The sequence below is a fragment of the Triticum aestivum genome, chromosome 2D, assembly GCF_018294505.1.
Source record: "Triticum aestivum cultivar Chinese Spring chromosome 2D, IWGSC CS RefSeq v2.1, whole genome shotgun sequence".
Classification (NCBI taxonomy): Eukaryota; Viridiplantae; Streptophyta; class Magnoliopsida; order Poales; family Poaceae; genus Triticum; species Triticum aestivum.
The window spans coordinates 521,224,465-521,296,553 of NC_057799.1; the positions used below are offsets into that span (position 1 = coordinate 521,224,465).

General features: G+C 47.7%; 2 protein-coding genes across 6 annotated transcripts; one reads left to right on the forward strand and one right to left on the reverse strand.

Moving 5' to 3' along the window:
* The first annotated feature begins 13,571 nt into the window (after positions 1-13,571).
* LOC123054191 (mitogen-activated protein kinase kinase kinase YODA) lies at positions 13,572-22,769 on the forward strand. 5 transcript variants are annotated; one of them, XR_006426075.1, is made up of 14 exons: positions 13,572-13,897; positions 14,506-15,206; positions 15,295-16,035; positions 17,542-17,629; positions 17,747-17,809; positions 18,057-18,217; positions 18,292-18,367; positions 18,479-18,538; positions 18,647-18,757; positions 19,655-19,891; positions 19,995-20,086; positions 21,125-21,942; positions 22,154-22,207; positions 22,347-22,769. XR_006426075.1 is itself a non-coding variant. In XM_044477904.1 (12 exons), the coding sequence occupies exons 2-12, from the start codon at positions 14,680-14,682 to the stop codon at positions 21,636-21,638; spliced, it is 2,670 nt and encodes an 889-aa protein (XP_044333839.1). In that variant the 5' UTR covers positions 13,572-13,897; positions 14,506-14,679; the 3' UTR covers positions 21,639-22,769. The 5 variants fall into 5 exon arrangements, 1 of the variants encoding a protein (XP_044333839.1); XR_006426073.1 differs by having other exon boundaries at positions 21,125-22,207; XR_006426074.1 differs by having other exon boundaries at positions 22,154-22,769.
* Positions 22,770-23,790: 1,021 nt separating this feature from the next.
* LOC123054192 (aquaporin PIP1-3/PIP1-4) lies at positions 23,791-25,777 on the reverse strand. The gene is made up of 4 exons (XM_044477905.1): positions 25,242-25,777; positions 24,861-25,156; positions 24,624-24,764; positions 23,791-24,135 (listed from the first exon to the last, which is right to left on the reverse strand). Exons 1-4 carry the CDS (start codon positions 25,573-25,575, stop codon positions 24,040-24,042), a joined length of 867 nt encoding a protein of 288 aa, XP_044333840.1. The 5' UTR covers positions 25,576-25,777; the 3' UTR covers positions 23,791-24,039.
* Positions 25,778-72,089: the final 46,312 nt, after the last annotated feature.

Genomic DNA, 72,089 nt, shown 5'->3' on the forward strand with positions numbered 1-72,089 from the left:
AGAGCGGCTGGTGCCCGGATGGAGCGGATCTTGGTTCGTCATCGGCATTCAAAGTAATTGTCGTATCGTTCCAAGGGTTCATTGCTGCTACTTGGCAGACTTTGGCGAGGTCGCGGAGCGCCCGTTTGCGCGGATTATTTGACGAGAAGGTCTCAAAGACCATGAGTACTTCGGGCTCGTTGTCCTCTGAATAGTACTTTTCTGGGGTAGTGTTGGTGAGGATACCCTCGCCGCTCTTGGCCACCTGCCGGAGTATCCAACATGCTCGTAGGCTGTGCGTTAGTTCAGTATTCGGCGTCCTATTTATTTTACATGGCCCATCGAGCCATTCCTCAAAGACAGTTCTATGTCCCGTAAAGGGCTTGATTTTCTTGTCTATGGGGTGATGATCAGGTGACCCGCAAGGGGGCGTCCTTTTTGTTCGTCCGGGAAATGGCTTAAAGGCCTGCGGTTCCCAGCGAGCGGTTTGAGTTTTCCAAGCGCTTTCCATTGCGTGGTACTTATGTACTATGTGTGCCAAATCTGTAAAGTGCAGTACACGACGGCGGTTGAGGGCATTGAGGATCCCCTCATCTGTGCAGTTGTTGTAAAATACTGAAATTGCGTCGTCGTCGCAGCAGTCTTTTATCTTGTTTTTAACAAGGAGGAATCTGGCCCAAAAATGATGGACTGTTTCCTGAGGCTGCTGCCGCACATGCATTAGGTCGCATATGTCCGATGGACCAGAATTGCTTGGTGAATATTGTTTGTGGTGGGTGGGCGGGCTTAAATTTGCGCTCTGACCCATCGTGGAATCCAGAGTTTGATGAATTTCCGAGGTCACCAGCTCGGGCTCCAGAGTGTCCAGTGAGTTTTCGGACTTAACATCCGGTCCTATGTTCGGAGAACAGGGAGTGTCCTCCCGGAGAAGGTGTCCGGCCCTCCGGGCTCGGAAACCTGAACATAGCTCGTTCTCAACATAGGAGAAGAGTTATGGTTGGCCTGCTCCTCCACAACCGCTACTAGATGGGTGATCGGCAGAGATTTAATTTCTCTCTGATCGGGTTTAAGCCCAATCCGATCATAGTCATTTGCGATTCCCAAGGTGGCGATGCGATCTTGAAGCTCGTTCAAAGACGCTATGTCTGCCAGATCCATCTTGTCGGAGTATTCGGGGCCGATGCAGAGACGATTTTTGGCGGCTTGGGGGCCGCCTTCGGCTTAACGGCCAAACGGGCGCCCATGGTGAAGCTGCCCAGCCGGAGGGTCTGCCCTGAATCTAGGGCTCCTCCAGAAGTGATGTTGTCGTTGATGACAAGGCGAGCCATCAATCCTTCTATCAACGACACAGAGGAACTCTCAATGAAAGCACCAATGTCAGTGTCAAAACCGGCAGATCTCAGGTAGGGGGTCCCGAACTGTGCGTCTAAGGATCGAAGGTAACAGGAGGCAGGGGACACAATGTTTACCCAGGTTCGGGCCCTCTTGGTGGAGGTAATACCCTACTTCCTGCTTGATTGACTTTGATGAGTATAGGGGTTACAAGAGTTGATCTACCTCGAGATCGTAGTGGCTAAACCCTAGATGTCTAGCCTGTATGATTATGATTGCCTCTACAGACTAAACCCTCCGGTTTATATAGACACCGGAGGGGCCAAAGGTTGTACAGAGTCGGTTTATAGAGAAAGGAATCTTCATATCCACACGCCAAGCTTGCCTTCCATGCCAAGGAGAGTCCCATCCGGACACGGGGGAGAGCCTTCCATCTTTTATCTTCATGGCCCATGAGTCCGGCCCATGTCCCATAGCCCGGACGCCCGAGGACCCCCTAATCCAGGACTCCCTCAAGAGGCGCCCCCTCCCCTTAGGGTTTCCAACCCTAGGCACCTTGGGCCCTTGGGGGCGCACCAGCCCACTAGGGGCTGGTTCCCTCCCATATTCAGCCCATTAAGTCCTCCGGGGCAGGTGGCCCCACTCGGTGGACCCCCGGACACCTTTTGGTGGTCCTGGTTCAATACCGATAACCCCCGAAACCATTCCGGCGACTAAAACTGGACTTCCCGTATATAAATCTTCACCTGCGGACCATTCCGGAACTCCTCATGACGTCCAGGATCTCATCCTGGACTCCAAACAACCTTCGGTAACCACATACAGTTTCCCATAACAACTCTAGCGTCACCGAACCTTAAGTGTGTAGACCCTACGGGTTCGGGAACCATGCAAACATGACCGAGACATCTCTCCGGCCAATAACCAACAGCGGGATCTGGATACCCATGTTGGCTCCCACATATTCCACGATGATCTCATCGGATGAACCACGATGTCGGGGATTTAATCAATCCCGTATACAATTCCCTTTGTCCATCGGTATGTTACTTGCCCGAGATTCGATCGTCGGTATCCCCATACCTCGTTCAATCTCATTACCGGCAAGTCTCTTTACTCGTTCCGTAACGCATGATCCCGTGGCTAACTCCTTAGTCACATTGAGCTCATTATGATGATGCATTACCGAGTGGGCCCAGAGATACCTCTCCGTCATACGGAGTGACAAATCCCAGTCTCGATTCGTGCCAACCCAACAGACACTCTCGGAGATACATGTGGTGCACCTTTATAGTCACCCAGTTACGTTGTGACGTTTGATACAACCAAAGCATTGGTACGGTATTCGGGAGTTGCACAATCTCATGGTCTAAGGAAATGATACTTGACATTAGAAAAGCTCTAGCACGAACTACACGATCTTGTGCTATGCTTAGGATTGGGTCTTGTCCATCACATCATTCTCCTGATGATGTGATCCCGTTATCAATGATATCCAATGTCCATGGTCAGGAAACCACAACCATCTATTGATTAACGGGCTAGTCAACTAGAGGCTCACTAGGGACATGTTGTGGTCTATGTATTCACACATGTATTACGGTTTCCGGTTAATACAATTATAGCATGAACAATAAACAATTATCATGAACAAGGAAATATAATAATAACTATTTTATTATTGCCTCTAGGGCATATTTCCAACAGTCTCCCAGTTGCACTAGAGTCAATAATCTAGTTACATTGTGATGAATCGAACACCCATAGAGTTCTGGTGTTGATCATGTTTTGCTCGTGAAAGAGGTTTAGTCAACGGATCTGCGACATTCAGATCTGTATGCACTTTACAAATATCTATGTCTCCATCTTGAATATATTCACGAATGGAGTTGAAGCGACACTTGATGTGCCTAGTCTTCTTGTGAAACCTGGGCTCCTTGGCAAGGGCAATAGCTCCAGTGTATCCACAGAAGAGAGTCATCGGGCCCGACGCATTGGGAATAACTCCTAGGTCGGTGATGAACTCCTTCATCCAGACTGCTTCCTGTGCTGCCTCCGAGGCAGCTATGTACTCCGCTTCACATGTAGATCCCGCCACGACGCTTTGCTTACAACTGCACCAGCTGACTGCCCCACCATTCAAAATGTACATGTATCCGAGTTATGACTTGGAATCATCCAGATCTGTGTCAAAGCTAGCATCGGCGTAACCCTTTACGACGAGCTCTTCGGCACCTCCATAAACGAGAAACATATCCTTAGTCCTTTTCAGGTACTTCGGGATATTTTTGACCGCTGTCCAGTGTTCCATACCGGGATCACTTTGGTACCTCCCTACCAAACTTATGGCAAGGTTCACATCAGGTCTGGTACACAGCATGGCATACATAATAGAGCCTATGGCTGAGGCATAGGGGATGACACTCATCTTTTCTCTATCTTCTGCCGAGGTCGGGCATTGAGTCGTGCTCAATCTCACACCTTACAATACAGGCAAGAACCCCTTCTTGTACTGATCCATATTGAACTTCTTCAATATCTTGTCAAGGTATGTGCTTTGTGAAAGACCAATGAGGCGTCTCGATCTATGTCTATAGATCTTGATGCCTAATATGTAAGCAGCTTCTCCAAGGTCCTTCATTGAAAAACACTTATTCAAGTAGGCCTTTATGCTTTCCAAAAGTTTTATATCATTTCCCATCAATAGTATGTCATCCACATATAATATGAGAAATGCTACAGAGCTCCCACCCACTTTCTTGTAAATACAGGCTTCTCCATAAGTCTGTATAAATCCAAATGATTTAATCATTTCATCAATGCAAATGTTCCAACTCCGAGATGCTTGCACCAGCCCATAGATGGAGCGCTGGAGCTTGCATACTTTGTCAGCATTCTTAGGATCGACAAAACCGTTCGACTGCATCATATACAATTCTTCCTTAAGGAAACCGTTAAGGAATGCCGTTTTGATGTCCATGTGCCATATCTCATAATCATAGAATGCGGCAATTGCTAACATGATTCGGACGGACTTCAACTTCGCTACGGGTGAGAAGGTCTCATCGTAGTCAACCCCTTGAACTTGTCGATAACCCTTAGCGACAAGCCGAGCCTTATAGACAGTCACATTACCATCCGCGCCAGTCTTCTTCTTAAAGATCCACTTATTCTCTATGGCTTGCCGATCATCAGGCAAGTTTGTCAAAGTCCATACTTTGTTTTCATACATGGATCCTATCTCGGATTTCATGGCTTCAAGCCATTTGTTGGAATCCGAGCCCGCCATCGCTTCTTCATAGTTCAAAGGTTCATCGTTGTCAAACAACATGATTTCCCGGACAGGGTTGCCGTACCACTCTGGTGCGAAACGTGTCCTTGTGGACCTACGAAGTTCAGTAGCAACTTGATCCGAAGTTTCATGATCATCATCATTAACTTCCTCTCTAGTCGGTGCAGGCACCACAGAAACATCTTCCTGAGCTGCGCTACTCTCCGGTTCAAGAGGGAGTACCTCGTCAAGTTCTACTTTCCTCCCACTTACTTCTTTCGAGAGAAACTCTTTCTCCAGAAAGGATCCATTCTTGGCAACAAAGATCTTGCCTTCGGATCTGAGGTAGAAGGTATACCCAATAGTTTCCTTAGGGTATCCTATGAAGACGCATTTTTCTGATTTGGGTTCGAGCTTTTCAGGTTGAAGTTTCTTGACATAAGCATCGCATCCCCAAACTTTCAGAAACGACAGCTTAGGTTTCTTCCCAAACCATAATTCATACGGTGTCGTCTCAACGGATTTAGACGGTACCTATTTAAAGTGAATGCTGCTGTCTCTAAAGCATAACCCCAAAATGATAGCGGTAGATCGGTAAGAGACATCATAGATCGCACCATATCCAATAGAGTGCGATTACGATGTTCGGACACACCATTACGCTGAGGTGTTCCAGGCAGCGTGAGTTGTGAAACAGTTCCACATTTCCTTAAGTGCGTGCCAAACTCGTTACTCAAATATTCTCCTCCACGATCTGATCATAAGAACTTTATTTTCCTGTCACGTTGATTCTCTACCTCACTCTGAAATTCCTTGAACTTTTCAAAGGTCTCAGACTTGTGTTTCATTAAGTAGACATACCCATATCTACTTAAGTCATCAGTGAGGGTGAGAACATAACGATAGCCACCGCGAGCCTCAACGCTCATTGGACCGCATACATCAGTATGTATTATTTCCAACAAGTTGGTTGCTCGCTCCATTGTTCCGGAGAACGGAGTCTTGGTCATTTTGCCCATGAGGCATGGTTCGCACGTGTCAAATGATTCATAATCAAGAGACTCCAAAAGTCCATCTGCATGGAGTTTCTTCATGCGCTTGACACCAATGTGACCAAGGCGGCAGTGCCACAAGTATGTGGGACTATCATTATCAACCTTACATCTTTTGGCATTCACACTATGAATATGTGTAACATCACGTTCGAGATTCAATAAAAATAAACCATTGACCAGCGGGGCATGACCATAAAACATATCTCTCATATAAATAGAACAACCATTATTCTCGGATTTAAATGAGTAGCCATCTCGCATTAAACGAGATCCAGATACAATGTTCATGCTCAAAGCTGGCACTAAATAACAATTATTGAGGTTTAAACCAATCCCGAAGGTAGATGTAGAGGTAGCGTGCCGACGGTGATCACATCGACCTTGGAACCATTCCCGACGCGCATCGTCACCTCGTCCTTTGCCAGTCTCCGCTTATTCCACATCTCTTGTTTTGAGTTACAAATATGAGCAACGGCACCGGTATCAAATACCCAGGAGCTACTACGAGTGCTGGCCAGGTACACATCAATAACATGTATATCATATATACCTTTGGCGTTGCCGGCCTTCTTATCCGCTAAGTACTTGGGGCAGTTCCGCTTCTAGTGACCATTTCCCTTGCAATAAAAGCACTCAGTCTCAGGCTTGGGTCCATTCATTGGCTTCTTCCCGGCAACTCCCTTGCCTTCCTTCTTGAAGTTCTTCTTACCCTTGCCTTTCTTGAAACTAGTGGTCTTATTCACCATCAACACTTGATGTTCATTTTTGATTTCCACCTCCGTTGATTTCAGCATTGAATATAACTCAGGAATGGACTTCTCCATCCCTTGCATATTGTAGTTCATCACAAAGCTCTTGTAGCTAGGTGAAAGCGACTGAAGGATTATGTCATTGACCGAGTCATCTGGAAGATTAACTCCCAGCTGAGACAAGCGGTTGTGCAACCCAGACATTTTGAGTATATGCTCGCTAATAGAACTGTTTTCCTCCATCTTACAACTGTAGAACTTGTCGGAGACTTCATATCTCTCGACCCGGGCATGAGCTTGGAAAACCATTTTTAGCTCTAGGAACATCTCATATGCTCCGTGCTGCTCAAAACGCTTTTGGAGCCCCGATTCTAAGCTGTAAAGTATGCTGCACTGAACCAGGGAGTAATCATCACTATGCGACTGCCAGGTGTTCATAACGTCTTGAGTTGCTGGGAAAATGGGTGCCTCACCTAGCGGTGCTTCAAGGACATATGCTTTCTTGGCAGCTATGAGGATGATCCTCAAGTTACGGACCCAGTCTGTATAGTTGCTTCCATCATCTTTCAGCTTGGTTTTCTCTAGGAACGCGTTGAAGTTGAGGGCAACATTAGCGTGGGCCATTGGATCTACATGATAGATTGTAAAGACAATTTTAGACTAAGTTCATCTAATCAAATTACTTAATGAACTCCCACTTAGATAGACATCCCTCTATTCATCTAAGTTATACATGATCCGAATCGACTAGGCCGTGTCCGATCATCACGTGAGACGGACTAGTCATCAACGATGAACATCTCCATGTTGATCGCATCTACTATACGACTCGTGTTCGACCTTCGGTCTCTCGTGTTCTGAGGCCATGTCTGTACATGCTAGGCTCGTCAAGTCAACCTAAGTGTTTCGCATGTGTAAATCTGGCTTACACCCGTTGTATGTGAACGTTAGAATCTATCACACCCGATGATCACGTGGTGCTTCGAAACAACGAACCTTCGCAACGGTGCATAGTTAGGGGGAACACTTTTCTTGAAATTTTAGTGAGGGATCATCTTATTTATGCTACCGTTGTTCTAAGCAAATAAGATGTAAACATGACAAATATCACATGCAAATCATAAAGTGACATGATATGGCCAATATCATCTTGCGCCTTTGATCTCCATCTTCGAGGCGCGACATGATCACCTTCATCACCGTCATGACACCATGATCTCCATCATCGTGTCTTCATGAAGTTGTCTTGCCAACTATTACTTCTACTACTATGGCTAACGGTTAGCAATAAAGTAAAGTAATTACATGGCGTTTACATTGACTCGCAGGTCATACAATAAATTAAGACAACTCCTATGGCTCCTGCCGGTTGTCATACTCATCGACATGCAAGTCGTGATTCCTATTACAAGAACATGATCAATCTCATACATCACATATATAATTCATCACATCCTTTTGGCCATATCACATCACATAGCATACCCTGCAAAAACAAGTTAGACGTCCTCTAATTGTTGTTGCATGTTTTACGTGGCTGGTATGGGTTTCTAGCAAGAACGTTTCTTACCTACGCAAAATCCACAATGGTGGTATGTCAGTTGCTATTTACCCTTCATAAGGATCCTCTTCATCGAATCCGATCCGACTAAAGTGGGAGAGACAGACACCCGCTAGCCACCTTATGCATCAGGTGCATGTCAGTCGGTGGAACCAGTCTCACGTAAGCGTACGTGTAAGGTCGGTCCGGGCCGCTTCATCCCACAATGCCGCCGAATCAAGATAAGACTAGTAACGGCAAGCAAATTGACCAAATCATCGCCCACAACTACTTTGTGTTCTACTCGTGCATAGAATCTACGCATAGGCCTAGCTCATGATGCCACTGTTGGGGAACGTAGTAATAATTAAAAAAAATTCCTACGTGTCACCAAGATCAATCTAGGAGAAGCTAGCAACGAGAGAGGGGGGGTGCCTCTTCATACCCTTGAAGAACGCTAAGCAGAAGCGTTACAAGAACGCGGTTGATGGAGTCGTACTCGTGGCGATTCAAATCGCAAAAGATCCGATCTAGCACCGAACGGACGGCGCCTCCACGTTCAACACATGTACAAACTCGGGGACGTCTCCTCCTTCTTGATCCAGCAAGGGGAGAGGAGAAGTTGAGGGAGAGCTCCGGCAGCACGACGGCGTGGTGGTGGAGCTTGCGGTTCTCCTGCAGGGCTTCGCCAAGCACTACGGAGGAGGAGGGGGTGTTGGAGGAGGGAGGGGCTGCACCAGCGGAAGGGGTGCAGCTGCCCTCCCACCCCCACTATTTATAGGGGGAAGGGAAGAGGGGGCCGGCTCCCTAGATGAATCTATAGGGGGGAGGGGCGGCGGCCAGGAGGGGAGACTTGCCCCCCAAGCAAGGTGGGAGGTGCCCCCTTCCCTTAGGGTTTCCAACCCTAGACGCCTTGGGCCCTTGGGGGGCTCACCAGCCCACTAGGGGGCTGGTTCCCTCCCATATTTAGCCCATTAAGTCCTCCGGGGCAGGTGGCCCCACTCGGTGGACCCCCGGACACCTTTTGGTGGTCCCAGTATAATACCAATAACCCCCGAAACCATTCCGGCGACTGAAACTGGACTTCCATATATAAATCTTCACCTCCGGACCATTCCGGAACTCCTCGTGACATCTAGTATCTCATCCAGGACTCCGAACAACCTTCGGTAACCACATACAATTTCCCATAATAACTCTAGCGTCACCGAACCTTAAGTGTGTAGACCCTACGGGTTCGGGAACCATGCATACATGACCGAGACATCTCTCCGGCCAATAACCAACAGTGGGATATGGATACCCATGTTGGCTCCCACATATTACACGATGATCTCATCGGATGAACCACGATGTCGGGGATTCAATCAATCCCGTATACAATTCCCTTTGTCCATCGGGATGTTACTTGCCTAAGATTCGATCGTCGGTATCCCCATACCTCGTTCAATCTCATTACCGGCAAGTCACTTTACTCGTTCCATAACGCATGATCCCGTGGCTAACTCCTTAGTCACATTGAGCTCATTATGATGACGCATTACCGAGTGGGCCCAGAGATACTTCTCCGTCATACGGAGTGACAAATCTCAGTCTTGATTCGTGCCAACCCAACAGACACTTTTGGAGATACATGTAGTGCACCTTCATAGTCACCCAGTTACGTTGTGACGTTTGATACAGCCAAAGCATTGCTATGGTATCCGAGAGTTGCACAATCTCATGGTCTAAGGAAATGATACTTGACATTAGAAAAGCTCTAGCAAACGAACTACACGATCTTGTGCTGTGCTTAGGATTGGGTCTTGTCCATCACATCATTCTCCTAATGATGTGATCCCGTTATCAACGACATCCAATGTCCATGGTCAGGAAACCACAACCATCTATTGATTAACGAGCTAGTCAACTAGAGGCTCACTAGGGACATGTTGTGGTCTATGTATTCACACATGTATTACAGTTTCCTGTTAATACAATTATAGCATGAACAATAGACAATTATCATGAACAAGGAAATATAATAATAACTATTTTATTATTGCCTATAGGGCATATTTCCAACAGTTCCGCTGCTTGCGGTGGGCGGCCCGCAGTCGGAGGAAGGCAATGTCAGTGTCGCCGACGCGCAGCCATGAGAGACGGATGCCTTGGCGGGGGATAGATCTGTCAAGGGAGGCGAGCCCGAGGTAAGTTCTCTTCAGCTGGTGGCGAAGCCAAGATTCGGCCGGAGACAGCGGCGGGGAGTCTTGAGCCGCGATCAGGCGCGCAATCAGCTCGCGCGAGATGAATAGTTGAAGCGCAACGTGGCTGATCCACCGCACGGTACACTTGAGGCGTGCGAAGATGTGACAAAACGGGTCCGGGTCACGGGCAGTCTCCTGCCAGGCAGCGGTGACCGTCTGGTGGAAGCCCTCAAGCTTGGGCCAAAACCTCTCTAAATGAAAACACTTGGGGCCCGGGAGGGGGAAGGAGCACTCGATGAGCAGGGGCGCGTGGTCTGAGGCCGCGGAGGAAAGGCAACACAAAAGGCAGTTGGGGTGGGCGGCCTCCCAACTCGGCGAGCAGAGGACACGGTCGATGTGCACGAGCGTAGGGAGGGTTCTTATTATGAAATATGGTTCCATTTCTAATCTTCCAGATAGTCCAAAATACAACCTAAACACTAGCAAACACCACTTGTTTATCATGTTGGAATTTGTGGATCCAATTGTCAAGAAGAGCATCAATATTATGAGGAATATCAAGGATATTAAAGGAACATTTGATGATGTTCGAAAGCATTCTAGCTAGACAACATTTCATACGCAAATGATCAATGGACTCATCCATTCCACAAAAGGGGTGATGGAGTCAAATCCAGCACATCTTAGGTAGGGGGTACTGAGCTGGTAGTCCTGGCATGATGGTAACATGTGTTCGAAAACGTAGTAGGAAAAAAATCGCCCTACGATCAACCAGGAACAATATGAAGATGCATAAACGGTTTGTCAGAATCGTTACTGACTTTGGAGTGCAGCAGAAGAAGATGAGTCGGTGTAGCATACTTGGAGTCCCTCGAACCATAGATGAACAATCATGTGAACCGCCCATGAATAATCCCTCGAATGGAAGACCGAAAGCACGACCTCTCTAGCTTGGTTGCAAGCATACAGTCTTCACGATCTGGCAGCGCTTCGCCGTCCAGAGCTAATCGTCACCAGAGAATTAGAGGGAGGAGATTAGAACCCCACCGACTTCTAATTATTAGGATTAGAGGATCTAGTTCAAGCTCCAATTGATCAACTAGCACCAACCAGAACTAGAACTAGAACTAGAGAACTAGATGAGGCTCCAAAACTTGTGTGTCCAAATAGTACCAAAGCCTCTAGTGTGTGTGTATGTATATATAGGTTGGAGGAAGAGGAGGGGCTGCCACACAAGGAGGGAAACCTCTCCTTGGTGTGCCGGCCAAAAGGGGAGGACTCCTCCTTCCCGTACTCCAATTTGGCCTTCCCACTTGGAAAAGTGGGGCGCCTCCCCTATTGGACATGGCGGCTCAGTTCTCCTTCCACCACTTGGCCTTTTAAGGCCTGTTGATATTAAATAACAAATAAAAGCCTCTTAACAATTACTAGAGCCTTTTATTATTAATTTAAAACCCTTAATTATGAAAATGGAAATATATAATACAATATTTTTGCTTCTAGGGCATATTTCCAACAACATGGACACATGATTTACCCAGGTTCGGGCTCTCTCGAAGAGATAATAACCTACATCATGCTTTGATTGTATTGATTTGAAGGGAGTACAAGTTACTGGTTGATCTACCAAGAGATCATGTGTTAGAGAGAGTTGTCGTTTATGGTCCCGACCCATCGGCCTATATAGATACCGGGGGTGCCTGGGTTTTACACATATGTCGGTTACAGCTAGCGTAATCGTGACGAAGACAACTTCTAAGTCTTGGAGTACGCGCCAAGTCTTTGGAATCTTCCATCTTGGCTCCTCCTTGGCCCGACGAACGTAGTGCGTTGGTTGATAATCTTCGGGGTCCTCGTCCCCGCCCACATGGTCGGGAGCTGACGTGGCAAGCACCCTCTAGTCTGGGACACCATCAGTACCCCCTGAGATGACATGGCCAAAATTTTAAATTCCCCACCGCCGGCTCGTTCTTCGGTCCCACCCGCTGGTCTCTTTAGATTGTTGGTTCAATCCTCACCGTACATTTGTGTGGTCCCCGAGAAACGATTTATGTGAATACATCTTCATGTTGGGTGGGAGATGATGAGGTGGTCACTAGGTTTTATGGGCAGTTGTGGTCGATTCCCCCTCCCCATCACTGACTTCGTCCCTCTCTCTCTCTCTCTCTCTCTCTCTCTCTCTCTCTCTCTCTCTCTCTCTTTCTCTCTCTCTCTCTCTCTTGTCATCCACCATAGTCTGGATTAGGAAGGATCTCTTTCTTATGTTGCAACTTTAAGGGCATTAAGGTAGGATGATAAACTGCTACAAGGAGTGTTAAAGGATTCCGGAGTAAACCATGAGTCACCACACGTGTCACACGATTTACATTACCCGCTGAACATAACATCTACATTGATCTTCATCGTGCCCCACGGTGGCTTATACAATTGATCTCTTCTAGCTATCGAGGATCTTCCCTTGGCTCTGAGTTTGCTCTTTCTTGAGGTTGTTGAACACAAAGGGACATGCATAGGCTTGATATGAAATTGACCTATTACTTTTCATCATAGGTGCCAACTCCCAATAATGTACATCTCTGATACCCGTATCTGACTTGATCAAATCAGTTATGTGAGTACAATTTTGAACGCCAAACACGATCAACCAAGGGAGCTATAGGAACATTTCACACCAGATCCAACTCTTGCCATACTCAAATACACACTAGACAATATGACATGAGTACACATATTTCTGTTTGCTGTCTTTCAATAATATATGCCATGCACAACTGCGATGCAGTGGTCTATGCCTTCCGAGAAATTCCTATATTCCATACACATTTTTCCAGACCGGGTTGATGCACGACCGACCTTCCCCATTCGGTCTTCTACGTCTTTTTCCTAACGGATAGTTCCAGTCCGTATGATATGCAGATTTCACCGAAAAGACGCCCACCTCCACTCGACACGGTACGCGGATTTCACCGAGAACACGTTCATTTTACGTCAAGTGCGCCATGCCAAGCAATCACGTCCTAACGGGGCAGAGCAGTTTAGAGTGCCCGATTGATTAGCAAATTAGCAGCCACTGCAACAACTCACCTCGAATTAAAATCATTCCCCAAGCCACGGGTCAACTAAGACCCCAACTCCGTTCAACACCAAGCTCCCCGGACGAGCGAGTAGCCTTGCAGTTCGCAGTTGGAAGGCAGAGGGGATCGCCTCCAGCAGAGATCCCGGCAGGCACGCCGCGCCGATCGCTCGGCGGTTGCCGCTTTGCCAGCGAGTGAGAAACCGGAGACTCCAGTTCAGTTCTGGCTTCGCCTCCTTCCAGTTGCCAGTGCTGTGTGTGCTGCTAGACTGACCGTCTCGTGGTCGTACGTACTCCGACGTACACGGGGCGTCGCAACGTTCGACTGAAGGGTGGACTTGTCCTCTGCCCCTTCAAGTGTGCCAGTGCTGGGTGCGGAGCCGGAAAAAAAAAATACTCCTAGAAGAGAGAAGCATCGTCCATCTCTTTCCCTTGCCTTTGTTCCCTCTTGCTCCCTCCTCCTGCTGACCCGACCCGACCTACCAACCCGCCTCCCCCACCGCAGCAGCTCGGAATCTCCCCTCGCCGTCGGCCCGCCCCACGGCCGCCGTCGCGCCGTGCCTCGCCACCGACGCCTCCGTCCCGTGCCACCTCCTGCAAGCACCCCCGGCCCCTCACGACGCGTCGCCGCCGTCCCCCCCTTTCGCTCGTAGGGGCGTCGCGTTCCTGCTGCCTCCGCCCCGTCCGCGGTCCCCGGCCGCCGGTCTCCGAGGTACGAGCTTGTTTCCGCCCAGTGATTAGCTGAGCCCCGCCGAGCCTCCGCGATTTCCGGGCGTGCCGGTGCGCGCCATCTAGATCCGCCCCTAAACTGTCGGTTGTCGCCCCGACAGCTTCTCACCTAAGCGAAGTGGGAACCCGTGTTTCCCCCGCTTTCCATATAGTAGCATTCTGCCGATCGATCGATCGAAGCGTGCGCACTCACTCTTGTTCCACTTCGAGCGGGGTATTCATGGCAGATGAGGTCACATGCTTGAGCAAGTGTCCGTCCGATGATGGCAACCAATTAGGAATTTGGTTGGTCCGAAGTAAATGAAAACCAAACGCACATGATGCTGTAGCTCACCATATTCTTGTTCTGCTGTTGAATCACGCAAGCCAACCTAGGAGAACCTGAATGAAATACAACATATTTTTTATCTTGACACTTTTTTTTTCATCCTTCACTTGCCCCAGGGTCTGCTATTGGCACATGGTTAATACTGTTTCGAACTGAATTGCTGGTTTCTTAATATCTGGATATGTGTTAGACTTTAATGTGTATGGAAGTGGAAGAAAGTGCTAGCTGGAATCTTACTCCATCTTGGGCTCTTGGTTTTGCAGATATCGTTCCATTGTCGGTCCATCGGGAAAGTCCAGGGTGTTGCATGCCATAACGAGAAAAGCCCGTGCTTATGCTCTCATCTGACTGGCAGAATATGGTAATCGATCAGTTTTGGTAACATTGTGGTGAGTGCGCTGCTGGTTAGATATACCACAGATCCTTCCATATTCGATATGCCATCATGGTGGGGGAAGTCTTCCTCCAAAGATGCAAAGAAAACCACCAAAGAGAACCTCATGGATACATTTCATCGGTTTATAAGTCCAAATGAGCAAAAAGGAAGCACAAAATCAAAACGGAGGTATAGACGTGGCGATGATACAACTGTTGAAAAGGTCTGCCAGTCTACCACAGTATCGCGCGCAACTTCACCCTCAAAAGAAGTTTCTCGCTGTCAAAGCTTTTCAGCTGATAGGCTACATCCCCAACCACTTCCTGTTCCTGGATCATGTCCTGCAGTGACACGTACTGCTTCTGATGTCACTGAATCAAGGCCCATATTAGAAAAACGTGGCAAACCACCACTGCTTCTGCCACTTCCTAAACCTAACAGGCCTCAGAGAAGGTCAGAAATAGTGACTGCTTCCCTCTCTAGCAACTGCTCTGTTGATAGTGATGACCATGGAGATTCTCAGCTTCCGAGCCCTGTTGGAAATGATGCTGAAAACACAACAAATACTACTTCCAAGAGCAAGTCAAGGTATGCTCCTTATTGTAGTGCATTAATTTTGTGCCTCTTCGTTCAAACTTGCTCTTACATATATTTTTATTCTGCTTGAACCCTGAAGTAATGTGCGCAAAGAGCGTCCTGGTGCTATCACCACCAAGAATACCAAGGAGATGGCAAAGACAGCTAATCAATTCCTCAGTAACCATACATTGTCCACATCACCGAGAGGTATTGCAGCTGACAATCACCAACCTAATCCACAAAATCCTCGGCCGGTAGTCTTGGAGAGTGCTCCGAATAGTTTGATGTCAAGTCCTTCTAGAAGTCCGAGAAGAATATGTCCGGACCATATTCCAACTTCAGCCTTTTGGGCAGTGAAGCCTCATACAGATGTTACTTTCCTTGGCTCTGGTCAGTGCTCCAGTCCAGGTTCAGGGCAAACATCTGGCCATAACTCTGTGGGTGGTGATATGCTAGCCCAGCTTTTCTGGCAGCCCAGCAGAGGTAGTCCAGAGTGTTCACCGATTCCTAGCCCAAGAATGACAAGTCCTGGCCCTAGTTCCAGGGTGCACAGTGGAAGTGTTTCTCCATTGCATCCGAGGTCTGGAGGGATGGCACCTGAATCTCCGACAGGTCGGAATGATGGTGGGAAGAAGAAGCAAACCCACAGATTGCCTCTTCCACCACTGAGCATCTCTAATAGTTCATTTTTTCCAAACAAGTCCACGCCAGCTAGTCCTATTTCAGCGCCTCGTAGTCCTGGCCGAACAGAGAATCCACCAAGTCCTGGATCACGATGGAAGAAGGGGAAGCTGATTGGTCGTGGGACATTTGGCCATGTATATGTTGGCTTTAACAGGTATATGTTTTCCTACATATGGAACTTCAAAATTTCATTGTATGACTTACTGTACATATACTTTAAGCATGCTTAAGAGTTTTTCTGAGGTGCTTGCGTAACTTGTTCTATTCTGGTTATCTTGATTTTCAGCAAGTTTTTCGTGTGTATGGACTCTCATAATATCTTGTTTTATTTCATATTGTCTCGTACAACTTTATTGTTATTTCAGAGGTATAGTCATATTTTATGTGACAGTCACTGTAGCAGCTTGCTATCTTTTCACTTTTAAGACTAGATGTCTAGGGCGTTTACATATATGGTGTGACATGCACTGTTTCTAGCGAGGAGCTAAAAACTACTACTTCTGTTTGTCAAAGGAGGGCATGACATTTGTTCCGCTAAGATCAAGGAGGGCTTGGGAGAAGCAGTTTTTTGGACCCTTTTACCCCTGGTAAAGCACACGTTTGAGCAGTTATTAGCCCACAACACGAACACCCTTAATCGTCTCTCTAGCCATGCCACAGTTACTTGGTTCCCTCACGCCCTTGCACTGGCTGCTCCGCGCATGCTCACCCACCACGCGCTTTGCAAACAGAATGTGTCAGCCAATGTGAGCGCATTTGCTTCGTTTGGCACATGCAAGACCATGGAATTTTCCATTTATGCATGCATGCGGGATTTACTATGAGAGAAACAAACCGCAATAAAGGCTGGCACAGAAGCCGGAGAATTCAGCCGCAGCTTATTTAATTTGGCGTGTCAATGCACGGGCGTGTGACTTGGGGGTATTTTTGGCAGGTTTAACGCAAAATTAGTCCACTTCTTTCAGGGAATTTTGGCAAATAAAACTCAATGCCCACCTTAAAGGAACGGAGGTAGTAGTAAATAAAATTCATTCAAATCATGACCATATCTAACTTGCATAAAGTCCGCGCCTAGTGGATATGATTCTTAGGATTGGACATCCCTAGCACTGAAAGTTACCGTTTGCAGAAGAGCAGATGATATTGATATCTTATGTTAATGGTAGACTCGCTTGCATTCAGACTCATAAGTCACTGGCGTGTTAAAGCATGATATGGTAAGGATAAGAGAAGTTAATATCCTTTTTGGGTTACTGAACACAATTGTGACAATTATATAGTTTATGCGGCTTAAATCTTCATCTCTACTGCTATAAAGAAACCAGTTGGTGGGCGATGGTCCTTTCAACTTAGGGTTGTACCAAGTACCAACGGTCCAATTTGCTACCAACGCCTAAGATTAAAATGGAATCGCTCACCACCCACTTAAGTCTGTTTTGCAGAAACACCTCGATCTACAATGAATTTCATAGATACTCCAAGCAACGCCCCACCTTAATAAATCAACTAGCCTCAGAAACATGTTGTATGTCTTTTTTTATTCAGTGGCATCACATAGTTTCCTTGCTAGTACTATATGATGACCGTTTGATTATTTTCAAATCATGTCTTGATTCCTCACAGTCCTTTCCCCCTGTTTTGGTTTCACTATCTATACCAGTGATAGCGGTGAAATGTGTGCTATGAAAGAGGTGACCCTATTCTCGGATGATCCTAAATCAAAGGAAAGTGCAAAGCAGTTGGGGCAGGTATGGTTTTTAAAATGTGCTTCCACCTATACTATGTCACTACCACAGCAGCAAAAGGATCAGTTTATTTTATTATTATTTTCCATTCAGTATTTCATTTATTCTTTTCTTTCTCAGGAAATATCGCTCTTGAGCCGCTTACAACACCCAAATATCGTACGATACTATGGCACAGAAACGGTATAAACTGTTGCCTTCAATTGTTATTTACTTGGTATTCTTTGATTTCTGGTTGGGCTGCTATCTTTCCCTGTAAGTTCAGAGGATTATACCTGTAACTGTGTTGTTATCATGTTTGTACCTTTCTCCCTTTTTCATGGGTGGCAAGAGAGTTTATGATAGCTTCTTGGGATTTCATTGAAGGCTACTTTATGCGACACGTTTCATTTTTGGGCATGACTTTATACATTATTTATGCCGAAAACAGGTTGATGACAAACTGTATATATACTTGGAGTTTGTGTCTGGTGGATCTATCCATAAACTTCTACAAGAGTATGGACAGCTTGGTGAACCAGCAATACGCAGCTACACTCAGCAGATACTCTCAGGCTTAGCTTATTTGCATGCGAAGAATACAGTCCATAGGTAGCATTCAGTTTGTTTTGGTTGCATATATATGGAATTCTGGTGTACTGAAGTCATGCTTACACAACATGCAGGGATATCAAAGGTGCAAACATACTAGTAGATCCTAGCGGTCGTGTTAAGCTTGCAGACTTTGGAATGGCTAAACATGTAAGTTGTCTGGTCACAAATGGCCTCTCTTATACGGTAATAAATGTATTTTACTAATTATGTTGTATTAACTGTGTCTTATTGTTCACCTTTTGGGGTACCTTCTGTCAGATCAATGGGCAGCAATGTCCTTTCTCATTTAAGGGTAGTCCATATTGGATGGCTCCAGAGGTACTCTTGAAAATATTATGCTCCTACATTACTTTGTATATTTTCATTTCAGTTCGATGTGTATCTTATTTTCTTTTGGTTACAAATTTATACTTAACGCACATGCAGGTTATAAAGAGTTCGAATGGTGGTTGCAATCTTGCGGTTGACATATGGAGTTTAGGATGCACTGTCCTGGAGATGGCTACCGCAAAACCCCCATGGAGCCAGTACGAAGGGGTCAGTATTCTACCACAAAGATGCACTTTATATTTGTTCCAGGGGCGAATCTACTAGGGGGGCTTTAACAGGCTCAAGCCCCCCCTCCAGTGCTGTAAAATTTGTATTTACTACTAGTTTTAAGGCCCAGCCCAGCTACTTGCAGGCCCAATCCAACACATATTTGCATGACCCAGGCAGCCCAGCCCCCCCTCCATTATTTTCTAGATTTGCCACTGATTTGTTCTATAATATCAGATGGCCAATGTGTGTCCAAGCTGCATTTCTTACTTCATCTGTGTTCCACACATGCTGTTAAACTTCAAAAATACCTTTCAAGTCGATTAAACTATGAGTTCAGCTTAAGATTGACTTTCTGCTTCCTGCTATTTGTTTCGGATGACTGCTATTTTGGATTTTTTGAATTTGACCGTGTCCTTGAAGCATATTTTCAATTTACCTTAGAATGAGCAAGCTGTCTGGAGTGATGTGCATACATGTCAGTGAAATAACCTTTCTCAAATAAACTACCAAATACTAGTACTGTGACAGGTGTAGTATGTTAACCATTTCCTGCACATATTGTCTGGTTTTCGCACCTTCTGCCAGATAACAGGCCATTTCTGTAAAATTATATATAAAACATGGAAAATTGCTGCAGACTGCTTCCTTCCTGAAACTCTGCCAGTTACCAACACAAGTGAACCAGCTACCCGTTTCTGTTACACTGATACTAGGAGATAGGCAAAGAGTTCCTTGGTTGTTTAAGAACTTATGACTGTCTTGATGTGGAAACTCCAAAAACACATTTACTTGCATGCAGTTTTATGGAACATTGAGATGATAAGGGCTTCCATTTTTGGTTGGTCATGATAAGTAAGTAATCATCAAATATTTCCCTGCTTTTCTCACCAACAGATTGCTGCAATGTTCAAGATTGGAAATAGCAAGGAACTTCCACCAATACCAGATCACCTATCAGAGCAGTGCAAGGACTTCATCAGAAAGTGTCTGCAACGTGATCCTTCTCAACGGCCGACAGCAATGGAGCTTTTGCAACACCCGTTCATACAATATAAAGTCCGACTTGAGAAATCCGTTATGTCTGATCCTTTGGAACATTTGCCCGTGATATCTTGTAGACCGAATTCTAAGGTAACAATACTTCTTTGTAACTGACATATCAGGGATGACTCGGTGTCTTCTTTTGTCATTCTCGTGGTCTTCTCACTTTGCTAGGCTTCTACTGATCTTTTAGGTGGCTGGACATACAACAAATATCTCGTCATTGGGATTGGAGGGTCAGACAATTTACCAGAGAAGGGGTGCAAAATATTCTTCGAAGCATAGGTACAACATTTCCCAAGTTCTGCTTATTTACTTCAGAAACACACACTGTCGTCCAAACGTTTTTGCAGTAAGCTAGTAACCCATAACTAAAGCGTTAGCTATGCAAATTAAAGCCATCCTACCTGGAACTTCTTTGTACCACCAGACATCATACAGTTTTCTACTGCCTATATCCTAAAAGGCTATAGGTTACCAGAGAAGGGGTGCAAAATATTCCTCGAAGCATAGGTACAACATTTCCCAAGTTCTGCTTATTTACTTCAGAAACACACACTGTCGTCCAAACGTTTTTGCAGTAAGCCAGTAACCCATAACTAAAGCGTTAGCTATGCAAATTAAAGCCATCCTACCTGGAACTTCTTTGTACCACCAGACATCATACAGTTTTCTACTGCCAATATCCTAAAAGGCTATAGGTGACAGGGTCGCACCCTAAATGTCAAAAACCCACTTTGGTGCACGTGCTCCAGTGAGCGCTATATTTTGAATAGTTCCAAAATGGTATTTTGATTAAAAAAACCTGGAAAAAGTTTTACATGTTCATATGGATGTACACTACACATGTGCAAATTTATGTGATGAAATAAGTAACCATGCTAGCCACACAAAAATGACAATTGCGATTTTGGAAAGATGAACAGGGCATATACTGTTCACTATTTAGAAATCACCATTTTGACATTTTGTGTAGCTTACATGCTTACTTATTTCATCACCAAAATGTACACATATGTAGTATACATCCATATGAACATGTAGATTGTTTTCGGAAAATTTTGTAACTTTAAAATGTAATTTTTGAACTATTCAAAATAAAGTGCTCCAATGCACCCGTCCTCCAAAAATCCGCTTTCCCTAAATGTGGACTATTCATTAAGCAGGCTATAGGTTACCAGAGAGGAGGGGAGTGCCTAGTGCCTAGGTGCCCTCCTTTTAGTGCAGTTTTCTACAGCTAACCTCATGCTTACTAGGAAATTGATTTCTGGTGAACTTTGTTTATCTTTTGCATGGAACCTCATATTGTTGTTTACTTTGCAGCGATATCCATATACGGAGCAATATATCCTGTCCAGTTTCTCCATGTGGAAGTCCTCTGCTAAGGTCAAGGTCTCCCCAACATACAAATGGCCGAATGTCGCCATCTCCAATTTCAAGCCCCAGAACCCTTTCAGGCGCTTCTACTCCCCTGTCTGGTGGCAATGGTGCTATTCCCTTTAATCATTCAAAGCAACCAACCTACAGCAATGAAGGATTTGCAATCGCATCAAGAGGCCCAGATGATCACTTCCCCAACCGGCCTACAGACCGTAACCTTGGGCAGTTTGGTCGAGTGCATCAAGTCTCACAGGGGGTTCAGGAGAGGATAGTATCTGAAGCTAACATTCTGAGTCCTCAATTTGGAAAGAGGCTTGGAAACGTTTTTGATTTGCGTGATAGACTGTCCCCTTCTGAACATTTCACTCGTCCTGCCTTGGTGGATCATGTGAAGCCAAATCCTTCACTAGACTTAACAACTGGTTCTCCCCACCATGGACTCAAGCGTGATAACTAACTATCAAGGATAGGCCAAGTGAATTTTTTTGGAGCTTGGCAGGGTAACTAAGTGGTTTTCAGCTGCTTTGGCCAGTCAGTGGCTTGAATTGTACTCCCTCCGTCCGGAAATACTTGTCGGACAAATGGATGTATCTAGATGTATTTTAGTTGTAGATACATCTATTTCTATCCATTTCTCCGACAAGTATTTTGGGACGGAGGGAGTATCATAATATGACTATGGGAAATATCATTGATTTATTTTGAAGCTAACAACTGTAGATGGATGGAGTCTTTGTTGTCATCCCCACAGATAGACAAAGGTATGTCACAATCTTACAGTTTTTAGTTTATCGCCTGCGTTCAGTTACATGAAACTAGGATCTTTTGCACCTTCAATGTTGTGTGAGCGGCTAACTGAACATGGCTCAAAATGTTCTCCTGAGCTTGTACAACTATAGAGTTAGGATTTTAATGCATGATAAAGACACAAATACACAATTTCCTCTCTAATATTCTTACTTATGATGCCAGCCCCTACTGATTAATGACTTGTTTTAGTGCCCCATCGTTTGCCAGAGTTATGTGGTAAGTCATGTGCATCCGTAAATATATGAACTGGAAAATCCACACTTGAGCCTTTACTTTTTCAAGCATCACACTTGATTTCGGGACATGAAGCTTGTCTTGACCATAGTTCTTGCTAATTTTGCTCTGTATATCGCAGCCCATCCATCCATCCCTGTTAGGCGGAACAACTGGATGTTGCATACTACTACTGGCGTGCTAACAACATGCGTCGAAATGACAACTGTATACTAGGAGACTGAAGAAGCCAGAGCAGTTGGCCACCTCCCTGCCTCTACATGTTAATTGCCCTTCTTGGCGTCCTGATGCCATTTGTACAGAAGTAATCTCAAGTAAAAGCCAACCAATATTTTGCACAGGAGAAACAGTTGAGCCAAATTCTTTTAACAGCTACCCGAGGTTGTGAAGCGACGGCTGCAAGTTACCATGGAAACTCGTACAAAGAGCATGGTCCCTAATTAAATTAGCTCTCCCGATATGTATAATTTCTCATTCAGATGTACCATCCCAGTTGTTCATATTGAATCGGTATATATACAACTTGTCTGCGTTACTGACGGTAGCCGTATGTATTCCTCCAAGTTCCATATGCATTCTGCCAGCATGTTGCCATGTAGTGAGCCACACCAACCGCATCAATTCACCCGTATGCCGTGCGAAAGGTGGTGCGCTGGGCATAAAGGTTGGGTGTTTGCATCGTCGCGTCTGCTTGTCGCCAGGATTCGGTGTGCTCCTAGTCAGCCCAGTTTGGCAGTATGCAACTATGCATGTGTCCAGTTGCCCTCCTTTCCACGGTAACAAAGTCCGTCCTGGCGATCTACCGCTGCTCCAGCTCCCAGATCGGCCCGACAGCGTGTGCCCCATTTCGAGCTGGCGCGGTGGCTACCAGGTCGTTCTGAGACAATTCACCACCCTTGCCTGTACGTTTTCCTCGCATTCATTGTCCTTTGCTTCGTGTACCCGCATCTTCCACTTGCTTGCACCGGTTGGCAACCCGTTGTGTGCCGTTCGCGGCTAGACGGCAGAGAAATAAGCGGCCAGAGCACGGCGCCTGCCACGGTGTACAGCTTGTCTGCTTGCAGTGTAGCGTTACCACTCTACTTGCTACAGGACCAGAGCGGCAGCCACGCCACGCCCCACGCCGCTAGTTGCCAACCGGCGGTGGCTCCGCTCATCATTGTCCTTTGCCCCCATCACTCTAGCCTGTGACCAAGGGCCTGCCATTGCTTCAGCACGGCCTGACAGGTACTCCCTCCATTTTCTAAATATAAGTCTTTTAGAGAATTCAAATGGACTATCACATACGGATGTATATAGACATACCCGTTTCTAAATATAAGTCTTTTAAAGATTTCAAATGGACTATCACATACGGATGTATATAGACATATATAAGAGTGTAGATTCACTCATTTTGCTCCGTATGTAGTCCCTTAATGAAATCATTAGAAAGACCTATATTTAGGAACGGAGGGAGTAGTATAGGCTGCATGCATGGCGTAGCACGCAGCTGAGCAACGGCTCGAATGAACAGAAACTTCTCTTTACTCGTGGTGAATGGCAGAAATACGGGGGTGCACACATGAATAAACTTGATTGATTGGATTTGCACACACAACTGAGTACTGATGAGATTACATACAAGTCTGGGTTCCGGTTCAGGTGAATACAGAGCAAGACTAGTAGTACATCAAACTTGGAAGACAAATTGGAATTCCACGGTAGTAACACGGACGACGGGAAGAGATAGCCGCCCCATCAGAAATTCAGAACACGCAGCTTTGCTCTTCGGGTTGGGTTGGCATCTTCTTTGTAGCAGGAAGAACAGCAGCTTAGGACTTGGTCTTGAACGGGATCGCTCTGATGACCACCTGGTGGTAGACGGCGGCGAGCGCGGCGCCGATGAAGGGGCCGACCCAGAAGATCCACTGCAAACGCGAAAATTTGGTGGATATGTTAGCCCTTATTACTACTATAAGCACAGCAATGCCAAACAATTTCCCAGATAATAATCTACTAAATGGACACTCAAGTCACTGTCCTACTACCAGAAGGCAGTGGTTGCGTGCTACGCCGAGGCAAGTCTCTCGGCATTTCCCTTGAGATCAGGGTAGACTTCCCATATTTGAATAACCAGCAGATGATACACTACTATCATCAGCTACAACTGCTCAATTATTGCAGCTACTATCACATCAGTTCACCAGACTGATAAACTTCCCAATTTACATCGGGTAATTAGGTGTGCAATAGAGAGTAGCTATGCGTCGGCATCAGCTTTAAGTTACTGAATACTACTGCCACCACATGCCTGCAGTTACTACTGCTGCAGAAAACAAGCAAGTGCCATGCTTTCAAGTTCAGAACAAAGGAAAGGAGGGGTGTTAGGTTTCAGTTTCGGTTTTAGTTCACTCACGTGGTCTGACCAGGCGTGCTCCCTGTTGTAGATGATGGCCGCGCCGAGGCTCCTCGCCGGGTTGATGCCGGTGCCGGTGATGGGGATGGTGGCCAGGTGGACCAGGAACACGGCGAACCCGATTGGCAGCGGGGCGAGGATCTGTCGACGTTCCACACACCATTAAGTTTTAAGTAAGCACAGTAAGGAAATTCAACATGGGGAAGAGCAGAGCGGCGGTGATGGGATGGTACTCACGGGAACGTGGGAGTCCCTGGCGTTCCTCTTGGCGTCGGTGGCGGAGAAGACGGTGTAGACGAGGACGAAGGTGCCGATGATCTCGGCGCCGAGGCCGGAGCCCTTGGTGTAGCCGGGCGCCACCACGTTGGCGCCGCCGCCGTTGCCCATGTACAGGCCCTGCTGGAACCCCTTCACCACGCCGGCGCCGCAGATGGCGCCCAGGCACTGCATGATGATGTAGAACACCGCCCGGGTCAGCGACAGCTTCCTCGCCAGGAACAGCCCGAAGGTCACCGCCGGGTTGATGTGCCCGCCTGCATCCACCCATCCCTTACCAGTTAGCACCACATACTGTAGGAAGCTACAAGAAAGAAGCAGAGAGCAAGGAAGAAGCGGTACCGGAGATGCCGGCGGTGCAGTAGACGAGGGCGAAGATCATGCCGCCGAAGGACCAGGCGATGCCCTGGATGCCGACGGTGGCGCACTTGGAGGCGGCGCCGCTGTACCCCATCACGGTGAGGATGGTGACGTAGAGGAAGAGGAAGGTGGCCATGAACTCGGCGATGCCGGCGCGGTAGAAGGACCAGGACTTGAGCTCGCCGGGCTCGAAAAGCGGCGCCGGCGGGGGCTCCTTGTAGTCCTTGTCCTCGGACCCCTGCGCCGCCGTGCCGATGGGCTGACGCTCCGAGTACTTGTTCGCCCCGAGCCGCACGTCCTCCTCCTTGCCCTCCATCGCTGCTGCCCACTGCCCTCGCCGGAAGGTGGTCGCTGCTCGCCTGAGCTGGAACGGAGCAAGATGGCTTCTGTGAGCTTGTGGTGAGGGCCGCACTGGGAGTGAAGAGTCTTATAGGGCCAACCGGCGGTTCTGGAAGGACGACGGGTGACGAGGACGGCGGGTGGTGGCCCGGCGTGACAGCGAGGAGGAGCGGGCTGGCTTGCTGTTTAGCCTGTTTGTTGCCTAGCTTGCCGCTGCTGCGGCGCTGTGTTGTTTCGTTGTTTGTTTATCCGCTTGTGTTTAACGTTTGAACAAATAAATATTCTTTTTTGAAGCTATAAAAGAAGAAATAATTATTATTTTCAGGCTCAGAGAATTGGTGCAACTGCTGCGTGATCAATCAGTGGCCTGCAAATTGCAGTTGCTATTGCGTCAACTACCTGAGAACATCAATTCGGCATCAGGTAGACAAATGCTTCTCATATTCTGCATTTGAAAAATCGCAATTCAGTATCGAGCTAGTGGTCCTCGGGTGTGTGGGGGCGTCGTGTTGTATAAATAATGTGTATAATGGTCGTTGCTTTATATATAAAACAGGGCGAAAGTGCAAGTGGTGTCTTTCTTTTTCTTTTCAAAAAGGGTTAGGGCTATATATTAGGATTCACAAGACCTTACAAACAGATTAATACAGAAAATAAGATTACAATGAAACCCTTGAGGCTTTGTTCGGTTGAAGTGGGGCGATTCCATGAGTGGTTTCTAACCTCCGAGGGATTGGGTGATCCCCGACTTGTCACCCAAACCCTTCTATTCTCCGTCCACATGAATCCCTGTATACATAACCTGTTCGGTTATTCCCTTTCTAATCCACATCTATGAATCGTTGCCGCTGGTCAACCTCAGGTCAAACTCATGAACCCTAGAAGCTGTGGGAGAAGTAGAGGGGAAGGAAGAGGAGGAGAAGCTCACCAGATGGGAGAGGAGGAAGGAGTGGGGAAGTATGCCGCCATCGTCGCCTCCGGATGGCCGCACCGCCGCCGCTAAATCGCAGGGGAGAGAGAGAGAGAGAGCTCGGGGACTCGATTGTTTTCTGGCGTACCGTTTCGTCGCTCGGGAGGGATTGGTTCCACTGGTAGAGTGGAGAGGATTTTATCCCGGGTAGTTCCACGGGGTTTGAGAGGGATTGGACGGGAGTGTAGCCCCAGCCGGGCTTAACCGAACACGTTCATAAAGTATGTTGGGGTCGAATCCCGGTCGGGACGAAACCACGGGGTTCGGCGGGGATTGGACGCCAATCCCGACGGGGGAGGGGCTAACCGAACAAAGCCTGAGGGTGTTAAAGTCTTCTTCCTCCTGCATCCATCGCCGACGTGCCGTGAGCATACCTCGATGCCTCCTATGGGCCTCCCCTTGGTGGAGCAAACCTTTTGAAGCCCAGAAGGCCAGAAAGTCATTGATGCACATCGGGAGATGTCGGCGGCCGAGAGAACCGTTGGTGCTAAAAATATATCATCTCGCTCATGCGACGCGCCCCGCGTGCTTGTCACAATAGCGCTTGCTCCACCACCGGACCTCACCTCCTCCCCATGTCCTCCTCCTCGTCGCCGCCGCCGTAGGGTGTACGCTAGGCGAAGTTTGTGCGTCACTGGCAGTGGCGGGGCTATGGCCTCCCTCATCTGCTAGAGATTTAGGCGACGTGGGAAAGCTGCTAGTGGGGGCGTGGGCTTCAACGGGGCTCCTCGCGACGGGCGGGCGTCGATCTGGCGGTTGTTGGGCTGGGAGGCGGCGGCGGCTAGGTCGGGCTCACTCGAATTTGGATACCGGTGTGTTGTGGATGGCACAACCGGCGGTGCTTGGCGACGAGGTGTTCCCGCGACGTGTTGCAGGTGTAGGGTGTGCCGGTGGCGATGACAGCGCCCCGGCGTCGAGGGACTGGCCTAGGCGGCGATGATTTTTCAGAACGTGGTCGGCCTGGTAGGTTTGTCTCATGAAGGTGGCGGTGGTCTGGTTCCAACGATCGTGGGACCTAGGTGACGTGCTGCTGGTGGACGGTGCAATGTGATTGGCAGTCGCGCGTCCCAGTGGTTGGCAATCGGTGAAGGTGTTAGCTTGGGGTGATCGAGATCCGTGTCTTGACCCTTTCGGCGTATAAAATCGGGATCTGACCCCGGTATGGAAAATTTTCAAGATTTGACCCTTTTAGCTACCGCCGGAGGCCCTGGCGGTAGAGACATATAGGCTACCACCGCCCAGGTGGCGGTAGGTTCCGTTGACGGCCGTCTGGTCGTTAACGGGCGCTGACATGGCAAAGGGATCTACCGCCGCCGGCTTTGGCGGTAGGCTCCGACAACCTACCGCCAGGCTCTCTGGCGGTAGGGTCCTGGAGGATAAGGTTTGGTGGGGTCCACTCACCACCCACCCACTCCACTCATCTTCTTCCCCGAGCTCTCACTCTCTCCCCCTCTTCTCCCCCACCCAAGCACCCACTAGATCCCCCTCCATTGCTTGAGATTTGCCCCGTGGATCGAGGCCATTTGCATCACCCAAGGTACCTCCCCCATCCCCCTTCATTTGGTTGGTTCAAAATCATCTACTTTTGTTGTAATCAACTAGTTTTGCAACCCCCCTAGTTCTTCCTCTAGTTTAGCATTTATGGTGCATTTATGGGTCATTTATGGTGCATTTATGGTTGACCTAAGTAATATGTGTCACTCTTTGTTGTGGCAAGCTAGCTCAAGTGTTAGGGTTAGGGGTTTAGTTAGGTTAGGGTTAGCGCTGTGATTAAGGTATACTAGTTCTTAGATTCAACTCTTATATTTTAGATAGTTCATCCATATGAAATGGCCGGTCCATGGATGACTCAATTTTGTTCCATTGTTTTTAGATGGATAAACTAGTGAATGTGCATCATTTGGACAAGGCGGCTTTCATGGATGGAAATGCCGACGAAGGGGAGGAGGCCATGGTTTTTGACACAAGCCCGAGCTATGATGATATTGTCGTGAAAGTGAGAAGCGTCCTCAATTGGATTAACCCAAGTGATGGTGTGAAGCTTGTTGGGCGATATGATGTGGGAGTGGGAGTAAAATCCCGATTAAAGAGTATGCCCATCACCTCTCAATTGCATTGGGATGTGTATAAGGAGAAAGTTGAGGGATCACAAGACAAGTCACTTGAGTTATTTGCCACAAAGGTTGAAGTTCCTCAGCCACTACTCGACTTGAACCGGAATGTGTCCTCCCCAATACATGATGTTGTCGTGGTGTATGACCACAATGCGGCTAGCCAACCACCAAGTAGCCAACCAAATGAAGAGGACATCAGTGCTAGAGCCATAGTTCTTCTAGGTGATGATCATGTTGGAGATGAGGCCGTTGCTCATGTTGATGAACATGCAAATGTTCATGTTGATGAAGATGCCATTGCTCATGTTGATGGAGATGCTATTGCTCAAGATGATATGTATGCGGAAGAAGAAGAGATTCATTACAATCCCATTGGTGACTTGGATGTCATTGTGCATCAACAAGACATGGACCGTAACCTCCCTTATAGCCGTATGTGTAGGTATGAGTCGGATGATGAGGGTCCACCGGAAGAACTGGATGAGGATGGATTCACGGCGCAAGAAAATCAAATTTACAAGAAGGTCAATGGCAAGGAAAGAGGACCCTCTTTGTTTCATGATCTTAGTCTTGCCGACAATGCCGTTGTTGATGGTGGCATGAGGTTGGGCTTGGTCGAACCATCACCTTGCCCGAGGATGGGTGATCCAAGGCCACCGGGTGAGGATGAGAATGCTCATTTGAAGAAAGGGATCAAGTTTGGTTGTTTGCAAGAGTTCAAGATATGGTTGAGTGACTATGCCATTCGGAACCACAGGTCGTTCGTTGTTGGTCATTCCAACAAAAAATTGCGCTACACCATCAAATGTGACAAAGAAGGTTGCCCATGGAAGGTCCGTGGAAGAAAGATCAAGGAAACCGGGCAATGGGAGTTGAAGAGTTGTGTGGCCACCCACAAGTGCATACCGCCGGAGAAAGCGGACCGAAGCAAGGGACACCGCCAACTCACGTCCGAGTATCTAGGCTATAAATTGTTGAATGAGATATCCCATGATCCAACCGTGAAGGTGAAGTTCCTCATGAGTTCGGTCTTCGAACGATTCGGGTACCCGGTCAAGTATGGAAAGGCGTGGATGGCCAAGGTAAACACTATAAGGATGTTGCATGGTGATTATGTCGCCGCGTACAACATTCTTCCGAGAATGTTGGGAGCCATTTCTCATCGGAACCCGGGCATGCGCCATAGGGTCGAGTCAATCGAGGGAGTGTTTCATCGAGCTTTTTGGAGCTTTGGGCAATGCATCGATGCATTTAGGCATTGCGCCCCGTGTTGTCAATTGATGGCACGTTCTTGACCGGAAAGTACAAGGGCACGTTGATGGTAGCAATGGCCCACTCGTCCAATGACAATGTGTTGCCGGTGGCATTTGCGTTGGTGCTTTCCGAGCACGATGATAATTGGGAGTGGTTTATGGATCATGTGAGGACAAATGTGATTGGCCCCAAAAGAGAGGTGTGCATCATATCGGATCGCCATCACGGGATTCTCAAAGCAATAGAAGTTGACATTCCAGGCTATCCAAAGCTCCAACACCATTGGTGCATGAGGCATTTCGTGGCAAACTTTTACCGTGCATGCAAGAGTAAGGAGTTTTGCAAAGATCTTACCCATGTTTGTGTGGCATTCAACACCGACACATTCCAAAGCCGCTATGATAAGCTATTCAAGGCATTGGAGAAGAAGAAAGGAGGGAGAGAATTCTTGACAAGGCATTTTCCAGGGAAGCATAAGTGGTCACGTGCTTACAACGAAGGAGGTTTCCGATACGGAGACATGACAAGTAACATGGTGGAATGCTTCAACAATGTGCTCAAGGGTGTCCGTTCCTTGCCGGTCACTGCAATAGTGAAATATACCTTCTTCAAGCTCAACGAGTATTTTCTGAGGCATTCCGAAGAGACGGCCAAATGGATAGGTGAGAAAATGGAATTTCCCTTCAAAGTTGAGGATTGGTTGAAGCATCAAGCGTGCAAGTCTTGGCGTCAACAAATCATTAGTTTCAATGAAAAAGAACAAATCTACCAAGTCGATGAGCCGGGTGGCACAACAAGGGACGGCATGACGTACGGTGGAGTAGCATATGAGGTGCGCCTCAAGACCCGGTGGTGTCAGTGCGAGAGACCTCACAAGTATCATTGGCCTTGCTCGCATGTGATGACCGCCGCAAGGTTCAGAAACTTGAAAGTATCCGATGGTACCACCTTGCAGTTGCATGAGTTCACATTGGAACGGACGAGGTTGACATGGGCTCCTAGGTTTCATCCCTTCCTAGATCAGTCACAGGGGCCTGAGTATGATGGGCCACACATTGTCCCCGACCCCAAACTCATGGTACCTACAAAGGGAAGAAGAAGAAAGAAGAGGTTTAGGGGTGACATGGATGACCTAGCTAGATACACCGGAATGAAACAATTTGGTAGCCGCCATTTCATGGAGGCACCAGACATCAATAGTTGTGGTAAATGTGATGAGCCGGGACACAATGTTAGGAAATGCACCAAAAAGCCACAGACCGATGCCAACACTCTGGATCCCACTAGTCAAATTGGTGCCCAAAGAGGAGATACCGATGGCACACGAGGAGGTAGGAGTGGTAGTGGAAGAGGAGGCAGGAGTGGTGCGCGTGGAGGACGGACGAATCTTGGCGGTAGTGGACGAGGAGACAGTCTTAGAGGGCGTGGGGGACGGTCGGATACCGGAGGCCATGGTCATAGGACGAGAAGGGTTGATAGAGGAAGGCCTATTGACATCTTGCTTAACCCAGATGGTTGAAATAATGTGAATGGTACTTGTTATTTGGTCTTGTTTATTTGTTTTTCTTGCATACATACATGTTATTTTACTTTACTAACTACCAAATTTGTCTTTATAGGCATGACTTCTTCCGGTTCCGTGACGAGGCCACTGTGTGCTAACCGCGAGGACATGCCGGACAAGTGGACAGACGCCCAGTCAGATAAGGTGAAGGACAAAGATATGAGAACTCCATCATGTTGGTGTGGAGATGTTTGCAAAGTTAAGGTATCCACCGGCCGCAATAAATCATGGACAGAAGGAAGAAGATATTTTGTTTGTCCCAACTATGCCTACGATCGTCCTCGTCCAGCTCACGCCTATGATGTACCGCCGGTAAGTTGTTCAAGTTCAAAGAGTATTCAACCATTGCTACAACTTGAACCTATCTTACTAAGGACCACATCTATTCTTTATTCGTACGTAGTCGCCGCCTCCACTTTGTAAGTACTTCACATGGATAGATCAAGATGTGCCAGAAGATGTTAAGAAAGATCAATATCGAGATTGTCTAAGGAGGCAGCGGTTGTTTGAAGAAGCATTTCAGAGAGGCTTGGATGAAGAGCGTCGTGAAAAGGAGAGGATGTAGCGAAAGAAGCGTGAGGAGGAGAGGGCACGCAAGGAGAAGATTGCTCGTCAAGAGGAGAGAGCAAGAAAGCTTGCAAGGGGTCGTGAAGCCCAAGAGGAGGACGAGGCACGCGACAAGAAAGGAAAATGGCCTCGTGTGACCCAATAAGGCCTTCGTTTCAAAAAACCTGTCATGAACTATGTATTTGATTTGTGAAACCTGTCATGAACTATGTACTTTATTGTGAAACCTGTCATGAACTATATCTTCGATTTGTGAAACTTGTGATGAAACTATCTCATGAACTATGTTTGTTGTGCTGTTGTTGTGACTTCACTTGTCTTCAAATGATTAAGAAGAAAATCAGAGTAAACTCTGCTCTGCTTTGCACCCTACCGCCAGAAGCCTCGGCGGTAGGCTATGAAACCCCACCGCCATGGGCCTTGGCGGTAAGCAATTACACCCCACAACAAACTCCTGGAACGCAAACTCTCCCCTGTTTTGCGGTAGGGTTGTCCATCCTACCGCCAAGGCAGACGGCGGTAGGGTGGCCACCCAACTGCCTGCTCTGCTCCTTGTTCTGTGACCATATCGGCGGTATTTCTGATGGTAGGGTTGGCCACCCTACCGCCAGCCACCTCGGCGGTAGGTTCCTACCGCCAGGGATCATGGCGGTAGGGTTGGCCACCCCTACATCCATTACTACTGTGACCAAATCGGCGATATTTCCAGCAGTAGGGTTGGCCACCCTACCGCCAGCCCTCTCGGCGGTAGCATTCTACCGCCAGGGTTCATGGCGGTAGGGTTGGCCACCCCTACGGCCATTACTGCTGTGACCAAATTGGCTATTCGTTTGTCGGTAGGTTTGGCCATCCTACCGCCGGAGCCTATGGCGGTAGGGTGCTTTATTTTACAGCCCTTTGCCTTTCCATTTGTTACAAACTTCTAGGAACTAAGCATCCACAAATGACATCCAGAAATGATCGAGTAGCAAAGACATACATAACTGAGCATAGTTCATTACATCCACAAATGACACTTGTTCAAATGACTTAAAACATCTAGCGATTCGAATGACGTGAGTTCAAACTACAAGCTCAAGCTCGAGCATACATTTCCTACAACGAAAAAAGATCTAACACGTATAAGACGTTCAATTTGTACGTCACGATCAGGATTAGGCTTCAGTTGATAATCCGACGATCCCGCCCAATTCTCCAACACACCTTTCGTTTCGACGAACCAGGCCCATCGAGCACGGTGTTCCGGAATCTCTGACTTGCCTTGTGTGATTTCTCATCCAATGACCTGTACGGGTTTTCTCAAGTCCGGCTCGCGGAATTCTTCTTTGCTCACAGAGAAAAAGATCTCCGTTCCCACAGAATGTCCGCAAGCATATTCCGTCTCATGCAGCTCATTAAGTATCCTCTTTTTTTCACAAGCCTCCGGAAAACTTTTTTCTCCTTAAGATCAGAAGGTTCCTCCATGAATGGATACTTGTTGAAATCCATCATGGCAGCAATTACCTCATCATTGCTCTTGAACCATGCCTCAAGCTCCCTCTTGATACGAAGTACTCGCTCTGCTACAATCTTCTCAGACGCTACCGCCAGACTCTTAGATGGAATGTCACAACACTTCTCATATACTTTCTTCATCTCCTCCGGGGTCATGCTTTCCATGCTACATGAAATGGAACAAACCAAAACTCAAATCAAATGATACAATACAAACACAAAACATAACTTATTTAGGCTACATAATGTTCTCACTGGTTCAAATGACATAGGTTACATAAACGATAAGGGTACATGCCATTACAGTCCAAATGACACTACAACGTCATTTGTTTCAACCCCCTCTACTAGTCCATCAACAATACATCTTTGTCGTACGGCCCGGGGTTGCAACAAATGACATCATTTCTTTCACAGACCCAAGCCCAACGAGTTGCCCTACTAAGTATCGCCGATGATGGTTGCCTAACTAGCAAATCAATGATCTGGCCAGGGTTGTTAAAATCCATCTCACTCACTTCATCCCTTGTTCCACACAATGCAATTTGCCTTGCAAGAGCGCGTCTATGAATTTTCTCTTCCTTCTTGAGGTTGCTTATGTTTTTCTCTTTAGCTTGGTATAACTTAACTCTGGCATCGTCGCACTTCGACACATAATACTTTGAAAAATCTCTACAAGCCGCATTCAATGCATCAACGGCTTTGACCCACAAGTCCATCTTTTCCTCAATGACTGCACGTTCACGCTTCGCCGCCGCCTCCGCGGAAGTCTCAACAAAGATGATCGATCCCATCCTACAAGTCGAGGGATTACTATAACGGTCATCCAAGCCAAAAATCCTAACCGTCTCTTGACAAAAACTATAACCCTAGGAGTAGATCGAGGTATAATTCAAGAGGTAACTACTCTAACAAAACCCTAATTAAACTATAACCATAATGTTCGTTATATAGGCATTTAGTTAAGCATAACCATAACCATAACCTTAACCCTAACCATGTCATTAAACCTAACCCTAAAAAACCCTAAATGATATTTCTTACTACCCAAACAATGCTAGTGATACAATACATTGTCAAAGCACAAACATTACCCTAATTGCATTACATTGATTTCACCACAACAAAACCATGAACTAGTGATTCCAAGAAAATGAGCAAAATGCATGATTTGAACCAACCAAATGAAGGGGGGATGGGGGAGGTACCTTGGGTGATGCAAATGGCCTTGATCCACCGGCCAAATCTCAAGCAATGGAGGGGGATCTAGTGGGTGATTTGGTAGGGGAGAAGAGGGGGAGAGAGCTTGAGCTCAAAAAGAAGAGTGGGGTGAATGAGTGGGTGGGGGAGCAGCACATCCCCCTCCCCTCACAACCTTATCCAGGAACCTACCGCCAGAGAGCCTGGCGGTAGGTTGCAAGAGCCTACCGCCATAGCAGGCGGCGTAGGTCCCTTTGCCACGTGTACACGACCGTTAACGGCCAGACGGCGTCAGGGAACCTACCGCCACCAGGGGCGGCGGTAGCCTGTACGTACCTACCTCTAGGGCCTCCGGCGGTAGCAAAAGGGTCAAATCTCAAAAAATTTCCATACCGGGGTCAGATCCTGATTTTATATGCCGAAAGGGTCAAAACACAAAAATTTGCCGCTTGGGGTGCTCCAGCAGGCAGTGTGGAGTTGTGGTGGCTATCCTTCTTCTCCTGGGTCCACACACTGGTTGGCGGTGGCTTGGACATAGGGCTCGGGCTCGGGCGGGCCATATCTGGGCCCGTGGCGGGTGGAGGCTGTCACTCCGGGTAGGAGTTATGGGCGTGGTTCGGGTGGTGTCCATGGGTGGTGAGGTTCCTCTCTTCATAGGTCCGGTGGCCCATGGTGGAGGTTGTGACAACGCTATGCTGACAAAACGGATCTGCACCACTGGACATGTACATGGCGTCGAGCGAGGTTGTCTTGGCCAAGGCCATAGGCCTATGGCCGGGGCTTGCCCGACAGTGGTCATCGACAGTTACTGGGTTGTGTCCCCCCGGTCCACCGTGACTGACTATGATGTCAACCATACTCTTCGGACCGTCTACGGTGTCAACCATACTCTTCAGACGGCAAAGTCCTTAAAAAAGAGACGAGGCTCTGATACCAATTGAAAGGATCGATATAGTTGAGTAGAGGGGGGGGGGTGAATAGGCAACTAACATTTTTTTTTACTTTTCTTTACCAGTTTAAACTTTGCATCAAAGTAGGTTGTCTAGATATGCAACTAGGTGAGCAACCTATATGATGCAACAACAACAAGCACACAAGAAAGCAAGGGATATAGTCACAAATAAGCTTGCACAAGTAAAGGCACGAGATAACCAAGAGTGGAGCCGGTGAAGACGAGGGTGTGTTACTGAAGTTCCTTCCTTTTAAGGGGAAGTACGTCTCCGTTGGAGCGGTGTGGAGGCACAATGCTCCCCAAGAAGCCACTAGGGCCACCATACTCTCCTCACACCCTCACACAATGCGAGATGCCGTGATTCCACTATTGGTGCCCTTGAAGGCGGCAACCGGACCTTTACAAACAAGGTTGGGGCTCTCTCCAAAACTTAATTGGAGGCTCCCAATGAAACCCCGGAGCTTCACCACAATGGAATGTGGCTTCGAAGTGACCTCTTCCGTCTAGGGCGCCCAAGCACCCAAGAGTAACAAAATCCACACAAGAAAGTATGGGGGAACCAAATATCCTTTGGTGGAAGTGTAGATCTAGGTCTCCTCCTTCAATCCCTATCAAATCAATGAGTTTGAGTGGCTAGAGAGAGAGATCGGGCAAGCGAGCTTTAATGGCAGTAATGGAGGAGAGAAAGAGGCAAGAGGTAGGTGGGAGGTAGGAGAAGCACATCCTTAAATAGGCCCCCACAGATCCAACCGTTATGTGCAGAAATGCATAGGAGTGGTACTTCCGCAATAGACACCGGTACAACCGGTGAATGCGGGAAACCCCTGCCAGGGCACCAGGGCGGTACTTCCGGTGGCGCACCCGGTAGTACCGGTTTATCGGAATAAACCGGAACTACCGCACAACCACCGCTCAACTACCGTGCCACATACAGAAAGTAAACCCCTCAGGCCGGTAGTTGGAGCGGAGGTTGGGCCAGAACTACCGCTGGGCCAGCAGTCCCTGGGTGGTGGGGTCCGAGGCGGTACTACCGCCCTGAACACCGGTAGTACCGGTTTGTCAAGACAAACCGGAACTACCGTTCCACCACCGGTCTACCACCGCACCCGATACAGAAGGGAGTCACCCCTGAGCGGTACTTGGAGCGGTGGTGAGACCGGAACTACTGGCCAGCGGTACAACCGCTCAAGGGAGCGGTACTACCGCCATGGACAGAACTGCACAGGACAGAGGACGGGGAACCTCTCTCTCCTCGAACGGAGGGTATATGGTGGGTGCAAAGAATGTGTACGTGAAGTGATTCACCCAATACCTTCCGATGTGGATTCGCTCTTAATAGTACGAATATCCTACGACCAAAGGAATAAAAACGTCGGAAACTCCCTCTTCGATCTTTTCCGCATAGAGGGAAATCCTAACCGTCTTGCGCCACACAATGTGTACCTGATAAAACTATGGCACGCGATTAGTCCACACGTGTGTTGTCATCATCACTAAAACCCTAAGGCAGACGATGCCCTTACAATCTCCCCCTTTTTGGTGGATGATGACAACCACACGAGAAGTCCGGGAGTTTTAGAAAATAAAGAAGGGGCTCCCCCTGAGTGTGAGCACTATTTAGAGTTTTCTTTTGGAATGCAAAGTGTGCACACTAGGATCAATGCCCCCCTTGATTTTATAGACCAACCAGAGACAACAAAACAATCACAACAAAACATAACATAACATAGTAGAGACAAGGATAAGGGCACCAACAATACATAAGCTCTACTGATAGATGAGTGCAAAGAAAAATAGATAAGGGACGCATGTCTTACACCATGCACGAGATCACAACACATGATAAGTCCACAAGACACTAGAAAGAGCAACTAAAAATAAACTCTCAAGACGAACTGCAAATAAACCACCCATGCAACTCCCGTGACCTAATGGAGCTCTCTCTGCCTTTGGCATCAAGACACCAAAAAGGAAAAGAGCAAAGCTAGCGCCCCGGGGCTCAGTAGATCTCCTCGCCAGTTGCCGCAGAGCTGTCAGAAGCATCAGCATCAACATCATCGTATGGCTCCTCGGCCTCCTCAGAGTCCTCAGACTCCTCATACCTCGCAGTAGCCGCCTCAGGAACACGGACAGAGGAGGAAGCAGGCGCTTCATCAGACCACTGACAGTTTTCCAAGCACCATGTATCCTCAGGAGTGATGGTATTCTCGGAGCCACTCTTCACATTTGGCATATTGAGGTGCCTCATCAACTGAATCTGCCTGCGACGCGCCATCTTCTCAGCAACATGGGCCTTGTAGAGCTTCTTCTGAATATGAGTCTGCAGGCAAAAAGTCTTCTTGATCTTGGAAGTCAGCTTCTCAACCCACGAGGGCTGGGCCCCAGGCTCTATCTCAAAGTCCTCGTCGTCCGAGGTAGCAAACACATCCTCCTGATTGCCTGAAGCAAAGCGAGGAGTCTTATGCTTCTTCTTCCTTAGCTCCTTAACCTCATGCTCCGTGAGGTTAGCAGGGGTGGTGCGAGGCTCTCCTGGCCTACGGACAGCCCAAACAGTGTTCAAAAACTGCATCACAAAAGGATCATAGATCGGTACCTTGCGGTACAACACCATATTGTACATCTCCTCCCACAACCACTTGGAGACATCAAACGTGGCACCGGATCCCCTCTTGGTATTCATGGCCACAAGCAAATCCACCAGATAACCATAGATATCATCTTGATTCCCAACCTTGGGAAGAAGCACACAACGGAACACACGATGCATAATGTCATAGACTGGCAGAAGATCATTGGACCTGCCCACAATACCATGTCCAGGGATGTACAGTGGGCAAGCTTCACATTGTCCATGGGGTGAGCTCGGCCGTGAGGACGAATGCCACCTTGACCCTCCACCCCGGTATCCTCATAGCCAAGAGCATTGCAGAAAGCTCTCCACGGGACATGAAAGAACTCATCACGGCACATAAAGGAGAGGTGGCGATCCTCATCGGAGCCGAAGTGGACTGTAGCATAGAACTGATGGACGAGCTGCACATCGAAGTCAAAATTCACGGTCATGAGCTTGATCAAATCAAACTCCTCACAGATCGCCAGAGCTTCTCCAAAGTAATCAAGGTTGTTCCTCCAATGATCGATGTCAATTGACCACATCCGGGTGAACTTGTTCTTGTGATGCTCAAAGATTTCGGACACAATCCTCATCTGTAACTCATTCCGGAACTGAGGGTTGTTCCAACAAGGATTCGGTGCTGCAGTGTAGGGATCCTGGAAGCAAAACCTTTGCCAGTCCGGCATCTTCCATTTGGGCATTGGCACCGCAACACGTTGCTTGGCAGCAACATACTTCTCCTGACGAGTGGCCTTGGTAGGGATCACCACCTCATGGGAATCCTCATTGTCTTCCGAAGGTTTGCCCCTACGGGCCCTCTTCTTGGTGTTCTGAGGCTTCCGAGCAGCACGAGAACTAGAGCCACCTGCATACGCACACCGAGAGTACACAGAAACCCCAGCAAAGATGAGAAGAATGTACACAAGATCAGAGGAATATATCTCATGTATGCGAGTAGAAGAAAAACAATGCATATAGGTTCAGAGAAGCCGGTTGTTCCGGTTGTTCCACCGGTAGAACCGCTCGAGCGGTAGTACCGCTCGCAAGGAGCGGTAGTACCGCTGAGAGCGGATCTGCCGAGTGGAAGAACGGGAACCGCCCTATCTCGAACCTAGATGCAATATTCCTACTTCTACTTACGCACAGGAAACAGGAGGAGGCTATACGGATCTCTCCCACCAAACATTTGGCCAAAAATGTGGGTGTAAAAGCAATGCCCTAGGGAGAGGATTCAACAAGAGGAACCCTAAGAACGAGAAGAAACATGGCATTACCGGTATCCATGGGAGTAGATCAAAGAGGAGGCGACCTCAACGGAGCGGATCCTATGAAGGGCCGACTGATCCGGAGGGCTTGAGGGCGCTCCGGGGCGAGGGACGGAGCAACCGGCGGCTAGGGATTAGAGGAGGGACGAGCGCGAAGGGAAAAAAGAAAACCCCTTCAGCCCGCGCCCCTTATATAAGCCCCAGATGTCAGCCGGTAGTACGGCTCCGAGGAGCGGTAGTACCGGTCCTGTAGCTATCCGGTGTTTGAGAGCGGTACTTCCGCTCCAGAAGCAGCGGTAGTACCGCTTCCAAATACCGGTAGTACCGGCCAGAGGTACTGGTACAGGCAGGAGCGGTAGAACCGCTCGTGTATGACCTGAAGTACCGCTGGGACTACACAACATAGTGGAAGACCGGTAGAACCGCTCTGACCACCGGTTGTACCGCCAAGTTGCAACAGCCCAAGCACAAAAAGGAGATCAAACTTGTGTACATTTGAAAAGATGGCTTGGGATGAGAAGGCTTAGGATGGAAGCAAGTCACTGTAATATGATGAAGAAGACTCTCAAGAGTGCAAGAAGGAAACAAGAAAAACCACTCTTTAGAGAATCCAAACATCTAGGAGAACCAAAGGAGCCAGGCAAAAGGAAACACAAAACAAGAAAAAAACACCTACACACAAGGGCGGTGGCCGGAGCCACCTATGTTTGAGTTAAAATGGTATGGCGCCGCGAAGAATTATCCTTGGGCCCATGACCAAAACTCGTCTTTGAAGCACAAGTACCATCAACAAATGGCTAATGTGAAAGAATTGATCAATTTATGCATAATGGGGGGAGGGAGAGTTCATTGAGAGAACAACACTCCCCCTATGTCCATGCCTACACCTAAACAAGATAACAAGTTGAGTATGGTGGGGTGTGCAAGGGTTCAAGAAACATTGCTCGAATCAATGATATTTAGCTCATGCCTTAACTCGCGAAATCTTGCTTCATCCAAGGGCTTCGTGAAAATATCTGCAAGGTTATCATGAGTGTTGACATAGTTGAGCTCGATCTCCCCTCGCCTAATGTGATCCCGGATGAAGTGATACCGAATCTCAATATGCTTCGTCTTGAAGTGTTGAACCAGGTTGAGAGAAATCTTGATGGCACTTTCATTGTCACACCAAAGAGGCACTTTGTCACAAATGTCACTGTAATACTTTAAAGTTTGCCTCATCCATATAAGTTGTGCACAACAACTACCGGCGGCCACATACTCCGCTTCGGTGGACGAGACAGACACACAACTCTGCTTCTTGGAAGACCAACTCACCAAAGAGCGACCAAGAAATTGGCACCCTCCGGAAGTGGACTTCCTATCCACTTTGTCTCCCGCCCAATCGGAGTCCGAATAGCCCACAAGGTTGAAGTTAGATCCTCTTGGATACCATAAGCCAAAGTTTGGGGTATGATCCAAATATCGAAAGATTCGCTTGACCGCCACAAAGTGGCTTTCCTTAGGTGCGTCTTGAAACCGTGCACAAATTCCCACACTCAACATGATATCCGGTCTAGATGCACAAAGGTAAAGCAAGGAGCCAATCATGGAGCGATATACCTTTTGATCCACCGCTTTACCATTGGGATCTATGTCAAGTTGGCATTTGACGGGCATTGGAGTGGAAGCCGGCTTGACATCACTTAGCTTGAATCTCTTGAGCATGTCTTGAGTGTATTTGGCTTGGTTGATGAAGGTTCCTTCTCTTCGTTGCTTGACTTCGAACCCGAGAAAGAACTTCAACTCTCCCATCATGGACATCTTGAACTTGGAGGTCATGAGTGCGGCAAATTCCTCATTGAAAGCTTTGTTAGGGGAACCAAAGATAATATCATCAACATATAGTTGGCACACAAACAACTCCCCTTTGACCTTCTTAGTAAAAAGAGTGGGGTCAATTTTCCCAATTTCAAAACCGTGATCTTGCAACAACTCGGTAAGGTGGTCATACCACGCACGTGGGGCTTGCTTAAGGCCATAGAGTGCCTTATCGAGTTGGTACACGTGATCGGGAAGATAGGGATCCTCGAACCCGGGGGGTTGCTTGACATATACCAACTCATTAATAGGACCATTAAGAAAAGCACTCTTCACATCCATTTGTTGCAACTTAAAGTTATGATGAGAAGCATAAGCCATCAACATACGAATGGATTCAAGGCGAGCAACGGGAGCAAAGGTTTCACCGTAGTCGATACCCTCGACTTGGGAGTAGCCTTGTCCTACCAAACGAGCCTTGTTGCGAATGATAATTCCATGAGCATCTTGCTTGTTCTTGAATATCCACTTGGTTCCAATGACATTATGGTTCCCCGTTGGCCTCGGCACCAATCTCCACACCTTGTTGTGCTCGAAGTTGTTGAGTTCTTCATGCCTGGCATTAAGCCAATCCAGATCCTCAAGCGCCTCATAGACCTTTTGGGGTTCAACACAAGAGACAAATGCGTGATGTTCACAATAGTTTGCTAATTGTCTAAGAGTGCTTACCCCCTTTCTTAAGCTTCCAAGCACATTTGTCATGAGATGATCTTTGGTGGATAGCTTGGATGCAATCTTAGCGGCACGACGCTCCAATTCCTCCTCAAGAGTGAGTTGAGGAGCAGAAACTTGATCATCTTGAGCGTCGTCTTGAGCTTGTTCTTGATCTCGAACTAGCTCGGAGTAGAGAACTTGGTCTTGGGAATCACTTGGTGATTCACCACCATCTTGAGGTTGATCTTGCCCTTGATCTTGTTCATTTGGTTGAGGGCCTTCACTTTGTTCTTCGGAAGCGTGTGGGTCTTGAGTTGGTGATGGTTCCACTTGAGTGGAACATTGTCCTTCTCCTTCACCCACAAGGGGTTCCTCAATGGGTAGGATAAAGCCAACACCCATTCTTCTTATGGCTTGGGGAGGAATTTCATCACCTACATCACAAGTACCACTTTGCTCCACTTGGGAGCCGTTATTCTCATCAAACTCCACGTTACATGATAACCCACAAGTATAGGGGATCAATTGTAACCTCTTTCGATAAGTAAGAGTGTCGAACCCAACGAGGAGCTAAAGGTAGAACAAATATTCCCTCAAGTTCTATCGACCACCGATACAACTCTACGCACACTTGACGTTCGCTTTACCGGAAACAAGTACGAAACTAGAAGTACTTTGTAGGTGTTTTTGGATAGGTTTGCAAGAATATAAAGAGCACGTAAATAAAAGCTAGGGGCTGTTTAGATAAAGACACAACTAAATTAGTTTGAGTAAAGAGCTTGTTGTCACGAGAAAGTTATTTGTCCCTAGGCAATCGATAACTAGACCGGTAATCATTATTGCAATTTTATTTGAGGGAGAGGCATAAGCTAACATACTTTCTCTACTTGGATCATATGCACTTATGATTGGAACTCTAGCAAGCATCCGCAACTACTAAAGATCATTAAGGTAAAACCCAACAATAGCATTAAAGCATCAAGTCCTCTTTATCCCATACGCAAACAACCTACTTACTCGGGTCTGTGCTTCTGTTCACTCACGCCACCCACCATAAGCAAATCATGAGCATATTGCAAACCCTACAGCGGGGATCCCTCACGCTTGCGCGACACGGAGAGCACCAGAGGACAGCACCAATAATAAAACATGCAACTCAAACCAATCTTGATCATCAAATAACCCATAGGACAAAACAGATCTACTCAAACATCATAGGATAGCCATACATCATTGGGAAATAATATATAGCATTGAGCACCATGTTTAAGTAGAGATTACAACGGGTAAGAGAGAGGTTACACCGCTGCATAGAGGGGGGAAGAGTTGGTGATGATGGCGATGAAGTGGTTGGTGAAGATTGCGGTGATGATGATGGCCACGGCAGCGGTTCCGGCGCCACCGGAAGAGAAGGGGAGAGGGGCCCCTTCGTCTTCTTCTTCCTTGACCTCCTCCCTAGATGGGAGAAGGGTTTTCCCTCTGGTCCTTGGCCTCCATGGCGTGGGAGGGGCGAGAGCCCCTCCGAGATTGGATCTGTCTCTCTCTGTTTCTGCGTTCTGGGATTCTGCCCTGGCACCGTTTCTTTTATATCTGGAGATCCGTAACTCCGATTGGATTGAAACCTTCGCCCAGATCTTTTTCCAAAAATTAGCTTTCTTGCGGCCAAAGTAGAGCATCAACCACCTTACGGGTGGCCCACGAGGGTCAGGGGCGCGCCTGGCTGGAGTGGGCGTGGGCCCCACCCTCGTGGCCACCTCGGGCACCGTCTCGCGTTGATTTTACTTCCCAAAAATCACAAATATTCCAAAATAATTCCCCGTCCGTTTTTATCCCGTTTGGACTCTGTTTGATATGGGGTTTCTCCGAAACATAAAACATGCAACAAACAGGAACTGGCACTGGGCACTGGATCAATATGTTAGTCCCAAAAATAGTATAAAAAGTTGCCAAAAGTATATGAAAGTTGAATAATATTGGCATGGAACAATAAAAAATTATAGATACGACGGAGACGTATCAGCATCCCCGAGCTTAATTCCTGCTCGTCCTCGAGTAGGTAAATGATAAAAAAAGATAATTTTTGATGTGGAATGCTACCTAGCATAATCTTGATCATGTATCTAATCATGGCATGAATATTAAGACACGAGTGATTCAAAGCAATAGTCTATCATTTGACATAAAAACAATAATACTTCAAGCCTACTAATAAAGCAATCATGTCTTTTCAAAATAACATGGCCAAAGAAAGTTATCCCTAGAAAATCATATAGTCTGGATATGCTCCATCTTCACCACACAAAATATTCACATCATGCACAACCCCGATGACAAGCCGAGCAATTGGTTCATACTTTTTAACACGCTTCAGCTTTTTCAACCCTCACGCAATACCTGAGCGCAAGCCATGGACATAGCACTATAGGTGGAATAGAATATGATGATGGGGGTTATGTGGAGAAGATAAAAAAGGAGAAAGTCTCACATCGACGCGGCTAATCAACGGGCTATGGAGATGCCCATCAATTGATGTCAATGTGAGGAGTAGGGATTGCCATGCAACGGATGCACTAGAGCTATAAGTATATGAAAGCTCAAACTGAAACTAAGTGGGTGTGCATCCAACTTGCTTGCTCATGAAGACCTAGGGCATTTGAGGAAGCCCATCGTTGGAATATACAAGCCAAGTTCTATAATGAAAATTCCCACTAGTATATGAAAGTGATAACTCAAGAGACTCTCTATATGAAGAACATGGTGCTACTTTGAAGCACAAGTGTGGTAAAAGGATAGTAACATTGCCCCTTTTTCTTCTTTTTTCCCCTTTTTTGCGGGCTTCTTTGGCCCCCTTTTTTTATTTAGGCTTCTTTGGCCTCTCTTTTTTTTGAATGGGGCAATGCTCTAATAATGACAATCATCACACTTTTATTTACTTACAACTCAATATTACAACTCGATATCTAGAACAAAGGTATGACTCTATATGAATGCCTCCGGCGGTGTACCGGGATGTGCAATGATCTAGAGTAGCAACGACATAAAAAAACGGACAAGCCATGAAAACATCATGCTAGCTATCTTACGATCATGCAAAGCAATATGACAATAAATGCTCAAGTCATTTATATGATGATGATGGAAGTTGCATGGCAATATATCTCGGAATGGCTATGGAAATGCCATAATAGGTAGCTATGGTGGCTGTTTTGAGGAAGATATAATGAGGCTTATGTGTGATAGAGCGTATCGTATCACGGGGTTTGGATGCACCGGCGAAGTTTGCACCAACTCTCGAGGTGAGAAAGGGCAATGCACGGTACCGAAGAGGCTAGCAATGATGGAAGGGTGAGAGTGCGTATAATCCATGGACTCACATTAGTCATAAAGAACTCATATACTTATTGCAAAAGTTTATTAGCCCTCGAAGCAAAGTACTACTACGCATGCCCCTAGGGGGATAGATTGGTAGGAAAAGACCATCGCTCGTCCCCGACCGCCACTCATAAGACAATCAATAAATAAATCATGCTCCGACTTCGTTACATAACGGTTCACCATATGTGCATGCTACGGGAATCACAAACCTCAACACAAGTATTTCTACAATCCACAACTACCCACTAGCATGACTCTAATATCACCATCTTTATATCGCAAAACTATTGCAAGGAATCAAACACATCATATTCAGTGATCTACAAGTTTTATGTAGGATTTTATGACTAACCATGTGAATGACCAGTTCCTGTCATCTCTCTAAATAGATATAAGTGAAGCATGAGAGTTTAATTCTTTCTACAAAAGATATGCCCACGCTCTAACAAATATAAGTGAAGCAAAAGAGCATTCTACAAATGGCGGTTGTCTAAGTGAAGAGAAACAGGCAATCCAAACTTCAAATGATATAAGTGAAGCACATGAAGCATTCTATAAAGCCATACTCAAAAGATATAAGTGAAGTGCAAAGAGCATTCTATAAATCAACCAAGGACTATCTCATACCAGCATGGTGCATAAAAGGAAAAACTAAATGCAAAAGGCGCTCCAAGATTGCACATATCACATGAATGAAACGAATCCAAAAACATACCGATACTTGTTGAAGAAAGAGGGGATGCCTTCCGGGGCATCCCCAAGCTTAGATGCTTGAGTCTCCTTGAATATTTACTTGGGGTGCCTTGGGCATCCCCAAGCTTGAGCTCTTGCCTCTCCTTCTTCTCCTCACATCGAGACCTTCTCGATCATCGAACACTTCATCCACACAAAACTTCAACAGAAAACTCGGTAAGATCCGTTAGTATAATAAAGCAAATCACTACTCTAAGTACTATTGCAAACCAATTCATATTTTGTTTTTTCATTGTTTCTACTGTAATATAGCTTTTTCATGGCTTAATCCACTGATATAAATTGATAGTTTCATCAAAACAAGCAAACTATGCATCAAAAACAGAATCTGTCTAAAACAGAACAGTCTGTAACAATCTGAACATTCACCATACCTCTGGTACTTGAACAATTCTGCCCAAATTAGTAAAAATAAACAATTTGTATAGAAAAACAGTGCAAAAAGAATCAGAACCATTTGACGTTCCATTAAAAAATGTAAAATCACACACTACAGCTAAAGTTTCTGTCCTGCACCGTACAAACCAACAAGCATTGTAAACATCCTAAAGGCAAACCTTGGCACATTATTTTTATAATACAATGGAATTTTACAAGGGGATAATTATTTTTGTTGAAAGGTTTCTGTAATCAAGATTCACAAAGTTTTCGTGAGCATGAACAAAGTTCAAGGCTAGCTCCCACTTCAACAATGCTCGTCTTTCTCACTTCCGCTTTTCTTTTTGAAAAAGTTTTGGGTTCCCCTCTTTATTTTTGTTGTTTTTAAACTATATGAAAGCACTCAACAGAAATAAATGACTCTCTAAAACTTCCGGGTTGTCTCCCTGGCAGCGCTTTCTTTAAAGCCATTAAGCTAGGCATATAGTGCTCAAGTAATGGATCCACCCGGATCCCAAGGTATATCAAAGCCAATTTTAATTAGCAATGATTTGGCATTTAGTAGTGAGCACAAAGTAACATATATCAAGCAATGACGAAGTCTAACTCTATTCCTATGCATCGGCATGTCATAAAAGAACAATTCATGCACACATAGTAAAGGCCAATGCATAGTATAAACAGTTTCTTGCAATTTTATCGTGTTGGAAACATAGAGAGGTGGAGATATAGTTCTCCTCTCATAATAATTGCAAGTAGGAGCAGCAAGCACATGCATATTATATTCATCAAAATCATCATGTGTAGTAGTAAAAGGCAACCCATCAATATAATCCTTAATAAGCACAAACTTCTCCGATATAGTGTAGTTTGGAGAATTCAAAAAGATAATAGGACTGTCATGTGTGGGTGCAATAGCAATAATTTCATGTTTAACATAAGGAACTATAGCAAGTTCATCTCCATAAGCATAATTCATATTGGCATCTTGGCCACAAGCATAGCAAGCATCATCAAAAAGGGATATTTCAAAAGAATCAAAGGGATCATAACAGTCATCATAGCAATCATCCTTCGGTAAGCACGAAGGGGAATTAAACAATGTATGAGTTGAAGAGTTACTCTCATTAGAAGGTGGGCACGGGTGATCAATCCGCTCTTCCTCCTTTTGTTATTCGCTCTCCTCATCATCTTTTTCATCCAATGAGCTCATAGTTTCATCAATTTCTTCTTCCATAGACTCCTGCAAAATATTAGTCTCTTCTTGGATAGCAGAGTAGTCCTCTATATATGGTTCAACATAGGCATTAGAAGCATAATTATCATAGCAATATTTAAGTATGGCGAAATTTTCAGATTTTTAAAGAGTAGCATCATAGTTTCAATCAAAGAAGCAATTTCGTAAGCACCCTTAAAAGCAACAAATTCTTCAATTTGTTGAACATCATAGTAACTATAAACACCCTTAGCATACGAAGATAAGATTCCATTATCAATAAACTCACATTGGTAGGGAAGGTGTTTCTTAGGGTTTTCAGAACAACAAGTAACATCATATATTTCACATAAATTCCAAGCATAGCATTGCAAACGATGAATTTGACCCAGCAAAAGTTTCCCTTTTTCAGATATACGGTGTCGCACATAACAAGCATGCTCATCTAAAGATTTGCCCTCAACTAAGCTAGTTGGGGTTTCAGCATGAGCACATAGGGATCGAAGATGATCCAAGTAAAAAGCTTCAGGAGTGTGATAGATTTTGAGTGGTTCGTCAACCATTGGTTCAGTAGGTACAACTATTTTTTTTGGTATTTTGCGTTTCCTACCCATAACTAAAGATAGAAAACAACTAAGAACAACAAATAAAAATTACTTAGTGATAAAGCAAACAAGCACACACGAGAATATTCACCCCACGCTATTGCTTCCCCGGCAACGGTGCCAGAAAAAGGTCTTGATAACCCACAAGTATAGGGATCAATTGTAGCCTGTTTCGATTGGATCAATTGTAGCCTCTTTCGATTGGATGCATGACACGCGGTGTTGATGGCTTCGGCCCAAAAGTTGTATGGAGACTTGAACTCCGCCATCATGGTCCTTGCCGCATCCATCAACGTCCGGTTCTTCCTCTCCGCTACACCATTTTGTTGAGGGGTGTAAGGTGCAGAATATTGATGCTTGATCCCCTCATCACTAAGAAACTCATCCAAGGTGTAGTTCTTGAACTCGGTGCCGTTGTCACTTCTTATTGTCAAGATCTTTGCATTGTGTTGGTGTTGAGCTTCATTTGCAAAGTCAATGACGGTTTATTGGGTCTCACTCTTCCTCTTGAAGAAGTACACCCAAGTGTATCTTGAATAGTCATCCACAATCACCAAGCAATACTTTCTACCCCCAAGACTATCAAAGGATGGAGGCCCGAAGAGGTCCAGGTGAAGGAGCTCCAGAGGCCTCTTTGAGTAAATGATAGTCGTGGGAGGGTGAGCCTTCTAATGTAACTTTCCTTCAATACACGCACTGCAAGCACGATCTTTGGCAAAACTAACATTTGTTAGTCCACGGACATGGCCCCCCTTGAGAAGACTTTGCAAAGATCTCATATTGACATGGCTAAACGGCGATGCCAAAGCCATCCCACGTCAACTTTAGCCATTAGGCATGTCGCGGTCTTAGTGGGTCGCTCCAAAAAGTTAATCATATAGAGACCGTTCTCGACATGCCCAACAAAGCCTACTTTAAGAGTCTTGCTCCACAAGAGGGCCACGGTATCAATATCAAAGAAAGTGGCAAAGCCCATGAGTGCAAGTTGACGAACGGAAAGTAAATTGTATGCAAGGGACTCAACAAGCATGACCTTCTCGATCGTGAGATCATGAGAAATGACAACCTTGCCGAGTCCCAATACCTTAGAAGACGAGGCATCACCCCGCTCGACATTGGTGGGCATAGATGGAATCTTGTGCACGTCCACCACCAAGTCCTTGCTTCCGGTCAATATGATTTGTGGCTCCACTATCGTGCAACCATGATCCTCCACCGGAAGCAAACACCTACAAGAGATCAATGCTTGGTTTTAGGTACCCATTTTGTAATGGGTCCTTTGATGTTAGTGACAAGGGTCTTAGGAACCCAAATGGACCATTCAATGTACTCATAAGGAGAACCAACAAATTTGGCATAAACATGTCCATCACTAGCACGACATAACACATAAGAAGGGTTAAAGTCGCCAACTTTGTTGGGAGGGGTAGCATTGCCCTTCTTGGCATCACTACCCTTCACATTGTTGTTCTTCTTCTTCTCCTTAGAAGCACCCTCTCCCTCCTTCACAAAGGGTTGCTTGAGAGGAGGAGGTCATTTTGCCTTGTCATTCTTCTTCTTGTTCTTGGACTTGGGCGCGAACCCAATCCCTTCCTTAGCCACAACTTCCTTTTGATTGCTCAAAAGGTCGTTGAGATTCTTCTCGCCTTGTATGCAAGACACAAGGCCTTTCTCAAGTTGCTCCTTCAACTTTGCATTCTCCTCAAGAAGATGCACATGCTCACAACACGGGTTAGTAGCATTTGCATTATCAATTAAGACCATATGAGGAAAAGTGGCTTTCTCCTTGGTTAGCTTCACTTGGAGTTGATCATGAGACTCTTTGAGGCTAGCATGATCACCCTTCAAGACCTTGTGAGCCTTGTCAAGTAAGTCAAATTCCTATTTGAGTCTAGCAAGATCAACCCCAAGCTTGGCCTTCTCAGAGTTTAGCACATGAGATACAATAAGAGCATGATCAAGATATTTCTTTAATTTAGCGTGGTCATCATTGTATGACTCCTCAAGAGCCAAATGAAGACCTCGCTCTTCCTCAAGGGCATTGGAAAGATCCGAAATCTCATCGGCATAGTCACGACTATGCCCCTCCATCTTAGAGATGGTATCTTCGTGAGCCTCGATCATGTCATTGGCTTCACCAAGTTGTTCCAAGAGTGCAACGAAGTGCTTCTTGGATTTACCCTTGAGTTTACTCATAAAAGAATCAAATTCATTCTCCTCCACATTAGACCCCTCATGTTCATCAATGCAATCTGTCAAAGAAGGATTATTAATGATGGTAGTTTTGATGTTGGGGGTTACCTTGTTGGTGCTTTGGCCATGAGGCACTTGGCAGTGATGTTCTCATTGGGTGAGTCAAAGAGAGACACCCGTGGAGTTGTCGCAATGGCAACGGAGGCCATGGAAACCGACTCACCATCTTCTTCATCATCATCATCTTCATTGTACTCTTCTTGTGCCACCAACCCCTTGGGAGGAGTCTTCTTGGTGAAGTTGCTCTTGTTGGGGAAGGACTTGGCCTTGTCTTTTCGGATGAGCTTGCCACCATTGTCTTCCCTCTTCTCATAAGGGCATTCCGCAACAAAGTGGCTCACATTGCCACAATTATAGCAAGTCCTCACTCGTTGCTTGCCCTTCGCGCCACTTGAGTTGTTCTTGTTGAATTTGGGCCTTGTGTTGTTCTTGCTCAAAAATTGCCTTGAAGCAAGAGCCATGTGTTCATGATAAGCATACTTTGTATCATCGGGATTGCTCTCCTCTTCTTCCTCTTCGCCCTCTTCTTCCACACTAACCTTGGCCTTCAAGGCAAGATTGGGCTTCTTTACTCTTTGAGAATGTAACACCGCATTGTCGGCGGTCTTGTCCAAGATACACATTGCCACAAACTCATCCAATACTTCACTTGAGGACAAGGTGTGGAAATCCGGCCTTTGACGAATGACGGAGGACATGGCCTTGTGGTAAGGCATCATGGCCTTGAGGAATTTCCGCTTGATCCAATTGTCATCCGTATCCTTGCTCCCATGATCTCGGAGTGAGACCGCGAGAGTAGACAATCTCCGATAAAGCTCACGAGGTTCTTCATCTTCTTTCATTGCAAACTCATCGGCCTCATCTTGCACCACTTCATAGTTGGAGCGCTGAATGCTTGCGCTTCCCTTGTAGAGGGAAACAACATGGTGCCATGCATCCTTGGCCACGGTGAAGACCCGGAGATGAGCAAGATCTTCGGGTGGGATTGCATCTTGGATGATGAAGAGAGCATTCTCATTGAATTGATTATCCGCGGCTTCTCTAGGGGTGAAGTTGCTTCGGTCATGCGGATAAAAACCTTCTTCAATGATTCTCCAAAGATTAGTATTAACATGGTTTAAATGACGCTTAAAGCGATAAACCCAAGAATCAAAGTCCTCATTTTTCACAATCTTAGGGGAGGACCGGCATGATTCAAATGAGTGAAAGGAATCGGTCCACCATAAGTAAGTGGAGGTTCCACATGGGCAAAGATGTCGTTGCCATTTTTACCACTAGATGAAGGAGCCTTTTCACTAGTAGCTCCCCCCTTGTCGGAGTTAGCATCCGTCACATTGTTAGTGGGATCACCCACTTTCATTGGCGCGGTGGATAATTTAAGCCCTTCTAAGAATTTGTTAAACATGCTTTCAACCTCGGTCATCATGGAGGTTTTCAATGTGTCCAAAGACACATTGAATTCCTCACGAGAGATCGAGGTTCCCCCATCTGCCGTTGACGAGACCGGATTCACACCGGAGTGCTCCTCTGCACCGTCTACGGTGTAAACCATACTCTTCGGATGGCAAACTCCTTAAAAAGAGACGAGGCTCTGATACCAATTGAAAGGATCGATATAGTTGACTAGAGGGGGGTGAATAGGCAACTAACAATTTTTTTACTTTTCTTTACCAGTTTAAACTTTGCATCAAAGTAGGTTGTCTAGATATGCAACTAGGTGAGCAATCTATATGATGCAAGAACAACAAGCACACAAGAAAGCAAGGGATATAGTCACAAATAAGCTTGCACAAGTAAAGGCACGAGATAACCAAGAGTGGAGCCGGTGAAGACGAGGATGTGTTACCGAAGTTCCTTCCTTTTGAGGGGAAGTACGTCTCCGTTGGAGCGGTGTGGAGGCACAATGCTCCCCAAGAAGCCACTAGGGCCACCGTACTCTCCTCACGCCCTCACACAATGCGAGATGTCGTGATTCCACCATTGGTGCCCTTGAAGGCGACAACCGGACCTTTACAAACAAGGTTGGGGCTCTCTCCACAACTTAATTGGAGGCTCCCAACGAAACCCCGGAGCTTCACCACAATGGAATGTGGCTCCCAAGTGACCTCTTCCGTCTAGGGCGTCCAAGCACCCAAGAGTAACAAAATCCACACAAGAAAGTATGGGGGAATCAAATATCCTTTGGTGGAAGTGTAGATCTAGGTCTCCTCCTTCAATCCCTAGCAAATCAACAAGTTTGAGTGGCTAGAGAGAGAGAGAGATCGGGCAAGCGAGCTTCAATGGAAGTAATGGAGGAGAGAGAAAGAGGCAAGAGGTAGGTGGGATGTAGGAGAAGCACCTTCTTAAATAGGCCCCCCACAGATCCAACCCTTATGTGCAGAAATGCATAGGAGCAGTACTTCCGCAATAGACACCAGTACAACCCGTGAATGCGGGAAACCCCTGCTAGGGCACCAGGGCGGTACTTCCGGTGGCGCACACGGTAGTACCGGTTTATCGGAATAGACCGGAACTACCGCACAACCACCGCTCAACTACCGGGACACATATGGAAAGTAAACCCCTCAGGCCGGTAGTTGGAGCGGAGGTTGGGCCGGAACTACCGCTGGGCTAGCAGTCCCTGGGTGGTGGGGTCCGAGGCGGTACTACCGCCCTGAACACCGGTAGTACCGGTTTGTCAAGACAAACCGGAACTACCGTTCCACCACCGGTCTACCACTGCACCCGGTACAGAAGGGAGTCACCCCTAAGCGGTACTTGGAGCGGTGGTGAGACCGGAACTACCGGCCAGCGGTACAACCGCTCAAGGGAGCGGTACTGCCGCCATGGACAGAACTGCACAGGACAGAGGACGGGAACCTCTCTCTCCTCAAACAGAGGGTATATGGTGGGTGCAAAGAACGTGTACGTGAAGTGATCCACCCAATACCTTCCGATGTGGATTCCCTCTTAATAGTATGGATATCCTACGACCAAAGGAATAAAAACGTCGGAAACTCCGTCTTTGATCTTTTCCGCATAGAGGGAAATCATAACCGTCTTGCGCCACACAATGTGTACCTGAGAAAACTATGGCGCACGATTAGTCCACACGTGTGTTGTCATCATCACCAAAACCCTAAGGCAGACGATGCCCTTACAGTGGTGATGTCTCGGACCATGGACGCTGGGGCGATGGTCCCGGATGGCGGTCCGTATGGTTGGCTCTCCGGCGGGTAGCATGGTTATGGCAGTGGCTATACATCTTGGTTGCATGGGTGGCGAGAGGTGTAGTGGCGGGTAGCCCGGGCTCGTTCGCTGCCGTTGGCAGTGGCAATGCCCAATTCCGAATCTAGAGGCTTGTGCTCGCCGCAATTGTCCTAGAATGCCTTGCGTTGACACGTTTGAGCCGTCAAGTGGAACTTTGCGCCTTCCACGGGTGCCGCTCCCTTGTTGAGGAGGAATTCAGGTGTATCTTAGGGGGTGTAATGACGATGTATTCAAGCCGCCCCGTGTTTTCCTTCGGCGGCATAGTGGTGTGCGTTTATGTTTGTTTGGTTATCCCAAGATCTCCTTTGTAAAAGAGTTTCTTCACTATTTTTTATCATTCGACATGTACTTTGAGGTGTGCTTTATATAAAAAGCGAGATGCGGGGAGAGAACCGCTGGCAGTAGCTTCTATTGCAAGACCATTTACGACAGTGGACTTAACGGATGATTAGAGCAACTCCAACGGGGCGACCCAAACGGATGCGCGCTTTGTCCGCTTTTCGTCCGTTTGGGTCGGCCAGGCGGACATGCACGTCCGCATTCTCAAATGGGTCGGCTTGACCGCCCAACGGAAGGCGGACCCAAATGTGCCGGCGTGAAAAAACACTCACAGGAATAAAAATAATTAAACATAAGTGGCTGGTCAACCGCCGGCCAAAGTCCACTTAAACCTAATTAAACATTAATTAAAACATAAAAAAAGTCTGCGCCGCCCCGCACGCTGCCCTAGACGTCGCCGGCCTTGCCCTTGCCCTTGACGTCAACGTCGCCATCGCCATCGCCGTCGGTAAGGTCGACGAAGACGGGAGTAGGGCCAGCCCACCCGAACGCCGCTTGGTACGCTGCCAGGGCAGCCTCCTCCGGCGTCTGCTGGGGCGGCGCCATTGCGGCTCGCTGCGCGCGCTTCTCCTCCTCCTCCTCAAGCCGGAGCGCCTCCGCGTCGCGTTGCAACATCGCGTCGTAGCGCATCTACCGCTCGCCGTCGGCCTGCTCCTGGCGGAGCCAGTGCGCCTTCCAGCACTCAAGGTGGGCCGCCTCCTGCTCCGGCGTCGCGGCGTAGTGGATAGGATGCGCTCTCACCCACTCGCGATACTGGCCCATCCACGTGTAGGCCTCCTCCGGACAAGTGGGTGGAGGCCGGGAGCGCTTCCGCGTCGGCTCCGGCTTGGGCTCGACGGGCGGCAGCGGTGGCGGAGGCGGCACAAAGAGCGGGGTCTGGACAGAGTCCCCCGCCATCGACAAGGCAAGGGCTTGGTCCAGCCCATCCCAATGCGCGTTCTCCTCGAGCCGCTGTGACGCCCGGATAATTAAGCTACAGTGACCTTCTACTAATGATGCTAAGTCACCATGATTACTGTTGCTAATCTCGCTTTAGTTCAAAACGTTTCAAATTTGAATTTGAGTTAATGGCAAACATCAAAAGTTTTCAAAAGTTAAAACTAAAATGTTCGGTTTGCGGAAAATAATCCATAAATTATTTTGGTGAAGTAACCATACTTTTACAAAATGTTTAAATATTCTGAAATAAATAAAATAGTAGCAGAAACAGATAATTAAATGCCTTTTTCAATATATATAAAAAGGCTAATTTATTTAATTGCCCAAACTAATGGGGCAGTGACATATTTGTGAAACTAAATTAGGAACTAGGTTTGTATTTTATCTAAACTATAGCAAAGTAAAACTAAAATAATACAGAAAAGAATAAATAAAAACAAAAGAAAATAAAACAACAGGTAGAAACCCCGTGGGCCACTTGGCCCAAATGGCCGAAGTTGCCAGGCCGGCCCACCTAACCCCCCCTCGTTCCTCTTCCTCTGTTCACCCCACCCCCGTGGACACAGAGCGCCCGTCCACGGCGCCGATGGCCACGGGGCGGCCATCCGGTGCACCCCGGCGCCTACTAGGTTGACGACAACCCCTCCCAGACGCCCCGAAACCCTAGAGCCCTCCTACCTTTTCCCCTCGCTTTCTCCCTCGTCAGATCCGCCACACTGAACCACTCGTCGACACGGCGAAGCTCGTCGGCGTGGCTACCCTCCTCCCCGGCTCCTGGTTTCGGTCCCTCTGCTCCGCCGTCATCCTCTACGTTGTGTGAGGCCGCCGGTGGGAACTAGGACCCCCTTGCATCAAGCCCTGCATCATCTCCGTCGTCCTCGGCCCCGTCGATCGTCGCCATCGATTTTGGCAAGGCCGAGCCATCCCCGAGGCCGCTGAGCTTCTCTATGCATCCACTGTGAGCTCCCTCCCGAAACCCCTCTCTGCCCCGTTCGATTTGGTGCCCGTAGCCACCGACGCCATCGGAGCCGAAGCTCCTCGCCGCCGGGCATGTCGCAGCCGTGGCCAAAGCCACTACCTCTCGCGTCCGAGCACGGCGTTGTGCTCCTCGCCTTCCCCGTCTTCCAACGTGACCCCTACCTCCTCTCCCCGTGCCCTGCATCGCCGATGGCCAAGCGCGCCCGAAGCCGCCATCGCTCCACCTTGTCGCTGGCATCGAACCCGGCCATCTCACGGCCAGCCAACACCACCGCTGGATGCACGCGAACCTCACGAAGCCGTAGGTGCAAACCGCGTTCGAAACGAGCCACTGTAGGCGGATTCCGACAGCTTCCGTGCGCGCCGCCGTCGTTGTGGTTGCCGGCGATTAGCCGCCGGTGCGCTGACGTGGCACCGCTAACCCAGCCACTAACCCCTCTCTCTGTGCCGCTGACCGCTGGGCCCCACGCGCCGAGTAATTATTTGTTAATTAAACTACCTAATTAGCTAACCTAAATAGTCACTGACAGTCCGGCCCCACACCCTTAATTAACCGTCCTTTTTATTAACCCATAGATTAGGACCACTATCACTGACAGGTTGGGCCCTGTCACTGTTCCAGTGGATAGGGCCGGCCTAGTCACGCTGCTGAGTCAGCAGCTTGGCCCACCAGTCAGCCTCTGCTGACTGGGCAGTTGACCCAGTCAACTGGGCCCACTGTCAGCCACGTATGCACCTCTCTGAGTACACTCTGTTTACCCATTGCACTTTATTCTTTTATTTCGAAATAAAATTAATTTCAGAAATTTCAGAAAATGAATTAAAACTTTGAAAGTTAATATAAAATAAACCGTAGCTTGGATGGAAAAAATTTGTACATGAAAGTTGCTTAGAACGACGAGACGAATCCGGATACGCAGTCCGTTCGTCCGCCACACCTCCCTAACATATCGAACTCGCAACTTTCCCCCTCCGGTTCATCTGTCCGAAAACGCGAAACACCGGGAATACCTTCCCGGATGTTTCCCCCCTTCGCCGGTATCACCACTACCGCGTTTGGGCACACCTAGCATCACGCTTTGTCATGTCATGCATCGTTATGCATCTGTTTGCATTGTATTCATTGTTTCTTCCCCCTCTTCTCTCCGGTAGACTACGAGACCGACGCCGCTGCTGGTGCCCCGACCGACTATGCTGTTGACGACCCCTCCTTCTTGCCAGAGCAATCAGGCAAGCCCCCCCCCCTTGATCACCAGATATCGCCTACTCTTCTCTATACTGCTTGCATTAGAAGAGTGTAGCATGTTGCTGCTTTCGGTTAATCCTATTCTGCTGCATAGCCTGTCATTGTTGCTACAGTTGTTACCCTTACCTGCTATCCTACTGCTTAGTATAGGATGCTAGTGTTCCATCAGTGGCCCTACATTCTTGTCCGTCTGCCATGCTATACTATCGGGCCGTGATCACTAGGGAGGTGATCACGGGTATATACTATATACTTTATATACATGACACATGTGGTGACAAAAGTCGGGTCAGCTCGTTGAGTACCCGCAAGTGATTCTGATGAGGGGGCTGAAAGGACAGGTGGCTCCATCCCGGTAGAGGTGGGCCTGGGTTCCTGACAGCCCCCGACTGTTACTTTGTGGCGGAGCGACAGGGCAGGTTGAGACCACCTAGGAGAGAGGTGGGCCTGGCCATGGTCGGCGTTCGCGGATACATAACACGCTTAACGAGATCTTGGTATTTGATCAGAGTCTGGCCATTTGGTCTATACGCACTAACCAACTACGCGGGAACAGTTATAGGCACTCGGCGTCGTGGTATCAGCCGAAGCTCTTTTTGACGTCAGCGACTGAGTGGCGCGCGCCGCATTGGACCGTAAGCTCGCGCTTGTATTAAGGGGGCTAGGTCTGCTTCCGGCCGCGTACGCAACGTGCAGGTGTGCAATGGGTGATGGGCCCAGACCCCTGCGCCCATAGGGTTTAGACTGGCGTGCTGACCTCTCTGTTGAGCCTAGGTGGGGCTGCGACGTGTTGATCTTCCGAGGCCGGGCATGACCCAGAAAAGTGTGTCCGGCCAAATGGGATCGAGCGTGTTGGGTTATGTGGTGCACCCCTGCAGGGAAGTTTATCTATTCGAATAGCCGTGTCCCTCGGTAAAAGGATGACCCAGAGTTGTACCTTGACCTTATGGCAACTAGAACTGGATACTTAACAAAACACACCCTTCCAAGTGCCAGATATAACCCGGTGATCGCTCTCTAACAGGGCGACGAGGAGGGGATCGCCGGGTAGGATTATGCTATGCGATGCTGCTTGGAGGACTTCAATCTACTCTCTTCTACATGCTGCAAGATGAAGGCTGCCAGAAGCGCAGTCTTCGACAGGATTAGCTATCCCCCTCTTATTCTGGCATTCTGCAGTTCAGTCCACCGATATGGCCCTTTACACATATACCCATGCATATGTACTGTAGCTCCTTGCTTGCGAGTACTTTGGATGAGTACTCCCGATTGCTTTTTTCCCTCTTTCCCCCCTTTCCTTTCTACCTGGTCGTCGCAACCAGATGCTGGAGCCCAGGAGCCAGACGCCACCGTCGACGACGACTCCTACTACCCCGGAGGTGCCTACTACTACGTGCAGCCCATTGACGACGACCAGGAGTAGTTAGGAGGATCCCAGGCAGGAGGCCCGCGCCTCTTTCGATCTGTATCCCAGTTTGTGCTAGCCTTCTTAAGGCAAACTTGTTTAACTTATGTCTGTACTCACATATTGTTGCTTCCGCCGACTCGTCTATGATCGAGCACTTGTATTCGAGCCCTCGAGGCCCCTGGCTTGTATTATGATGCTTGTATGACTTATTTATGTTGTAGAGTTGTGTTGTGATATCTTCCCGTGAGTCCCTGATCTTGATCGTACACATTTGCGTGCATGATTAGTGTACGATTGAATCAGGGGCGTCACAAGTTGGTATCAGAGCCGACTGCCTGTAGGAATCCCCCTTCCAAACTCCTTGGCCGAAGTTGAGTCTAGTCATTGAAAAACTTTTACTAACATGGCTGTGTGTCTTACGGGCCCACGTCGCCATTGGGTGGTCTAGGATCTTTTACTCCTCGACCCTTACTCTGGGACTCTGATCTCTCTCCTATTCGGGTTAAATGAATTTTGCTAATTCTAACATTAGGATCTCGTTATCACTTTCACCCGGAGAGCCCCTTATTACTAATGATCGTCTGCTGCACGTGAGGACCCTGAAGACACTCTCCGCTGTTAACCCGAGAACATGTGTTCCTCGCGTTTGCAATTCCCCTTCCACCGTCAACCCTTATGGATAACTACATGCAGTTGTCATTCTTACATTCATCCCCAATTGTTCTTGTTATTACAAGATACCCTGAAATACTTCGGATATTCCGAGAATCCTTTGGGTCTGCTGCCTTGCAGCTTCTTTTCCTCATGAATACATGTATGAATAATTCCTCACACTTACCGGGGATTCGTTCATCCCTAGTTGTTCAGGTGTTTCGCAAAATTCTTCGAAATGCCATTCGATCTTCCGAAATCCTCAGTAGCCTATTGCTCTTGATCCTCTTTACCTGCTTGCATAATGGTTACTTCCATATGTCTAGCAATATTCAATAAAATACTTTGTGATCGACATTCTGATCATGCTGGATCAACATGTGTGTGAATGCACACAATCATCAGTTATTCCCTGAAAATTATCCTTCTGGCTCGGACGTCATTTTGAACATGAGCTGGTTGTCGACCAATCAAATCGCCACCGTTTGTGCCTCTAAGTCTATTCAACTTACTTGTCTTTTGATCAGAGCATCTGCTTTTGATCCCCCAATTTGGAAATCATAATTCCTTGCATTTAAGGTCTCGAATTATCCAGATTTTTCTATAATCCGATGCCTTGGCATTATTTCTTCTTCTGGCTGAACATATATACTCAAATCAGTTTCGTTGCGGTCCGCCAGATCCTTTGGTGGATTATTATCCGACCGTTCCTGCGTATTCTCAAAACCTTGAGTTCTTCCCCTGATACACAATGCCTTTGGAAAATTGTATCCTCTGTTTTCTCAACCATGCTCTGTTTTCGAGCTGGTGGTATTTACTATTGAAGCTTGTGGTATATGTTTCCACGATACCCTGATGGGTTGAACCTATGCCTTCCTTAATATGTGTGAACTCGAAAGTTTTCACGAGTCATACTCATCTGGTATTTCACCAGGTAAAACTTTCAACACTAATGCCTTTATCAAGGCGAGAAGTGAATGGAAGGTTATACATTGAAGAAGTGGGAGTCGATCTTGAACCTTGCATTCATGCCCATGGACACGATGTATAACTTATCATGGAAGCTGCTCGTAAAAATAATTACCCTCCTTGTTATAAGTTCATCTTGTATCCGTGGTTCGATCATTTATGATCGTGGTTTCTGACCATGTTCTCCTTTAAATACCATTTCTTGGACAAGTTAAATCACTTGTCTTCTGCAGGTCAATACGCCTGCCCAACCTCTATTATGATCTACCTTTGAGTATTACCCCTGGTATCTCGAGGATATCTTACCATTGCACTACATCTTATAAACTTTGATGAAGTACTACCTTACCTTGTCTTTGTCACTTCATGGGTTCTGGGTTGTTTGTCAACCGAGAACATTGAATAGTGAATCGAGTCCGCACTCCGATTCAATAACTCTAAGTAATTTTCGTTGCTTACGAGTTTAATAATCATTTAAGTCATTCGTAGCCTGATCGGCTATATCATTAGCGTGCTAAATTTTAACTGTGCTACCTGGTCCTTAACCCCGGAGCACAACTTTCGATGATGAGCTAAGCTTACGCCGATCTTCCTCTCATACCATTTCACCTTGAACAACAAGCTTGATTTCAAGTTTGTGTCGTACCCATGGTTCCAATAACCTTTCGCTTCATCATTCCTTTGACTTGTTGTCATCACCGATCAATTACATCTTCATGAAATCTCTCGACAAAGGTGTCGTGATCATCATCAATATTCCGAGCTCTTCCAAGATATCTATTGAATTCTTCATGGGAAATACCATCCTTGTCCCTTGGTAAATTGTGTTGTCATCGACTACTTCCTTGCCTTCTTTCCATGGTAAATTGTGTTGTCATTGTGGCTGTACCTTGAGTTCCTGGCTATACAGCTTGTCTTATGTCCTACCTTGAAGTAATACCATTTTATATACCAAGGTTGTTGCGAGAATTTCACCACTTCTTAAGAATTCTTGATACCAGTGATACTTCTTGCCATCTCCGCTCATTCCTTGGTCCCCGTGTTGTTTCTAACCAGAAAACCGACAATTGAACTATGATGTGCGAATCCAAAACTTCTAGCAACCCTATTGCCTTGAAGTTAATGGTCGACATTTCATTCTTAGACCATTGGTTATCGAATCACCATTCTAACATTGATCATGCTACCTGAGCCCATATTTCGGGTGCACCTTTCAACCAGTGTCTACTTGTGTATGTTTTCCTCCAGCATACATCTTTATATCATTTGATCCGACAAATATTATCTCCTTGTTCACATAATTGTGGAAATCCATCCTTTGAAATTCTCGATGAATTGTTGCTGAGTCCATCAGCCAACTCCTCATCCTCTCTTTGGTTTACTGATGAACTCTTGTTTCGGAACTCGCTTCCATAGTTCATTTCCCGAGAATCTTATAATGTCTTCTCGTCAATTTGTCGCACCTTTTTTTCTTTTCTTCTCAGGCATCCTGAGTCCGAGGTATCCTAACACCAATCAGATCTGAATCTCGGTCAGATATGATGGTTGGAACATACCTCCAAGAGTTATAACATTGGTCGTTATAAGACCCGGTAAGGTGATGTCGTGCCTAGCACACCTGGCCGGAGGACCTATTGTTATAGTTTCCTTTTTAGCAAGGTTAGTCATTCTTCCATGAGGAAATTGTAAGACTTATTATATAAGTTGTTCCTGATGAATCCTTTGAGTAGGCAAAGTCCGACCTTGCTCGAAAACCATGTCAATGCTACCTCGAAGCATGTCTGTGGTACTCCGATCATCAATAGTAACATTCGAAGCATAATGCAAAATTTTGTTTATTAATTACCCCTAACACCGTTTGTATGGGTAATGACATGATATTTCTCTCCCCTTTCCTAAAAGGTTTTTCTACGTTATACCTTGTCATAGATATCATGTTCTGCTTGTCCTTAGGAAGGATATACCCCTGAAATATGTGTTTAAACACATTTTTCCTTTCCATTGTTTTGTTTAACCTAATGATCACATTTTCCTTCCCATTGGTTTGTTTGACCTTTCTTGTGATCTATATAATCTAAGCAGTAATAATTCACTGCTTCTGTAAGCACCTCGGTGTACAACTCTGTCAGTGAGACCCTGTTTCTAATGTTGATGACATTCCAGTAACCACCGATGGACGAGAACTTTGCCTATTGGTCCGCCTCGTTCAATGAGTAGGAAAATGGTTCTCTTCGTTCCTCGCCCTTGGTACCGATGTTGTTGCCGACATAACTGATAGGCTATCCTCTGACATGCCTTGCCTACATGATCGTGCAAGACGTTATCGCCCTTCCTACTTTTAACCCACATATTGGGCCCATAACCCACAGTTCCACAGGATCAAAACCTGACTCTCCTGTACACCCTGTTGCCAAAGATATTCCTCGCGCTTGACTTGATATGTAATTCGCGAGCCACCTTCCTAGTGATCTACTCTGGTACCAGACGCAATACTTATTCTCGTGCCCTGAAACCCTTTCACCTTCTAATTGGGCATCGAACGATTGCCTATCCACTTGAAACTTCTCATGACACCTTCTTACCTTGCTCTCGATATTTTCTAAAGGTTTTTAATTCGAGAGTTACTTTCCCCCACCTTCCCCGATGTTATCAACAAGTTAGTCAACCTTGCAGAGGTGTGTTCTCCTAGCCCCTTTATTCTTTCATAAGTACGATGGAGTTCCCGAAGAAAGGATGCTGACTTCATCATGATGACCTGAAGCATAGAAATGAAGACATCAATGTAATAGATCGAGCTCTTCGAGAAGAGCAACCAAAACCGAGAAGATCCGTTAGAATTTCGTGACCAGATCTTTCCCCCTTACTCCACCTCTTAAATCTCGGGACGAGATTTCTTGTAGTGGAGGAGAATTGTGACGCCCGGATAATTAAGCTACAGTGACCTTCTACTAATGATGCCAAGTCACCATGATTACTGTTGCTAATCTCGCTTTAGTTCAAAATGATTCAAATTCGAATTTGAGTTAATGGCAAACATCAAAAGTTTTCAAAAGTTAAAACTAAAATGTTCGATTTGCGGAAAATAATCCATAAATTATTTTGGTGAATTAACCACACTTTTACAAAATGTTTAAATATTCTGAAATAAATAAAACAGTAGCAGAAACAGATAATTAAATGCCTTTTTCAATTTATAAAAAAAGCTAATTTATTTAATTGCCCAAACTAATGGGGCAGTGACATATTTGTGAAACTAAATTAGGAACTAGGTTTGTATTTTATCTAAACTATAGCAAAGTAAAACTAAAATAATACAGAAAAGAATAAATAAAAACAAAACAAAATAAAACAACAGGTAGAAACCCCCTGGGCCACTTGGCCCAAATGGCCGAAGTTGCCAGGCCGGCCCACCTAACCCCCCCCCCCTCGTTCCTCTTCCTCTGTTCACCCCACCACCGTGGACACAGAGCGCCCGTCCACGGCGCCGATGGCCATGGGGCGGCCATCCGGTGCACCCCGACGCCTACTAGGTCGACGACAACCCCTCCCAGACGCCCCGAAACCCTAGAGCCCTCCTACCTTTTCCCCCTCGCTTTCTCCCTCATCAGATCCGCCACACTGAACCACCCGTCGACACGGCGAAGCTCGCCGGCGTGGCTACCCTCCTCCCCGGCTCCTGGTTTCGGTCCCTCTGCTCCGTCGTCATCCTCTACGTTGCGTGAGGCCGCCCGTGGGAACTAGGACCCTCCCTGCATCGAGCCCTGCATCATCTCCGTCGTCCTCGGCCCCGTCGATCGTCGCCATCGATTCCGGCAAGGCCGAGCCATCCCCGAGGCCGCTGAGCTGCTCTACGCATCCACTGTGAGCTCCCTCTCGAAACCCCTCTCTACCCCCTTCGATTTGGTGCCCGTAGCCATCGACGCCATCGGAGCCGAAGCTCCTCGCCGCCGGCCATGTCGCAGCCGTGGCCAAAGCCACTACCTCTCGCGTCCGAGCACGGCGTTGTGCTCCTCGCCTTCCCCGTCTTCCAACGTGACCCCTACCTTCTCTCCCCGTGCCCTGCATCGCCGATGGCCAAGCGCGCCCGAAGCCGCCGTCGCTCCACCTTGTCGCTGGCATCGAACCCGGCCATCTCACGGCCAGCAAACACCATCGCTGGATGCGCGCGAACCTCACGAAGCCGTAGGTGCAAACCGCGTTCGAAACGAGCCACCGTAGGCGGATTCCGACACCTCCCGTGCGCGCCGCCGTCGTTGTGGTTGCCGGCGATTAGCCGCCGGCGCGATGACGTGGCACCGCTAACCCAGCCACTAACCCCTCTCTCTGTGCCGCTGACCGCTAGGCCCCACACGCTGAGTAATTATTTGTTAATTAAACTACCTAATTAGCTAACCTAAACAGTCACTAACAGTCAGGCCCCACACCCTTAATTAACCGTCCTTTTTATTAACCCATAGATTAGGACCACTGTCACTGACAGGTTGGGCCCTGTCACTGTTCCAGTGGATAGGGCCGGCCTAGTCACCCTGCTGAGTCAGCAGCTTGGCCCACCAGTCAGCTTCTGCTGACTGGGCAGTTGACCCAGTCAACTGGGCCCACTGTCAGCCACGTATGCACCTCTCTGAGGACACTCTGTGTACCCATAGTACTTTATTCTTTTATTTCGAAATAAAATTAATTTCAGAAATTTCAGAAAATGAATTAAAACTTTGAAAGTTAATATAAAATAAACCGTAGCTCGGATGGAAAAATTTGTACATGAAAGTTGCTCAGAACGACGAGACGAATCCGGATACGCAGTCCGTTCGTCCGCCACACTTCCCTAACATATCAAACTCGCAACTTTCCCCCTCCGGTTCATCTGTCCGAAAACGCGAAACACCGGGAATACTTTCCCGGATGTTTCCCCCCTTCGTTGGTATCACCACTACCGCGTTTGGGCACACCTAGCATCACGCTTTGTCATGTCATGCATCGTTATGCATCTGTTTGCATTGTATTCATTGTTTCTTCCCCCTCTTCTCTCCAGTAGACTACGAGACCGACGCCGCTGCTGGTGCCCCGACCGACTATGCTGTTGACGACCCCTCCTTCTTGCTAGAGCAATCAGGCAAGCCCCCCCCCCCTTGATCACCAGATATCGCCTACTCTTCTCTATACTGCTTGCATTAGAAGAGTGTAGCATGTTGCTGCTTTCGGTTAATCCTATTCTGCTGCATAGCCTGTCATTGTTGCTACAGTTGTTACCCTTACCTGCTATCCTACTGCTTAGTATAGGATGCTAGTGTTCCATCAGTGGCCCTACATTCTTGTCCGTCTGCCATGCTATACTATCGGGCCGTGATCACTAGGGAGGTGATCACGGGTATATACTATATACTTTATATACATGACACATGTGGTGACAAAAGTCGGGTCAGCTCGTTGAGTACCCGCAAGTGATTCTGATGAGGGGGCTGAAAGGACAGGTGGCTCCATCCCGGTAGAGGTGGGCCTGGGTTCCTGACGGCCCCCGACTGTTACTTTGTGGCGGAGCGACAGGGCAGGTTGAGACCACCTAGGAGAGAGGTGGGCCTGGCCCTGGTTGGCGTTCGCAGATACTTAACACGCTTAACGAGATCTTGATATTTGATCTGAGTCTGGCCATTTGGTCTATACGCACTAACCAACTACGCGGGAACAGTTATGGGCACTCGGCGTCGTGGTATCAGCCGAAGCTCTTTTTGACGTCAGCGACTGAGTGGCGCGCGCCGCATTGGACCGTAAGCTCGCGCGTGTATTAAGGGGGCTAGGTCTGCTTCCGGCCGTGTACGCAACGTGCAGGTGTGCAATGGGTGATGGGCCCAGACCCCTGCGCCCATAGGGTTTAGACCGGCGTGCTGACCTCTCTGTTGAGCCTAGGTGGGGCTGCGACGTGTTGATCTTCCGAGGCCGGGCATGACCCAGAAAAGTGTGTCCGGCCAAATGGGATCGAGCGTGTTGGGTTATGTGGTGCACCCCTGCAGGGAAGTTTATCTATTCGAATAGCCGTGTCCCTCGGTAAAAGGATGACCCAGAGTTGTACCTTGACCTTATGACAACTAGAACTGGATACTTAACAAAACACACCCTTCCAAGTGCCAGATATAACCCGGTGATCGCTCTCTAATAGGGCGACGAGGAGGGGATCGCCGTGTAGGATTATGCTATGCGATGCTACTTGGAGGACTTCAATCTACTCTCTTCTACATGCTGCAAGATGAAGGCTGCCAGAAGCGCAGTCTTCGACAGGATTAGCTATCCCCCTCTTATTCTGGCATTCTGCAGTTCAGTCCACCGATATGGCCCTTTACACATATACCCATGCATATGTAGTGTAGCTCCTTGCTTGCGAGTACTTTGGATGAGTACTCCCGGTTGCTTTTTTCCCTCTTTCCCCCCTTTCCTTTCTACCTGGTCGTCGCAACCAGATGCTGGAGCCCAGGAGCCAGACGCCACCGTCGACGACGACTCCTACTACCCTGGAGGTGCCTACTACTACGTGCAGCCCGCTGACGACGACCAGGAGTAGTTAGGAGGATCCCAGGCAGGAGGCCTGCGCCTCTTTTGATCTGTATCCCAGTTTGTGCTAGCCTTCTTAAGGCAAACTTGTTTAACTTATGTCTGTACTCAGATATTGTTGCTTCCGCTGACTCGTCTATGATCGAGCACTTGTATTCGAGCCCTCGAGGCCCCTGGCTTGTATTATGATGCTTGTATGACTTATTTATGTTGTAGAGTTGTGTTGTGATATCTTCCCGTGAGTCCCTGATCTTGATCGTACACATCTGCGTGCATGATTAGTGTACGATTGAATAGGGGCGTCACAAGTTGGTATCAGAGCCGACTGCCTGTAGGAATCCCCCTTCCAAACTCCTTGGCCGAAGTCGAGTCTAGTCATTGAAAAACTTTTACTAACATGGTTGTGTGTCTTACGGGCCCACGTCGCCATTGGGTGGTCTAGGATCTTTTACTCCTCGACCCTTACTCTGGGACTTTGATCTCTCTCCTATTCGGGTTAAATGAATTTTGCTAATTCTAACATTAGGATCTCGTTATCACTTTCACCCGGAGAGCCCCTTATTACTAATGATCGTCTGCTGCACGTGAGGACCCTGAAGACACTCTCCGCTGTTAACCCGAGAACATGTGTTCATCGCGTTTGCAATTCCCCTTCCATCGTCAACCCTTATGGATAACTACATGCAGTTGTCATTCTTACATTCATCCCCAATTGTTCTTGTTATTACAAGATACCCTGAAATACTTCGGATATTCCGAGAATCCTTTGGGTCTGCTGCCTTGCAGCTTCTTTTCCTCATGAATACATGTATGAATAATTCCTCACACTTACCGGGGATTCGTTCATCCCTAGTTGTTCAGGTGTTTCGCAAAATTCTTTGAAATGCCATTCGATCTTCCGAAATCCTCAGTAGCCTATTGCTCTTGATCCTCTTTACCTGCTTGCATAATGGTTACTTCCATATGTCTAGCAATATTCATTAAAATACTTTGTGATCGACATTCTGATCATGCTGGATCAACATGTGTGTGAATGCACACAATCATCAGTTGTTCCCTAAAAATTATCCTTCCGGCTCGGACGTCATTTTGAACATGAGCTGGTTGTCGACCAATCAAATCGCCACCGTTTGTGCCTCTAAGTCTATTCAACTTACTTGTCTTTTGATCAGAGCATCTGCTTTTGATCTCCCAATTTGGAAATCATAATTCCTTGCATTTAAGGTCTCGAATTATCCAGATTTTTCTATAATCCGATGTCTTGGCATTATTTCTTCTTCTGGCTGAACATATATACTCAAATCAGTTCCTTTGCGGTCCCCAGATCCTTTGGTGGATTATTATCCGACCGTTCCTGCGTATTCTCAAAACCTTGAGTTCTTCCCCTGATACACAATGCCTTTGGAAAATTATATCCTTTGTTTTCTCAACCAAGCGCGGTGTTCAAGGGTAAACCAAGCCTTCCAGTTGGGAGAGTCGGCGGCGTACTCGGGCATCCGTCGTTGCTCCGGCGTGAGCCGCGCGGTGACAGGATTCGAACATATGGCCCTCTGTACCCAAAACAGATGCGCTGACCAGACTGCGCTACACCTCGTCTCCCCCTCGGCGCCTGCGCACCTCCTCGTCGTGCGCCCGCTGAGTCCGTGGAACCACCGGCACCGGGATCCAGTGCGGATCCAGGTGCCAGTGGTGCGGCAGCGTGACGTCGGGGTGTAGGGCAGCGGCTGCCTGTACTCCTAGTGCCACCGCGCTTGGTGCATCGGGATGTGCGGGCGCCGGCGACCTGTACTCCTAGCGCCACCTCGCTTAGTGCACCGGGATGTGCGGGCGGCGGCGACCTGTACTCCTAGTGCCACCGCGCTTGGTGCACCGGGATGTGCAGGCGCCGGCGACCTGGGCGGAAACACGCCGGCACCGGAGGAGGAGGGGGAGGAGGAGCACGGGAGGACGAGGAGGCCCATCGCTTGCTAGGGTTTGTTGTCTCCGACGAGGAAGCAAAGGGAGTGGTGGGGGGCCAGATGTGGACGGAAGTGGATGAGGCCGACCCCCGCTGCACGCGTGGTTAAAAAAGAACGCTTTCACTGGCTGACTAGTGGGCCCCTGTCGGTGGTCGTCATAAATAAGACGACGGGCGGTAGTTGGGTGGCCTACAGGTGGGAACGCGGTGGACGCCGAAGAGACGCGCGGCGCGTCCGCTTCGCATCCGCGCCGACACATTTCAGGTGCGATTTTGAGCCGAAAATGGGTCGGCGCGGACGACAGACGGACGAGATTTGTGTTTGGGTCGGCGCGTTGGACTTTCACTTCTGTCCGCGCCGGCCCAAACAGACGCAGCGGACAAAATGGGCCGCCCTATTGAAGTTGCTCTTAGGCATGTAAACTGAGCGGGTAACTCTCCTGTTGATGCTGCTGTTGTTGTTGAAAGGCAAGTGAAAGCCTCAGCTTTGTATGTTGACAGATTTCGCGATCCTCTCGCTCGCCCATTTCTGGTCCTTGGCCCCGACGATTTGCCGTCTCTCACTGTTCTCTAGTCGATGGACGCATGATTCGTTTCCATTATTTCACCTCCGTTGTTTTCAACCCAGCGGTGGTGAGGCGATGTGATGTGGCCGCGCACGCCGCGGCACGGCACGGCATCTCCATCCCTGTCGCCAACGGTCGGCCAAACTGGGCGTATCTTCTCGTATCTCCCGCCACCACCGGCCATCTCATCCGTGCCACAAGTTGCACATTTCTCACAAAATAATTCACAAACCTGTCGCTCCATGCCGCCCTCGTCCTCCCTCTCGCCAGAAATTCCAACGCCATGATGGTTCACGTACCTGCCAAACAACCTTTCTAGGGACGGCGCGCGCGTCCTACGTGGCTGCTGGTGGGGGTCGTCCGGGCTGCCGCCGTTCTGCGCCCCGGCCGTTCCCAGCGTCACGAGTTAATCAATCAATAGTTGTAGTATTTGATTAAGCTCGTGGCTTGGACCGACGTACCTTGAGCTTAATGATTAGTAGTAGAACTGAACTAGTGGTTGTTAAGCCATGACGAGCATCACTCAACCACCGCCTGTTCGGAACCTCGAGCTCGCCTTGCTTTCGCTGTACTCGTCGTGGCAGATGTATTTTGCTGGCGAGGGCAACGTGCCCCTACGTACTCCGGCATGGCGGGTTCAGATGATGCACTGTGGCTCGCGAGAGGAATGTTGTGCATATCCAAATCGAACCACGCACGGGGCATTCATCTCGTCATGGTCTCATCTGCATGCGTAGCGGCCTAGCGTGAAGCCCGGGAGTTGGTCCGTTCTCTTCTCTTCCCCGTAATTCAACGGTCCACACTCCGAGACTCCAACGCTCTCGAATGCATGTCGGAGTACGTGAACGTGAGCACGTACACGTAGCCCTCTCCAGAAAGTACTACGTACACGTGAAAAGTTGGACCGGCCATGCTGGGGCGGGTAGACCGAGACAAAATCATACGAGTACTCGGGGGCGGAGCAGAAAGGCGGTGGGCCGCCGGCATATAGATCAACAATCCGCGCGCGCGCGCCATAACACGGAACAAAAATGTGGAATCAAGTTGGTGCACGGAGTCTCGGCAGCCTGATTACATGTCGCGGGTCGTCCTTATCCGGATGGGATTGGATTGGATGGGATGGTACGAACGGCGAGGCATGTGAGGACAGCTCAGCTCACCGATGCCGCTCTCCCTCTACCTGTCTGTCACACACGACACGACACGGGAGACATGAGCCCCACGGTCCCAACCACCGGTCAGATCGGGGCCGGGCTCCGGCGCGCGCGACGGAGCGAGTTCTCCGGATCGGCGGGTTCAGGCACCGGGCCGTCGTGCCGCGCTGGCCTTTTGCCTGCTGCGCACCTGCATGATTGGATGGATGGACGGAGAGTGGAATCGAGTCGATCCCTTGTGCATGATCCGCCCGCGATTTCTTTCTCGCTCGCTCGCAAGTTGCGACGACAGTCCGTCGGCAATCTGCTATTCTAGTGTGCCGAGCTACTGTTCGGTGAGCCCCGGCGTCAGGTGTGGGCGTAATAACGTAACGTAGTCTCGCTGCAAAGTGCCATGTCGCAGCCATCCATTCACCAAGGGATGGAGTAGTACGGCCTTAATTAGAAAGGAGTACTGCCATCACTGTTGGTTGATGTTGTCTCTTTATGTTCTGGAGTGCCGCCGATGGCGATGGCGACGCGCACGCCCTGGCACGGCCCGGTGGCGCATGCACCAGCCGCCCGCCTTAACTTGGGCGGCGCCTGATCTGATCTGGAGGAACGCGACCGCTCAAGGCCAAGGTGATGACACGGCTCCGACGCCTACGGAAATACTCCTAAAAAACCAAACCATCTCCCCGCCGAGGCGCCGACCGGTGGATCGGTTCCTCACGTTTTGCCTGCCTGCGCATTGATCTCGATTCTCCCTCCCACCACCCCCTCTTCCCCGGAGCAATTATCATTTGTGTCATGTGCGAAACGAGAGGTGCATGCGGGCATGGGCATGCTCCTATGCACAGTTGATTTGCAGGTTTTGTTTGGGATGCTGTGGCGAGCGGTAGTCCATGCGTAACACACACGCAGGTGACTGCTGAGGTTGAGGATTAGCCACGCGTCGTCCTTGTTGTTTGAATTTTATTGCTCCCTCCTTCCAGTTCATATTAATGGTTCGCATTCATCAGAGCGCCTTCATGCGCGGCCGATCCATCCATGATAACTCCATGATGGTCAAGGGCACGGCTAGACGGCTGCATGTTCTCAAGATACCGGCGGTCATGCTAAAGTTAGACATCTCCAAGGCATTTGATTCCGTTCAGTGTCCATTTCTGGTCGAAGTGCTCTTGGCCATGGGTTTCACCTCAGAGTGGATTGGCTGGATATGTGGCCTACTAGCTACCTGCTCTACCAGAGTTCTCATCTCTCATCAGTGGCACACCTGGAATGCCGATTTTGCCAAGGAAAGGGTTGCGGCAAGGTGACCCTATATCGCCTATGATTTTCATTCTCACCATGGAAGTGCTGCACATGATGTCTGTGAGGGCAGCGGCAATTGGTTTGCTGGAATTGCTCGCATTGCGAGGCATGCAC

Coding starts and splice junctions, on each gene's coding strand:
- LOC123054192 (XM_044477905.1), bottom strand. CDS start 25,575: ATGGAGGGCAAGGAGGAGGACGTGCGGCTCGGGGCGAACAAGTACTCG. Junction 25,157..25,241: donor CTGCACCGCCGGCATCTCCG/GTACCGCTTCTT, acceptor GGGTGGATGCAG/GCGGGCACATCAACCCGGCG. Junction 24,765..24,860: donor CCAGGGACTCCCACGTTCCC/GTGAGTACCATC, acceptor GAACGTCGACAG/ATCCTCGCCCCGCTGCCAAT.
- LOC123054191 (XM_044477904.1), top strand. CDS start 14,680: ATGCCATCATGGTGGGGGAAGTCTTCCTCCAAAGATGCAAAGAAAACC. Junction 18,539..18,646: donor CATATTGGATGGCTCCAGAG/GTACTCTTGAAA, acceptor ACGCACATGCAG/GTTATAAAGAGTTCGAATGG. Junction 18,758..19,654: donor CATGGAGCCAGTACGAAGGG/GTCAGTATTCTA, acceptor TCTCACCAACAG/ATTGCTGCAATGTTCAAGAT.